Genomic DNA, 72,089 nt, shown 5'->3' with positions numbered 1-72,089 from the left:
TGCCGTGACGTAGTCCGCATTTCCTGGGCCCATGGCAAACATGAGCCAGCCCTACCCCCCCACAACTTTAGCCAAATGACCCCCAATTTTCAATGCCTAACTATTATTATAAGGCAAATTAAGATTGACAAGCTTAAGTAACAAGAATTGATGTTTTTGGCATTAAAATGGGCCCTGTAGGTGTTTTCCTGTCCTCCACTCACTGCCAACTTTGCTTCCCCATTGACTTGCATTGGGTTTCATGTTTCAGTCGGATCCCCGACTTTTCGCAATAATTGGCCGATTTCACCCGACCCGACTTTTGACAAAGTCGGGTTTCACGAAACCCGACTCGATCCTAAAAAAGTAAAAGTCGCTCAACTCTACTTCCAAGTACGTCCTATGCGCAGCTTCCGGTCTGATGATTGCAAATTTGTCTCCAGTATTTGCTGACGTGTTGCATTCATCTTTCCTTCAACTTTAGCCAAATTTCCTGTGTCTTTGTAGCTCACACATCCCCAAAATATCAGCGATCCACCTCTGTGCTTTACAGTAGGAATGGTGTTCCTTTCATCATAGGTCTTGTTGACCTCTCTCCAAATGTAACGTTTATGGTTGTGGCCAAAAAGTTCAATTTTGGTCTCATCCGAGTTACCTTGTTCCAGAAGTTTTCAGGCTTGTCTCTGGGCTGTTTTGCGTATTGTAGGTGAGATACTTCGTGGCATTTGCGCAGTAATGGCTTTCATCTGGCAACTCAGCCAGACCATACAGCCCATTTTTCTTCAAGTGACTCCTTATTGTTCATCTTGAAACAGCCACACCGCTAGTTTTCAGAGAGTCCAGTATTTCAGCTGATGATATTTGTGGGTTTTTCTTTGCATCCTGAACAATTTTCCTGGCATTTGTCACAGGTGAGGATGTTACCTTTAGTAGCCATTCAAACCCATTTGTGTCAACTTCTGTGCATGTTACCAGGCCAAAATCACCAGGGTATGTGAACTTTTTATCAGGGACATTTGGATGTTTTGGGTTGTCATTATGATTTAAAAAGAGAAAACACAGTAGTTTGACATTAAATGGCTTCACCCAACCACTAACAATGAGTGGAGAAAAGGTTTTGGTGTTATCATTCATATTCTCTGATAAAAGGCCAAGAAAGCAAAAATTCTCCTGGGATATGTAAACTTTTGAGCACAACTGTATACACAATGTATTGCTATGGATGTGTATACTCTGCTTCTGAGTGCATTGCCGGCAATATAGAGGTCAATATGACCAAATTTTTCCATCTCCAGCATTGTGAGCTTTGGCTCACTGGTAAAGCAACAGCCTGCAGATACTGAGATGGAAGTTCATAGTTCTGGAGAGACCAATCACTAGAGGGAGAGTGAATATTACATATAATGTATGCGCTCAGCAGAGAGAAGCAGCCCCACCCTCCAAGGAGGAGGACCTATGGAAGCAATGAAAATGTCAGAGAGGTGAGTATAGAAGTTGGGAGAACAGCTGAGATGTGACAGGACAGTCCAGCTGAATCCGGGACGATTGGGAGCTATGCGATTGAGATGTGTCATGAGCTTAAAAAGGCGGTTCATGCTCGGAAATTCAACAAAGATGAGTGGCCAAAATAACTCCAGAAACTCATTGCCAGTTATCGCAAACGCTTGTGAGTCTCCCGCCAGGGCCGTGGGGTACCAGTTACGGTGTTCACAGGGGGATGTCACGGTGGTGACTCGGTCCGTGGCCCTGGGCGCCCATGTAAAAGGGAAATTGATTAAAGTTTGTATTTGTGAAGCCACCTGTGGTATTCGGTCAGTGGGGACTGATGCTGCTTTAAGAGGTCCGCTGGGGTGATGTTATGGCAGCTAGATGGTATAACTTCCCACAACTGAAGTATTCCCCAGGGCTCCCGGTGTGAAGATGGAAGATGGTGAGTGGTGCAGTAAAGAACGAGGACACAGGTTCGCAGTTTCTTTACCTGGTATATTGAAGACTTCAGGCAGCCACAGTCCAGGTCACAGGGCAGGCAGGGTCCGGCTGGCTTGGAAGCGAATCCAGAGTCTCTTTTACTAGGTGGAGTTAAAAGCCTTCCTCATAGCGCGGTGGTGTTGTAGTCCCTTACTGCCTATGGCTTCTGATAAGGTCCTCACAGTTGTGTCTGTCCTCCATGAAGGTGGGACATAAACCCGTATGACAGGTGAATCGAGCCTTTTTACAGGATCTCTATCATGACCCGGGCTCTATGTGTCACTGTGCCTCCTGGGTATTAGGGTGAACAGGTGATATATAATCCAGCTGTCCTGACAGTTTCTGCTGTCAGTCTTAAGAGTCCCTCACAACCTCAGTGTTCCGGCTACCGGTAATCTGCGCGAGCCAGGGAGGTAGCTAATTCACTGCTCTGCTCCACTGGTATCACTCTCCTGTGCTTCGCTCTCCTGCACGATCACTGCAATCTGTTCTGCTTTTGGTATAATCTCTGTCCAGGAGCTGCAGCACTTTTTTGTGGCTGCACGGCCCCTCATATGTTCTTCCTGCCTCAGACTGTTCCAGTCTGCTGTCCGGCACTATCTGACTCACTTTCCCTGCAAACCACAATATATATACAGGGGAGTCACCTAGAAATAGGATCAAAAGCTCCCCCTTGTGGCCTGGAGTGTGAACATGTTGTGTGTATTGTGATTACCTTATAAAATATATCTTTCATCGCTTCCAAGCGTGACATCACTCTCCCCGTGAGGAAAGCAATGCCACTAACAACCAGGACCCTGTGGTGTTACACCCCCCCGTTAAATCCAGTGTTCCCGGACTGGGAAAAGAAGAACAACAATATAAATTAGCAAAAAGACATACAAATTTTTAAATGCTGTAAACAGATGAAACAAGTTAATTAATGTAAACTTTGGCTTCCCTTTATGGGAGGATTTGATGCTTGAACGTTGCTAAACATATATACATTGTATGCATACTTTCAAATAGAACTTATCCTATAAATGGCAACTACCCTTACGGGTATACTATCTAGATTTCTCTTTACTCAAAGTGCAAAACTGAACATTAGCTTTATTTTAAATTTTTAAACTTTTTGCTATAATATTTAACCCCTTCACCCCGAAGCCTGTTTTCAACTTCCTGACCAGGCCATTTTTTCAATTCTGACCACTGTCACTTTATGAGGTCATAACTCTGAAATGCTTCAACAGATCCTGGTGATTCTGAGACTGTTTTCTCGTGACATATTGTACTTTATGATAGTGGTAAAATTTCTTAGATTTGACTTGCGATTATTTGGGGAAAAAATGGAAACTTGGCGAAAATTTTGGCAATTTTGCAATTTTTAAACGTTGTTTTTATGCCCTTAAATTAGAGAGTCATATCATACAAAATAGTTAATAAATAACATTACCCACATGTCTGCTTTACATTACCACAATTTTGGAAACAATTTTTTTTGTTAGGAAGTTATAAGGGTTAAAAATTGACCAGCGATTTCTCATTTTTACAACAAAATTTGCAAAACCATTTTTTTTTGGGACCACCTCACACTTGAAGTGACTTTGAGGGGTCTATATGACAGAAAATGCCTAAAAAAAAAAAGTGACACCATTCTAAAAACTGCACCCCTCAAGGTACTCAAAACCACATTCAAAAAGTTTATTAACCCATCAGGTGCTTCACAGGAATTTTTGGAATGTTTAAAAAAAATTGAACATTTAACTTTTTTTCACAACATTTTTGCTTCAGATCCAATTTGTTTTATTTTACCAAGGGTAACAGGAGAAATTGGACAACAAAAGTCATTGCACAATTTGTCCTGAGTACGCTGATACCCCATATGTTGGGGTAAACCATTGTTTGGGCACATGGCAGAGCTCGGAAGGGAAGGAGCGCCATTTGACTTTTCAATGCAAAATTTGCTGGAATTGAGATCGGACACCATGTCGTGTTTGCAGAGCCCCTGATGTGCCTAAACAGTGGAAACCCCCCACAAGTGTCCTAATTTTGGAAAGAGGACCCCCTAAGGAACTTATCTAGATGTGTGGTGAGCACTTTTAACCCCCGATTGTTTCACTAAAGTTTAGAATGTAGAGCCGTGAAAATTAAAAAATCATTTTTTCTTTCCACAAAATGATCTTTTAGCCAGCAATTTTTCCCCCAAGGGTAACAGTTGAAACTGGTCCACAAAAGTTGTTGTCCAATTTGTCCTGAGTACGCTGATACCCCATATGTGGGGGGAACCACTGTTTGGGCGCACGGCAGAGCTCGGAAGGGAAGGAGCGCCGTTTGGTATGCAGACTTAGATGGATTGGTCTGCAGGCATCACGTTGCATTTGCAAAGCCTCTGATGTACCTAAACAGCAGAAACCCCCAAGTGACCCCAGATTGGAAACTAGACCCCCAAGGAACTTATCTAGATGTGTTGTGAGAACTTTGAACCTCCAAGTGTTTCACTACTGTTTATAACACAGAGCCGTGAAAATAAAAAAATCCTTTTTTTTTTTCCACAAAAATTATATTTTAGCCTCCGGTTTTGTATTTTCCCAAGGGTAACAGGAGAAATTGGACCGCAAAATTTGTTGTCCAATTTGTCCTGAGTATGCTGATACTCCATATGTGGGGGTAAACCCCTGTTTGGGCACACAGGAGAGCTCGGAAGGGAAGGAGCACTGTTTTAGTTTTTCAACGCAGAATTGGCTGGAATTGAGATCGGATGCCATGTCGCGTTTGGAGAGCCCCTAAAGTGCCTAAACAGTGGAAACCCCCCATTTCTAACTGAAACCCTAACCCAAACACACCCCTAACCCTAATCCCAACCATAACCCTAACCACACCCCTAACCCTAATCCCAACCGAAAATGTAATCCAAACCCTAACTTGAGCCCCAACCCTAACTTGAGCCCCAACCCTAACCCCAACCCTAGCCCTAACCCCAACCTTAGCCCCAACCCTAATGGGAAAATGGAAATAAATACATTTTTTAAAATTTTATCATTTTTCCCTAACTAAGGGGGTGATGATGGGGGGTTTGATTTACTTTTATATCGTTTTTTGGCGGATTTTAATGATTGGCAGCTGTCACACACTAAAAGTCGCTTTTTATTGCAAAAAATAGTTTTTGCATCACCACATTTTGAGAGCTATAATTTATCCATATTTTGGCCCACAGAGTCATGTGAGGTCTTGTTTTTTGCGGGACGAGTTGACGTTTTTATTGGTACCATTTTCGGGCATATGACATTTTTTGATCGCTTTTTATTCTGATTTTTGAGAGGCAGAATGAACAAAACCCAGCAAATCCTGAATTTCTTTTAGGGGGAGCATTTATACCGTTGCACATGTGGTAAAATTGATAAAGCAGCTTTATTCTTCAGGTCAGTACGATTACAGAGATACCTCATTTACGGTATATCTTTTTTATGTTTTGGTGCTTTTACACAATAAAAACTATTTTATATAAAAAATAATTGTTTTTGCATCGCTTTATTCTGAGAGCTATAATTTTTTTTATTTTTCTGCTGATGATGCTGTATGGTGGCTTTTTTTCTGTGGGACAAGATGACGTTTTCAGCGGTACCATGTTTATTTATATCCGTCTTTTTGATCGCGTGTTATTCCACTTTTTGTTCGCTGGTATGATAATAAAGCCTTGTTTTTTGCCTCACTTATTTTTTTTGCGGTCTTCACTGAAAGGGTTATCTAGTGGGATAGTTTTATAGAGCGGGTTGTTACGGACGTGGCGATACCAAATATGTGTACTTTTATTGTTTTTATTTTTTATTTACATAAATAAATGGATTTATTGGGAATTTTTTTTTTTTTTTATTTGGGGATTTTTTTTTTTTTTTATACATTCTATATGTTTTTTTTTACTTTCTAACATTGTCCCAGGGTGGGACATCAGCAATCTGATCTAATATAATGATCTGACACTTTGCATAGCACTGTGTGAGCAGGCGCCGGCTAGCCACTTCACTTCAGGACCCGGAAGGAGCCATCTTGGATCCGGGGACTCCTTCCAGAACACCGGAACAACGCGATCTTCAGGTCTCTGTAAACAAATCAATATTCAAGGCAACATTTGAAACAGTTCTTTTAAAGCTTCTTTGTAAAACCAGTAGAAAGCACCTAAATAGGTGCCAACTATATACAATAAAGTTTGTGAATCATTCACTGTCCATGATACGAATGTCCTTTAAACAATTGAACTCTTTAGTGCAAAAAACTTGGCCAGGTAAAACGAACTTTCAAACAGTTAACTTATTCACAGTCATATTCAAGCTTATCTATTTTGGCTGCTTCCAAGACAACACTTGGCACTGGTTACTTCCTGGCCTGGGAAGATCATAAGTCAAGGTTACGCCTGGTGACAGGTAGACATCATGTGTCTTGTATTCGTGTACAGTCAGGTCATGTCCTGCAATAGGATTTTGCATGGCCTGGGTACGCGTGATCACTGGTACTGTAACCACTGCTGTTTCAGTTGTGGTAATGGTACGCACTGTGGTCTTGGTGAAGGCTTTAGGGGTTGGTGTTGAAATTGGAGCAGTAGTGGTGACCACTTTGGCTCTAGGTGGCACTGCTGGTGTCTTAGGTTGGGTACCCTTTAAATTAGAAGCTGCATCTTTGTTTCCTTACGTTTAAGGCATACCATCACTTGTCACCAAAATGCCGAGTGAAAGTTACAGTGTCCCCTGGATATAAGTCCCTGTCCGGGTGTCCTTCTCCGAGGGGAGATTCCACATCTCCCCGGTTGACAAACACCTCAGCATAAAAGCCTGGCTCCTTGATGAACCCCCAACCTCTTTTTAGCTTAAAAAGGGGGCCTGGTTAGTCTGTTTGTCCTTGTGGGCCTGAGCCTTAGCGCATAGATCTTTTATCAAATGCTTTGCGCCCACCTTGGTATGCCTTGTCCTTTTCCTTCCACTTATAGGCGAGCTGCTGCTGATACTCCTCCCAGCTATGGACCTCCATTATTTCTCCTTCTTGCCTTTCTGCCCCGGGGAACCCCATTAGACCTGTCCCAGGGTTCTCCCAGTGATACACTGTCTGTTCGGCGTATTATCTCGCCTGGCATACTGGTGGGTGGGATCGGGGCTCTCATAAGGCTTTCCATCCCATTGGCCTGGTCCCATTCCCCCAGGATCTGAATCCGTAAGGATCCATAACATGGTGGTGCAGCTAGCGGGCCCACTAGGAGTTCCTCGGCTAATGGGTCACGGTCGGTCTCCTTACCTGCTGCTGTGGTGTCTCCGGTGCTGGTCTCCTCTGCTGACATCAGGGGCCGCCGGATAGGACGCTGCTCCTACAGTTTCAATCCCAGCGCCACCTTCCATTTGGTCTTGGCTCTCAGCTGCATCCGCAGGATTTGGTCGCTCAGCTCCTTCACCTCCTCTTTCAGGAACGCTGGTGACAGCTCGCCGCGGCTTCCATCCTGGTGGCTGGGGGAGTCCTCACCTTCCAGCCCACGCTCCAGGTCCGGTCTGCTCGCCATGTCATCCTTCATGTTCCTTGCTGCATCCTCATCTGGTTCCCGCTCTCCTCTGGGGGCGGAGCTTCATCTTCCTCCTGCCATTCAGGATCAGGAGGCGGATCTCAGTTGCTGACGGGCATGTCCTCATGGTGCAAAATTATTTGGAGTGGGCGGCCATTACTTTCGTGCCCCACAGCTAGTCCCCGCCCATGATGGCTCACCTTTCTTCTCCAGCGCTCCTCGTGGCGCTATAATGGTGGCAGTTTTGGCAGCAATTCACAATTAACAGTCTTTCAGCACAACACAAGTCTCTTAGGCACACATGACCCGATTCTCAGGGTTGGTCCATCCTGTTTGTGATGCCAAAATGAGTCACCCTCCAGGGCCTTGGGGTACCTGGTACCAGGTCCGGTGTTCACAGGGGGAGGTCACGGTGGCGATCCGGTTCGTGGCCCTGGGCGCCCATGTAAAAGGGAAATTGAAAGTTCATATTCATGACACCACCTGTGGTATTCTGTCAGTGGGCACCAACGCTGCTTAAAGGGGTCCTCTGGGGTGATGTTAGGGCAGCTAGATGGTACAACTTCCCACAGGTGAAGTATATCCCCAGGGCTCCCGGTGTGTAGATGAAAGATGGTAAATGGTGCAGTAAAGAACGAGGACACGTTTGCAGTCTCTTTACCTGGTTTACTGAAGACTTCAGGCAGCCACAGTCCCTTACTGCCTATGACTTCTGATAAGGTCCTCACAGTTCTCTCTGTCCTCCATGAAGGTGGGACATAAGACTCGAGTCACCTGCCATATGGGTTTTTTACAGGATCTCTATCATGACCCGGGCTCTATTTGTCACTGTGCCTCCTGGGTATTAGAGCGAACAGGTGATATATAATCCAGGTGTCCTGCCGGTTTCTGCTGTCAGTCTTAGAGTCCCTCACAACCTCGGTGTTCCAGCTACCAGTAATCTGCGCCAGGCAGGGAGGTAGCTAATTCACTGCTCTGCTCCACTGGTATCACTCTCCTGTGCTTCTCTCTCCTGCACGCTCACTGCAATCTGTTCTGCTTTCAGTATAATCTCATTTAATCCCGTAGAATGTAAAGGTACCTTCACACTAAACGATATCGCTAGCGATCCATGACGTTGCAGCGTCCTGGCTAGCGATATCGTTGAGTGTGACAGGCAGCAGCGATCAGGATCCTGCTGAGATATCGCTGGTCGTTGAAGAAAGTTCAGAACTTTATTTGGTCGTCAGACCGGCGTGTATCGTTGTGTTTGACACCAAAAGCAACGATAAGCCGGATTACTCACCGGTAATGCTCTTTTAATGAGTCCACGACAGCACCCCACATGAGAGAGAGGGATCCGCCCCATAGGAACAGGAAACCTACAGAATAAAAGGAGGCGGTCCCCTCTCCTCCTCAGTTTAGTTTACAGAGTACAAAAAGGGAACCGCAAAAGCTTTAGTATTAATTCTTATTCAGCAACATAAATATCTTAAACTCTATACAACCATTATTTGTGAATTTAAAAGGAAGAGCTGTGCATAACTTAGGGAGGGTAGTAAATGGGTGCTGTCGTGGACTCATTAAAAGAGCATTACCGGTGAGTAATCCGGCTTTTTACCCTTCGCCACGACAGCACCCCACATGAGAGATTTTCAGAGATTCATTATTTGGGTGGGATTACTGTATTAAGAACAGCTCTACCAAAGGTCAGATCAGAAGATGCAGATAGATCAAGTCTATAATGGTTGTAAAAGGTAGAAGGTGTAGACCAAGTTGCGGCCTTACATATTAAATGGATCGGTACATCTGCTTGTTCCGCCCAGGAGGAAGCCATGGCTCGTGTTGAGTGCGCTTTAATACCCGCTGGAGGAATCTCGCCTTTTGATGTATAGGCCAAGCAGATAGCATCTCTAATCCATCGAGATATGGTAGCTCTCGTGACCCCATGTCCTTTCTTGTGGCCCTGAAAGGAGATAAACAGAGCCCTACTCTCCCTCCATGTCTGACACCTTTCTATATAGGTTAGGATGGCTCTTCTGACATCTAAGGTGTGGAATTTATGCTGTTCTGGAGTTACAGGTGAATCAAAAAAGGAAGGGAGAAATATTTCTTGGGACCTGTGGTAGGTGGACGCTACCTTAGGGAGGTATGAGGGGTCTGGTTTTAGGACTATCCGATCATGGAATATCAGTAAGAAGGGTGGGTCTACTGATAGGGCCTGGATGTCGCTAACCCGTCTAGCTGAGGTTAGGGCTACCAAGAGGGCTACTTTATATGTCAGGATTTTTAAAGGTATTGAATCTAGTGGCTCAAATGGGGAGCTGGTTAAGGCCTCTAGCACTAGATTTAAATCCCACGGAGGTAGACGGGGAATATGGACCGGTTTACTACGTTCACAAGATTTTATGAATCTGGAGATCCACCTATTAGCTGCTATATTGCATCCATATAGGGCTCCTAATGCCGAGACCTGAACTCTTAAGGTATTTACAGATAACCCCAACTCTCGGCCTTTTTGCAAGAACTCTAGAATAGGTGTGACTGGAACTTGCTTAGTGAATGGTACCGTGTAAAAGTCTAAGAATTTATTCCATACCCTACTATATATCAGGGTGGTAGATCTTTTCCTGCTCAATAAGAGGGTGTTTACTAGTTCTGCTGAGAACCCTCTTGATCTTAGTAGTTGCCTCTCAAATTCCACGCCGTCAAGTGAAGACCTTTCACTTGCGGGTGGAAAAAGGGGCCTTGGGACAGCAGCTTCTTGTCTGATGGGAGAATCCATGGATCGCATAGGCACATGGTCTGGAGACAAGAGAACCATGGTCTTTTCGGCCAGAATGGTGCAATGAGGATTACTCTTGCTTGTTCCCTCCTGATCTTTCTGATCACTAGTGGAATCAGAGACATCGGAGGAAAGGCGTATGCCAGCTGGAACCTCCAAGGATGGTGGAGAGAGTCTAATATATCTGGGTGATCCATGGCATTCAGGGAAGCAACCCTTCTTACTTGCCGGTTGTCTCTCGTGGCAAATAGGTCGATTTGTGGTATCCCCCATGATTCTGTTATCATACTGAATATGGATCTGTTTAAGGTCCATTCCCCATGATGTAACTCGTTTCGGCTGAGGTAGTCTGCCCTGATGTTCTCTACACCTCTGATGTGCAGGGCTGTTAGGGATGTTAGATGAGTCTCTGCCAGCTGGAAGATGTCTGCAGCTATGGTCATTAGACTTCCTGACCTTGTACCACCCTGACTGTTCACATATGCCACTGTGGTGGAATTGTCCGAGTAAATTCTTACATTTGCTCCTTGAATCTGCGGAAGAAAGTGATTTAAGGCATATTCTACCGCTTTTAACTCCTTCCAATTGGAGGAATATGACAATTCTGCCTGGTTCCAAGTATCTTGGGCCAGACTGTCTTTCATATGTGCTCCCCACCCAATAGGGCTGGCGTCGGTGGTAATTATTTTAGACGGGTCTATTATCCATGGCACACCCTCTGAGAGGTGGTCCATGTCTAGCCACCAGGATAGTGATTCTAAGACATCTTCGGAAAGAGTTATTCTGCTTTCTAGATGTCCGTCTTTTCCCTGAGCCGACAATACCTCATACTGTAATTGACGAGTATGAAATTGTGCCCATGGTACAGCAGGGATACATGATGATAATGACCCCAGTAAAGACATGCCCTTCCTTAATGTCATGTAGGGGTTGCGTATTGCGTCTGATACCCTTGATTGTATAGTCAGCTTCTTTGTCTGGGGGAGGAAGCATCTCTGACTTACGGAGTCTAGCTGGATTCCTAGAAATGTCTGGACGGTTTCTGGATTCAGCCGGGATTTTTCGAAGTTGACGATCCAACCTAACTCCTGTAGGGACGAGATCGTATTAGATAGACGGGTTTTACACTGAAGCATAGAGTTTCCCACCACTAGAAAGTCATCTAGGTAGGGTATTATCAAGGTATCTCGTTGACGTAGATGAGCCATCACTTCTAATATCACCTTAGTGAAGATGCGGGGAGCCATAGAAAGCCCAAATGGCATTGCAACATACTGAAAGTGACGAACCTGTCCTTCCAGGGTGACTGCTACCCTTAGATACTTTTGATGTTCGGCATGTATGGGAAGATGATAATAGGCATCCTTTAAGTCTATTCCGGCCATGACACACCTAGGAAACAAGAGTTTTATGGTTGAACTAATGGATTCCATTTTGAAGGTATGATTACGCAGGAAGGCGTTTAATCTCTTAAGATTTATGATGGTTCTAAATGAACCATCAGGCTTATTGATCAAGAATAAAGGGGAATAGAACCCCTTCCCTTCTTGATCCTGGGGAACTTCTATCAGGACTTTTTTAGACAGAAGAGATAGGATCTCTGATTCCAGAGCCCTTTGTTGGTCTTGACCTTTTGGAGATGTTACTATAAAGGAATCCCAAGGGATTCGGTTAAATTCCAATTTTAGGCCGTATTGTACAATGTCCAGAATCCACTGGCTGGATGTTATTTGTTCCCATTTGGGGAGGAAGAATTTTAATCTGCCGCCCACCTCCTGGTTAGCGGTATTTGCGTTTCGGGTTATGGGACCCGCTAAAAAAGGCACCTTTTTGCTTCGGGTCCTTCGACTCCGATCGCTCCCTTTGTTCGAACGGCTTGTTCCTGGTAAAGGGACGTCTTCTGAAGGCTCTCCTGTAGGATGGAAGATACTGGTTAGGGAAGCCTTTTTTCCTTTCTCCTGCTTTACTCAGGAGTTCATCCAGCGCTTTTCCGAAAAGGAACTCACCCTGGCAGGGGATCGCACAAAGTTTTGCTTTGGCTTGTGCGTCCCCTTTCCAGTTCTTTAGCCAGAGTGCTCGCCGGGCTGTGTTCACTAGGCCGGCTGACCTGGCTGCTAAGCGTAGCGAATCCACAGAGGCATCAGCCAGGAATGCTACTGCTTCTTTGATTAGAGGGAATTTCGGCAGGATTGACTCTCTCGAAGTTCTACCTCTAATCTGTTCCTCCAGTTGCTCCATCCACACTAGTAGTGACCTCGCAGTGCAGGTACTAGAAATGGCGGGCCTGAATGCCCCCGTGTTGGCTTCCCACGACCTTTTTAGTAAAGCTTCTGCTTTACGGTCCAGTGGGTCTGTCAGGACTCCTGAATCCTCCACCGGTAAGACCGACTGGTTGTGGAGGCTACAGCGGCATCAACCTTCGGCACCTTTGACCAGGTATTTAGCTCCTCGTCGCTGAAGGGATAGCGTCTTTTAGAGGATGATGGTAGAAAACCTCTATTTTGCTTATCCCACTCTTTTTTTACTATTTCTTTAATAGTTTTTATGACGGGGAAGGACCTACGTTTCCTCTGTCCTAACCCCGCGAACATGATGTCCTGAGCCGATTTACTTTCTTTCTCATCTGAGCAACCCATCGTGCTTCTGACAGATTTTATTAAATTGTCCACACTGCTGTTGGGAAGACAAAGTCCCCCTTCAGTCTCGGATGAGCTCGGCTGGGATTCCGCTTCACCTGAGGATATACATACATCCTCTGACTGTGAACTGACTGGAGATTTGGACCTACTCAGCTGACGGGTACTGGTGGTACTTGTCTGCGCCAACCCCTGCATTTCTTCCCGGATTATAGCTCTGACATCTGATGGAGTCATTATGTTTTCCTGCCGTAAGGTTTGCATGATACACTCCGAACAGTTTTTTAACATAATCATCCGGGAGGGGCTGCGTACATAAAGCACATTCCTTGTGCTTGGACTTGTGTGTCCTTTTCTTAGTCTAGAGGAAAGATACAGGAGGAACACATATCAGCATATAGGAAGAGACTCTTTCAAAAACTCACCCAGTGAAGCTGACAGGTACCGGTTCTGGAGGCGGATTTCGTTTGGTGGTAGAACCCTTCTCTGGAGGTCGACCACCACTCTTTGTGCTACTCCTAGCGCTTCTCTCCTTGCTAGGAGAACGCTGTTGCACTGCGGGCAAGTGCGCATCGTCGGCCGGTGAAGCCATCTTACACACACCGGCCCGACGCTAGCGTTGCATTTTTGAATCTGCCGCTCATTCTCCTGCCTCCCCGGACCAACCCGGAAGTGCTCCAGCGACTTCCGGGTTAGACGCGCAGCTCTCACTCACCATGCGGCGGCTAGGGATATTAAGCCGGCCGCAGCAGCGCGCGCGTCCTCGCGGTGCCGATCAGACCCACGGTGACCGGACCCAGACCGTGGATGCTTGGCCAGACGAGGGGGGAGGCTGCAAGCAGGGGCTCCCCCGCCGCTGCTTCTGGAACCGCAGCCCCTGCCATTCCCTCAGATACCGACGCAGGCGGGTGCATGGCCCAGGGATCCTCTTCATCTGTAGGTAAGCTGGGTCCCTGTAGGAACAGGAAACCTAAACTGAGGAGGAGGAGAGGGGACCGCCTTCTTTTATTCTGTAGGTTTCCTGTTCCTATGGGGTGGATCCCTCTCTCTCATGTGGGGTGCTGTCATGGCGAAGGGTAAAACCAGCAATTTTTTACACTGATAACCAGGGTAAACATTGGGTTGCTAAGCGCAGGGCCACGCTTAGTAACCCGATGTTTACCCTGGTTACCAGTGTAAAAAAACCAAACACTACATACTCACCTTCGCGTCCCCCGGCGTCCGCTTCCCACACTGACTGACTGCCGGCCGTAAAGTGAAAGCACAGCACAGCGGTGACGTCACCGCTCTGCTGTTAGGGCCGGCGCTCAGTCAGTGCAGGGAAGCGGACATCGGGGGATGCGAATGTATGTACTGTTTGTTTTTTTTACATTTTACACTGGTAACCAGGGTAAACATCGGGTTACTAAGCGCGGCCCTGCGCTTAGCAACCCGATGTTTACCCTGGTTACCCGGGGACCTCGGCATCGTTGGTCGCTAGAGAGCGGTCTGTGTGACAGCTCTCCAGCGACCAAACAGCGACGCTGCAGCGATCGGCATCGTTGTCGATATCGCTGCAGCGTCGCTTAATGTGACGGTACCTGAAGTCTGCAAGGACAGGGTCCTCTCCCCTCTGCACTAGTCTGTCATTGTAAATTTGTTTACTGTAAACATTATCTGGAACCCCTTTTCTCATGTACAGCACCATAAAATTAATGGCACTATATAAATAAATAATAACCTCTGTCCAGGAGCTGCAGCACTTTCTCGTGGCTGCACGGCCCCTCATATGTTCTTCCTGCCTCAGACTGCTGTCCGGCACTATCTGACTCACTTTCCCTCCAAACCACAATATAATATATATATATATACATACAAACATACATACATACATACAGGGGAGTCACCTAGAAATAGGATCAAAAGCTCCCCCTTGTGGCCTGGAGGGTGAACATGTGTGTATTGTGATTGCCTGATAAAAGATATCCTTCATCGCTTCCAAGCGTAACATCACTCTCCCCGTGAGGAAAGCAATGCCACTGTAACAACCAGGACCCTGGGGTGTTACACTTGATTGCAGTTGTTGCTGCTAAGGGCTGCCCAACCAGTTATTAGGTTTAGGGGGCACTCACTTTTCACACACGGCCCTGTAGGTTTGGATTTTTTTCCTGTAATAAAGACCTTCATTTAAAAACTGTTTTTGTTATCTTTGTCTAATATTTACTTTTGTTTGGTGATCTGACACATAAGTGTGACAAACATGCAAAAGAATAGGAAATGTGTGTGCATATGTCTATGTATATATATATGTGGAAAATGGAGAAGACGTGCTAAGTTCTAGCTCACAGGCCACTGCAACGCATGATGGAGCTTGTAGTATTAGAAAACAGTACGCCTGGGGACAAGAAGTGATTTAAAAACATCAGAGTTGCATCTGGCAGACACCAAGTGATGCTATCTGCATGATAAAGGTATATATCTATAATAGGAGTATGGATGCATTTACTGGCCAAATAATAGATTAATGAATAAAAAATGAAACGAATTAGGATAGTAGATAACGTTTTAAATATTTGGTACAGAAACCTGTGTTTGAAATAACAGAGGTCAGACATTTCCTGTAGTTCTTGACCAAGTTTGCACACACTGCATCAGGGATTTTGGCCAATTCCTCCATACAGATCTGCTCCAAATCTTTCAGATTTCAGGGCGGTTGCTGTGTAACATTGATATTCAGCTCTCTCCAAAGATTTTCTATTGGTTTCAGTTCTGGAGACCGGCTAAGCACACCAGGAACTTGAAATGCTTCTTACGGAGCCATTCCTTAGTTGCTCTTGCTGTGTGTTTTGAGTCATTGTCATGCTGAAAGACCCAGCCACGACCCATCTTCAATGCACCTACTGAAAGAAGGCCAAAATCTTGCGATCCATGACCCATTCATCCTCACTTCAATATAGTGCAGTTGTCCTGTCTGCTTTGCAGAAAAGCACCCCAAAGTATGAGGTTTTCCCCACCATGCTCCATGGTTGGAACAGTGTTCTTGGAGTTGCACTCATTCTGCTTCTTCCTCCAAATATCGCGAGAGGAGTTGATAGCAAAAAGTACTATTTTGTCTCATCTGACCACATGATCTTCTCCCTTGCCTCCTGTGGATCAATCAGATGGCCATTGTGGAACTTCTAACGGGCCTTGACATATGCTGGCGTGAGTATCAGGACCTTGCGTGCCCTGAAAGATTTTAATCCATGACGGCGTAGTGTGTTTGTAGTACTACTACTGGCATCCCTGCATGGTGTCGCCTTTCCCCTGGTGACACCGGCTTACTCACTGCCCCAGACCCTCGGCACAATCATCTGCATTTTCCTGCTTCCTGGTTGTGTGAGTGCTGCAGCGGCGCACCTAGTACACACATGTGCACACTCCTTCATTCTTAAAGGGGCAGCACAAGCATATACTGAATACCCTCCAGCTTGTTTTTCAGAGCTATTTAGTATAATTACTACACCTGTAAGATGGCTTCCAGCCAATTGCTAGGAGTTATCCTGTTGAGACCTTAGCAATAATGTACAACGTGTGGGACAGAGGAGAGACTGTTGGGGACAAGGGAATACTCTAATTTTACCCCATTATGGCAAAATCAGCGACTGGTGGACTTTGATCTAAAGTCTGAATTCCCCTTGATTCCCAACCTCTGAAACCAGTAAATTTGTCAGTTAGTAGGAAATGGAACACTTAAAAGCTTTAACAAACTACAAAAAGAATACATTGCCTCACGGCCTCTTCTTTCGATACCTACAACTTAGATCTGCATGCATAACTCATTTTAGTGCTGTGGCACCGGATATACGAAATAACTATTTACTAGACTCAATAGCAGCGGCAAAATACACGACCGGCTTAATTTCAAACATCTATCAGAAACTCTCTCACAGTCTCACATGGGAGACCATCCCTTGACCGCTACATTAAAATAGGAAGCAGATGTGATGCGGATTATGGAAGTTTTGAATCCCCAATGGCTGTAGATCTTTTGCGAACATTGTATCAAGCTTACAAACTTATTGCACAACATTGGCCAGATGGTCAACCACCGACAGTTAATGAGTTAATAAATAAGCAAAACAATATTATTTGGTTGGAAATTTGACAACATCTGGGGAACCTGGTTGAATGTTCCATGTCTACCATCTAGAGTACTCCAGAGAAATAACATGGCAATTTCTGGCTTCATGAACACTTGTAGTATCATCAATCCAGGTTAAATGAGATAAGTAGGGCGAGTACACATGCAAACTAATTATGATAACTGAATGGCAGATATTCTAATGTATACACACCACAAAAAAAATAATATGAATACAGATTTCTCTGGAGTATTATCAGGGAGGGATGGTTGTATTAGTTTGAATGAAAAAAAATAAAAATAAAATCGAATCCTTGGAAGATGACAACTTTATTATATTTTATGTAGAACAATAACATATAATGATACCATGTAACATTGAAAATATTTGTCCTACTGATGTCTGTTTGTAAAAACTATTGTGTAATTTTCTTAATAAAAATTATCTAATAAAAAAGTGTGTATTATAGACCATGAAATATAGTAATTTCTAAAGTAATTTCCCTTTCTCATTCAATAATAAGTCTGTCTTTTATATGTTTTTGTACAATTTGTCAATAATGTATATAGTTTGAGTTATTTTTGATGGTCAACAAAATACTATTTTCCAGTAATTCATTTTTCACACTCTAGGTATGATAATGTCATTTCCTCTGTGTGGGATTTTGACTTCTCATTCCTCATGTTTGGTCCTGTTAAAATATAAAACACTTCTGTAAACCTCCCATGCTGGCGCGGTTCCAGCAGTGTCAGCACTTGCAATTCGGGGGCTCAGGTTTTTATGTCATATGAGCCCTGCTTCCAATTAGCGCTGGCTTCACTGTTCTCACCTTCAAACAAATCGAACAATAAGAGGAAGTCAAAGAGAAGTCACAGCACTGGCTTCTAGGGTTGAGCGACTTTTACTTTTTTAGGATCGAGTCGGGTTTCACGAAACCCGACTTTCTCAAAAGTTGAGTCGATTGAAATCGGCCGATTATCGCGAAAAGTCGGGGATCGACCGAAACACGAAACCCAATGTAAGTCAATGGGAAATCAAAGTCTCTCTCTCTCTCCCCTCCGTGCAAAGCATTGGTTGTGTTGGACTGTGGAAATTGCTACATCCCAAACGGTAATATGGCAGTTATACCCCCTGTGACGCCGCAGAAAACAAGCCGGAACCTATGTCATCACGTTGCCCACACTCCTTCATTGGCTGAAAAAATGGCGGGGAAAGCGTCATACGAAACGCGACTTTGGCGTGAAGATCGCCGACCGCATGGCCGAACCCACAGTGGGATCGGGTCGGGTTTCATGAAACCCGACCTTGCTGAAAGTCGGCGATTTTTGAAAATGTCCGATCCGTTTCGCTCAACCCTACTGGCTTCATGTTCAATACATCGAGGGCGGGGACAGTGAAGCTGGGGCTGATTGGGCACAGGGCTTGTGTGATGCAACAACCTCATGAGCCCCAGGAATGTGGGTGACGATACCACTGGAACAGCACCGGTACGGAAGGTGAATATGATTTTTTTTTTAATTTTAACAAGGCAAAACATGATGACAACTCCTTTAAGTAAATACAATTTCCGTTTAAAACATTTCCCACATTAAGAACATGAAAAAGGCTTTTCCCCTGTGTGAATTCTCTGGTGCTTAAGCAAATCTGATTTCCGGATAACACATTTCCCACATTCTGAACAGGAAAAAGGCTTCTCCCCTGTGTGGGTTCTCTGGTGGTAATCAAGAACCGATTTCCAGATGAAACATTTCCCACATTGTGAACATGAAAAAGGCTTCTCATCTGTGTGAATTCTCTGGTGGTGATCAAGAGACGATTTCTGGATAAAACATTTCCCACATTCTGAACATGAAAAAGGCTTCTCCCCTGTGTGAATTCTCTGGTGCTTAAGCAAATCTGATTTCTGGCTAAAACATTTCCCACATTCTGAACAAGAAAAAGGCTTCTCACCTGTGTGGGTTCTCTGGTGCTGATCAAGATGCACTTTCAGGTTAAAACACCTCCCACATTCTGAACAGGAAAAAGGCTTCTCACCTGTGTGGGTTCTCTGGTGGTGATCAAGAGACGATTTCTGGATAAAACATTTCCCACATTCTGAACATGAAAAAGGCTTCTCCCCTGTGTGAATTCTCTGGTGCTTAAGCAAATCTGATTTCTGGCTAAAACATTTCCCACATTCTGAACAAGAAAAAGGCTTCTCACCTGTGTGGGTTCTCTGGTGCTGATCAAGATGCACTTTCAGGTTAAAACACCTCCCACATTCTGAACAGGAAAAAGGCTTCTCACCTGTGTGGGTTCTCTGGTGGTAATCAAGAACCGATTTCCAGAAGAAACATTTCCCACATTCTGAACATGAAAAAGGCTTCTCACCTGTGTGAATTCTCTGGTGCTTAAGCAAACCTGATTTCTGGCTAAAACATTTCCCACATTCTGAACAGGAAAAAGGCTTCTCCCCTGTGTGAATTCTCTGGTGCTTAAGCAAATTTGATTTATGGTTAAAACATTTCCCACATTTTGAACAAGAACATCTGTTCTCTGCTGTGTGAATTGTTTGATGTTTAAGAAAATGCTTTTCAAGCGGAAAGCTATTTCCATATTCGGAAGGTGAAAACGGCTTCTTTGATTTAGGAGCAGTTCGTTTTTTAATGCTTATTTTATGACTTTGATTTTCCTTAGTAGTTGGTAAGGAATCAGAAGACAGGACCCATTTCAAAGGATCAGATGACAGATCTTTGCTGTGAAGGCATGATGGTATATCTGGCGTAATGACATTCACTTCAATTGTATCCCGTGTGATCTCAAGATCCTCCGATTTAAAAATTGAAGATGAAAGCTGCCCCTCTGATCTCCTGGTACAGTAATCTGCTAAGAATAAAAGCAATTATTTTTCCACGAAATATCAACAATTTAATATTTTTTGAACATTTCAACTTAAACGGTCATTAAAAATGGCAACTTATGTAATATATTTGAATTATTCACCAACAAAATGACAGTTCACAGTCTAATAGAAAACATCATAGGATGAACCAGTGGAGCGTGGGGTACAGTCAGTTTGTTCATGCTGCCTCCCAAATATGGAATAAAAAGCCACCAAACAATGTTATGTAGACAAAATAATACCAATGAAAAGTTCTACTCATCTTACAAAAAACAAGTCCCCTCTCAGGTCCATCATCTGTCAATGGAAAAACAGAGGTTTCTACATTATTAGTGGCTTGAAAAGCAACATCACTTCCATAAACCAATCTAGCAAAATCCACTCTCCAAAGTTAAATCTCCCCCTCGCTTACTAGCCTTGCAGTGTGCTCAAACCACATTTAGCATCCATGTATTTGGCATTACTATAGCGAGAAGAACCCACTTAATTTATGGTGCGTGTGTCTTCTGGAGCACAATCTGGGCACTATGTGTTGGGTAATAAAACGGTAAATTTTCCATTTTTACTCTCCAACATCCACTGTGCGCTAATTAACGGAAAGTGGCTGTGGAGTCAAAATTGTCACTACTCCTAAAGATTAATTCACAGAGGGTTATACTGTCCAAAATGGAGTCACTTTATAGGGATTTCTACTGCTCTGGTTTTCTGACATTTTGTCATATTAGGGCTTTTGCAAATGCTCTGTCCCAGCTTCTCTGGGATCTGCTCTTATGCCGTCTGCTTATTCATTCTATAGGCGGCGCTGGTAATGGAGGAGACATAAGAACCAGAAGCTCTGGGGGGCGCAGACTGTCGAGCCACCAAGTTTAAGTTGCCTGCAACCTGTGATACCATCCATTCTGGCAGGGGTACCATCCATGGGTTTGGGTGTGCACGCTGTCCAGCTAGAGTAATCTGCTCCTTACTTCAGCCAACTGGAAAGCACCACACCCCACTAAAGCTTGAAGCATATTGCTGGAAGCTGCGAGATACAGGCTGGTTCTCCTCTGGTTCAGTCCTCTGTACTCAGCTCCCAGCTTGGGTATTTGTTTCCTGTTGTGACTCCGGCCTGTTTACTGACTTTTGATTTTGTATTTTCTCTTCCCTCACGGTTGTAGCCAGAGTACCTGACTATTCTTCTTGTCATCTCATACTACTGAAATGCAAATATCAATGTGGTCCAAGCCTAGGGGTCTGTGTGTAAATCCAGATGTAAAGGGGTTAAAGAAGTTGAAGGATGATGGGCAAAACTGCGACTATATAACACACCTACTGAAATAATCAAGCTGAACAGTCTTTTTAAGTATAAAAAGAAACAATGAGTAACTAACGGCAAAACCTCGTCGGGGTAATTAGAGTATGGAACTCAGTGGCTCTTAGAAAATATTGGCCTTTACGATAGCAATATAAACTATCACATTAATTTCAACAAGAAATATACTTTTAAATAAAACTATATATAAGGCTGTGTGCGCACATTGCGTATTTGCTACACGGTTTCTGCATCTCTTGGCAGAAAAACGCAGCTGACAATACACGTGGTTTTATGCGTTTTTGCATATCCAAAGAGCTAAATAAAGATATATTTAAAAAAAAAAAAAAAAAATTATAATTGTGATGTAATTTCCTTGTTCAACAAGCTATCCTCATTAATATTAAATAAAGACACACACCAGCCTATGTAGGAGCATTAACATAATTAACCTACATATGCTGTAACAAAAAAGCAATTGTCAGAAATCTGCATGAAATGCAATATCTGTTTTATATTTCAAAATATTTTTTAAAAAATTGCCCGGGCTCCCGCATAGTTTTCATAACCAGCAGAGGGAAAGCCGACAGCTGATGTAAATATTCTGGGAAGGAGCCAAAAGCCAAAGATTTGCAGGCTACGAGTATAAATATCAGCTCACAGCTATTTGTTTAGCCTTTACTGGCTAGTTTACAGGGAAACCCCAGGAAAACAATTGACATGGGTTCCTCCTATAAGCTCGAACCAGCTAAGGCTTGACAGACAGCTGCGGGGTGTTATTAATAGCCTGGGAAGGGACCATGGATATTGGCATCCCCCAGGTTAGAAACTTCAGCTCTCAGCCACCCCAGAAATGACGCATCTTATAGATGCACCAGTTCTGGCACTTAGCCTCGCTCTTCCCACTTGCCCTGTAGCGTTGGCAAGTGAGGTTCATATTTGTGGGGTTGATGTCGCCTTTGTATTATCAGGTGACATCAAACCCACAGGTTAGTAATGGAGAGACTTCTATAAGACACCTATCCATTACTAGCCCTAATGATATTGTATAAAACACAGACACCCAGAATAAAGTCCTTTATTTGAAATAATCACAGACTCCTTTATTGAATCAAAATGTACCATATTTACTGAATGCCTAATCTCGAACTCCCTTGTCTCCCGCAAACAATCAAAATAATAATAAACCAACATATACTATCCTGTCCGCCGTAGTCCATTTAATATCAAGTGTCCCACGGCGATCTCACGTGTAGAGCAGTCACATCAGGAGATGTGACTGCTATACCCGGCCTCCAGTGATACATTGACAGGAGGTAATTATTCCCGCAGTGTATCACTGCGCTGCTGTGAGAGTTCACTGGAGTTCATCAGCTGATCAGCTGCAATTCTCTCACTTAGGGCACTACCGCTGTGTGAGAACTTTCCCATACAGCGATGCCGTAAGTGAGAGCACCGGAGCTGATCAGCTAATCAACTCCAGTGAACTTTCACAGTGGCTCAGTGGTACACTGCTTCAGCGACTACCTCCTGTCAAAAGATGTAGCCAGATGGGAGTAGTAGTCCCATCAGACGACGCCTGGGTATACATGTCCGTCGCTTGAGTACAGACACACATTTTCCGCCCACACACAGAGACACACACGCACGTATTCTCCGCTCACACACAGAGACACACGCATATTCTCCGCCCACACAGACACATACATACTCTCCGCCCACACAGACACATACATACTCTCCGCCCACACACAGACACATATTCTCCGCCTACACACTCTTCCTCCTTTTGACAGTATTTCCCTTTGACAATTTGCAGCGTTTTTGACAGCAAATCTGAAGCTAGTCCGCAAACCTTTTTACACCTGTGTTTTAGCTGCAGATTTGACTGACTCAGTTGAAGTCAATGAGTCAAAAACGCAGCAGAAACGCAAAAAGAATTGGCATGCTTCAGAAAATAAAACAATACAAATACGGACAGAAATTTACTGATAATGTGCAGTACACTTCAGGATTGTCTTTGATTTCCCTTGCTTTAGTATTCCATTGCATTTCCGGAGCATTTACAGACGTAAAAAAAAATGCCACGAAAATGGATTGTGTGCATATAGCCCAATAGTGTAGAGCAGACATCTGATAAATTTAGATCTCAAGCATTTCGAAAAGGGAATGGAGACCTTTTTAACCCCTTAACGACCAGAGGTATTTTTGGTTTTGCATTTTCATTTTTTGCTCCCCTTCTTCCCAGAGCCATAACTTTTATTTTTTGTTAAATATTGTAATGTGAGGGCTTGTTTTTTGTGGGTTGAGTTGTATTTTTGAACGAGAGTTTAGTTTTAACATATTGTTTACTGGAAAACGGGAAAAAAAATTCCAAGTGCAGTGAAATTGAAAAAAAAGGGCAATCCCACAGTTGTTTTTTGTCTTGCTTTTTTACTATATTCACTAAATACTAAAACTGACCTGCCAGTATGATTCTCCAGATTACCACAAATTCATAGACACCAAACATGTCTACGTTCTTTTTTATCCAAGTGGTGACAAAAAAAATCCAAACTTTGTTAACCCCTTCATGACCCAGCCTATTTTGACCTTAATGACCTGGCCGTTTTTTGCAATTCTGACCAGTGTCCCTTTTTGAAATAATAACTCCGGAACGCTTCAACGGATCCTAGCGGTTCTGAGATTGTTTTTTCGTGACATATTGGGCTTCATGTTAGTGGTAAATTTAGGTCGATAATTTCTGCGTTTATTTGTGAAAAAAATGGAAATCTGGCGAAAATTTTGAAAATTTTGCAATTTTCACATTTTGAATTTTTATTCTGTTAAACCAGAGAGTTATGTAACACAAAATAGTTAATAAATAACATTTCCTACATGTCTACTTTACATCAGCACAATTTTGGAAACAAATTTTTTTTTTGCTAGGAAGTTATAAGGGTTAAAATTTGACCAGTGATTTCTCATTTTTACAACAAAATTTACAAAACCATTTTTTTTTAGGGACCACTTCACATTTGAAGTCAGTTTGAGGGTTCTATATGGCTGAAAATACCAAAAAGTGACACCATTCTAATAACTGCACCCCTCAAGGTGCTCAAAACCACATTCAAGAAGTTTATTAACCCTTAGGTGTTTCACAGCAGCAGAAGCAACATGGAAGTAAAAAATGAACATTTAACTTTTTAGTCACAAAAATGATCTTTTAGCGAAAATTTTTTTATTTTCCCAAGCGTAAAAGGAGAAACTGGACCACGAACGTTGTTGTCCAATTTGTCCTGAGTACGCTGATACCTCATATGTGGGGGTAAACCACTGTTTGGGTGCACGGCAGGGCTCGGAAGGGAAGGAGCGCCATTTGACTTTTTCAATGAAAAATTGGCTCCAATCTTTAGCGGACACCATGTCGTGTTTGGAGAGCCCCCCGTGTGCCTAAACATTGGAGCTCCCCCACAAGTGACCCCATTTTGGAAACTAGACCCCCTAAGGAACTTATCTAGAAGCATAGTGAGCACTTTAAACCCCCAGGTGCTTTACAAATTGATCCGTAAAAATGAAACAGTACTTTTTTTTTTTTCACAAAAAAATTATTTTAGCCTCAATTTTTTCATTTTCACATGGGCAACAGGATAAAATGGATCCAAAAATTTGTTGGACAATTTCTCCTGAGTACACCGATACCTCACATGTGGGGGTAAACCACTGTTTGGGCACATGGTAAGGCTCGGAAGGGAAGGAGCGCCATTTGACTTTTTGAATGAAAAATTATCTCCATCGTTAGCGGACACCATGTCGCGTTTGGAGAGACCCTGTGTGCCTAAACATTGGAGCTCCCCCACATGTGACCCCATTTTGGAAACTAGACCCCCCCAAGGAACTTATCTAGATGCATAGTGAGCACTTTAAACCCCCAGCTGCTTCACAGAAGTTTATAACGCAGAGCCGAGAAAATAAAAAATAATTTTTCTTTCCTCAAAAATGATTTTTTAGCTTGCAATTTATTCTTTTCCCAAGGGTTACAGGAGAAATTGGACCCCAAAAGTTGTTGTCCAGTTTCTCCTGAGTACACTGGTACCCCATATGTGGGGGTAAACCACTGTTTGGGCACACGTCGGGGCTCGGAAGGGAGAAAGCACCATTTGACTTTTTCAACGCAAGATTGGCTGGAATCAATGGTGGCGCCATGTCGCGTTTGGAGACCCCCTGATGTGCCTAAACAGTGGAAACCCCACAATTCTAACTCCAACACTAACCCCAACACACTCCTAACCCTAATCCCAACCCTAACCCCAACACACCCCTAACCCCAGTCTTAACCCTAATTCCAACCCTAACCCTAAGGCTATGTGCCCACGTTGCGGATTTGTGTGCGGATTTGTGTGCGCTTTACCTGCTGATTTACCGCGGATTTCCAGTGTTTTTTTGTGTGGATTTCACCTGCGGATTCCTATTATGGAGCAGGTGTAAAACGCTGCGAAATCCGCACAAAGAATTGACATGCTGCGGAAAGTACAATGCAGTGTTTCCGCGCTGTATTTTCCGCACCATGGGCACAGCGGATTTGGTTTTCCATACGTTTACGTGGTACTGTAAACGTGATGGAAAACTGCTACGAATCCGCAGCGACCAATCCGCTGCGGATCCGCAGCCAAATCTGCACCATGTGCACATAGCCTAATTCTAACCCTAATTGCAACCCTAGCCCTAATTCTAACCCTATCCCTAAGTGCAGCCCTATCCCTAAGTGCAGCCCTATCCCTAAGTGCAGCCCTATCCCTAAGTGCAGCCCTATCCCTAAGTGCAGCCCTATCCCTAAGTGCAGCCCTATCCCTAAGTGCAGCCCTATCCCTAAGTGCAGCCCTATCCCTAAGTGCAGCCCTATCCCTAAGTGCAGCCCTATCCCTAAGTGCAGCCCTATCCCTAAGTGCAGCCCTATCCCTAAGTGCAGCCCTATCCCTAAGTGCAGCCCTATCCCTAAGTGCAGCCCTATCCCTAAGTGCAGCCCTATCCCTAAGTGCAACCCTATCCCTAAGTGCAGCCCTATCCCTAAGTGCAACCCTATCCCTAAGTGCAGCCCTATCCCTAAGTGCAGCCCTATCCCTAAGTGCAGCCCTATCCCTAAGTGCAACCCTATCCCTAAGTGCAACCCTATCCCTAAGTGCAACCCTAGGTGCATCCCTAAGTGCAACCCTATCCCTAAGTGCAACCCTATCCCTAAGTGCAACCCTATCCCTAAGTGCAACCCTATCCCTAAGTGCAACCCTATCCCTAAGTGCAACCCTAAGTGCAACCCTAAGTGCAACCCTACCCCTAATCCTAACAGAAAAACAAAAATAAATATATTTTCAGTATTTTATTATTGGCCCTACCTATGGGGGTGATAAAGGGGGGGGGGGGGGGGTTATTTACTATTTTTTTTTATTTTGATCGCTGTGATAGAACCTATCGCAGCGATCAAAATGTGCAAAGAACGAATCTGCCGGCAGGCATATTCGGCCGGCGCACTGCGCATGCGCCTGCCATTTTCCAAGATGGCGGCGCCCATGCGAGAAGACCGAGGACACCGGGAGGGACACCGGGACTAGGTAAGTATGGGGGGGGTGCGATCGGACAGCGGGGGGGAGGGTCGGATGGGAGAGGAAGGCGCTTAGGACAGGACGGAGGGGTACGGAACACTGACGGCGGCTGCAGATCGCCGCTGTCAGTCGGTGGGGTGGGCAGTTCGGGGTCTCCAGCCATGGCAGATGCTATTGCAGCATCGGCCATGGTTGGATTGTAATATTTCACCATTTTCATAGGTGAAATATTACAAATTGCTCTGATTGGCTGTTGCACTTTCAACAGCCAATCAGAGCGATCGAAGCCACGGGGGGGGGGGGGGGGGGGGGGGCGAAGCCACCCCCTGGGCTAAAGTACCACTCCCCGTCCCTGCATGTCGGGTGAAATTGGAGTTAACCCTTTCTACCGGCCTGCAGGGATGCGATCATTCTGTGACACAGCATATGCGTCACAGGTCGGATTGGCACAGACTTTCATGACGCCTACGCTGTGTCACAGGTCGGGAAGGGGTTAAAAAATAAATAAATAAATAGCACCATTTTCCGATACCCGTAGCTTCTCCATTTTTCGTGATCTTGGGTTGGGTGAGGGCTGATTTTTTGCGCACTGAGCTGACATTTTTAATTATACCATTTTGGTGCATATACAATGTTTTGATCGTCAGTTATTGCATTTTAATGCAATGTCATGGAGACCAAAAAAAAGAAAGTAATTCTGGCACTGACTTTTTTTGTCGCTACGCCATTTAGCAATCAGGTTAGTTCTTTTTTAATATTGATATATTGGGTGATTCTGAACTCGGCGATATCAAATAGGTTTATGTTTGATTTTTTTATTGTTTTAAATAGGGCAAAAGGGGGTGATTTGAACTTTTATATTTTTTTATATTTTTAAAAACATTTTTTTTTCTACTTTTGGCATGCTTCAATAGTCTCCATGGACACTTCTATTTTGGACTAGAAGCTGCCATAACCCGATCGGCTCAGCTACATACAAGCGATGATCAGATCACCTGGATGTAGCAGGATTACTCACTTGTATGTGCTCCCACCACGTGCAAGCCAGCAGTGACAACCATAGAGGTCTCCAGGAGACCTCTGGTTGTCATGCCAACCCATCGGTGACCCGATGTCGGAAAGGGGTTAAGGACTACCACGGAGTTACAGACTCAGATAACTGAGGCAGGGTGATCCCACCACAATCAAAATATCATACAGATGAACAGGTAAAAAAAATATAGACTTTTTATTTTATGATACATCCCCAACAACAACGTATGTATGAGGGGAGAGCTCAAACACTAAACCAGAGCACCCATTTATGGTGAACCACTGGAGAAATTATGAGAGTCCTGTCTAGAAGAGTAGAGAAAGTATTAGTGCCCCCCATTTCAGGAGAGATTGTACATTAATCAGAATTATTGAGGATTGAAAGCCTAATGTACCGCATATACTCGAGTATAAGCCGACCCGATTATAAGCCGACCCCCCCTAATTTTGCCACAAAAAAACTGGGAAAACTTAATGACTCGAATATAAGCCAAGGGTGGGAAATGCAGCAGCTACCGGTAAACGTCAAAAGTAAAAAATAGATACCAATAAAAGTAAAATTAATTGAGACATCAGTAGGTTAAGTGTTTTTGAATATCCTTATTGAATCAGGAGCCCCATAAAGTTTATGATGGCCCCATAAGATGCTCCATATTAAAATATGCCCCATACAATCCTGCATAAAGGTTAATAATGGCCCCATAAGATGCTCCATACAGACACTTGCCCCATATAATGCTGCACAAACGTTATGGCCCCATAAGATGCTCCATACAGACACTTGCCACATATAATGCTCCACAAACGTTATGGCCTCATAAAGATACTCCATACAGACATTTGCCCCATATAATGCTGCACAAACATTAATTATGGCCTCATAAGATACTCCATATAGACACCACTTGCCCCATACAGTACTGCACAAATGTTATGGCCCCATAAGATGATCCATACAGACACTTGCCCCATTTGCTGTTGCTGCGATTTAAAAAACAAACAAACAAACAAAAAAAACACAACATACCTCTCCGTCGCTCAGGCCCCCGGCACTTTCAATATTCACCTGACTTCGATCCGGCGCCACTCCATCTTAAGCGTCTTCTGCATTGACATTCAGGCAGAGGGCGCGCACTAACCATGTCATCGCGCCCTCTTACCTGAGCGTCACTGCAGAAGACGCTGAAGACGGAGCGGCGCCCGGAACGGGGAGGTGAATACCGCGCAACGCTGCGCTCCCCGTTATACTCACCTGCTCCTGGCGCTGTTAAGTCCCTGTTTCCCCGGCGCCGCAGCTTCTTCCTGTACTGAACGGTCACCGTTACCGCTCATTACAGTAATGAATATGCGGCTCCACCCCTATGGGAGGTAGAGCAGCATATTCATTACTGTAATGAGAGGTACCATGTGACCACTCATTACAGGAAGAAGCTGGGGCGCCAGGGACCTGCAGGGACCGCACCAGGAGCAGGGGAGTATAATTAGACGCCACCGCTCCCTCTCCCTGCCGACCCCTGGGTATGACTCGAGTATAAGCCGAGAGGGGGACTTTCAGCCCCCAAAAATGGGCTGAAAATCTCGGCTTATATTCAAGTATATACGGTAATTTATGATGTGGAGTGAATCCATGAAACCAGGGCTCGAGCCATGCCAACACATCTCCTGCAGGGGTGAATAAATGTACAGTACAGACCCAAAGTTTTGACACACCTTCTCATTTAAAGATTTTTCTGTATTTTCATGACTATGAAAATTGTACATTCACACTGAAGGCATCAAAACTATAAATAAACACATGTGGAATTATATACTTAACAAAAAAGTGTGAAACTACTGAAAATATGTCTTATATTCTAGGTTTTTCAAAGTAGCCACCTTTTGCTGTGATGACTGCTTTGCACACTCTTGGCATTCTCTTGATGAGCTTCAAGAGGTAGTCACCGGGAATGGTCTTCCAACAATCTTGAAGGAGTTCCCAGAGATGCTTAGCACTTGTTGGCCCTTTTGCCTTCACTCTGCGATCCAGCTCACCCCGAACCATCAATTGGGTTCAGGTCTGGTGACTATGGAGGCCAGGTCATCTGGCGTAGCACCCCATCACTCTCCTGCTTGGTCAATTAGCCCTTACACAGCCTGGAGGTGTTTGGGGTCATTGTCCTGTTGAAAAATAAACGATGGTCCAACTAAACGTAAACTGGATGGAATAGCATGCCGCTGCAAGATGCTGTGGTAGCCATGCTGGTTCAGTATGCCTTCAATTTTGAATAAATCCCCAATAGTGTCACCAGCAAAGCACTCCCACACCATCACACCCCCTCCTCCATGCTTCACGGTGGGAACCAGGCATGTAGAGTCCATCCGTTCACCTTTTCTGCGTCGCACAAAGACACGGTGGATGGAACCAAAGATCTCAAATTTGGACTCATCAGACCAAAGCACAGATTTCCACTGGTCTAATGTCCATTCCTTGTGTTCTTTTGCCCAAACAAGTCTCTTCTGCTTGTTGCCTGTCCTTAGCAGTGGTTTCCTAGCAGCTATTTTACCATGAAGGCCTGCTGCACAAAGTCTCCTCTTAACAGTTGTTGTAGAGATGCGTCTGCTGCTGGAACTCTGTGTGGCATTGACCTGGTCTCTAATCTGAGCTGCTGTTAACCTGCGATTTCTGAGGCTGGTGACTTGGATAAACTTATCCTCAGAAGCAGAGGTGACTCTTGGTCTTCCTTTCCTGGGGCAGTCCTTATGTGAGCCAGTTTCTTTGTAGCGCTTGATGGTTTTTCCCACTGCACTTGGGGACACTTTCAAAGTTTTCCCAATTTTTCTGACTAACTGACCTTCATTTCTTAAAGTAATGATAGCCACTCGTTTTTCTTTACTTAGCTGCTTTTTTCTTGCCATAATACAAATTCGAACAGTCTATTCAGTAGGACTGTCAGCTGTGTATCCACCAGACTTCTGCACAACACAACTGATGGTCCCAACCAAGGCAAGAAATCCCACTTATTAAACCTGACAGGGCACACCTGTGAAGTGAAAACCATTTCCGGTGACTACCTCTTGAAGCTCATCAAGAGAATGCCAAGAGTGTGCAAAGCAGTCAAAGCAAAAGGTGGCTACTTTGAATAACCTAGAATATAAGACATAACAAAAAAGTGTGAAACAACTGAAATTAAGTATATAATGCCACGTGTTAATTCATAGTTTTGATGCCTTTAGTGTGAATGTACAAATTTCATAGTCATGAAAATACAGAAAAATCTTTAAATGAGAAGGTGTGTCCAAACTTTTAGTCTGTACTGTATATTACAGCCATCAGAGCCACACAGCTTAGAGATATATCATGGCACAGGTGTAATGTTTTTATGTAGTTTATCACAATTCTCCTTGAAGTTATTTGGTTTTAAAAGAAAAGCCGGATTACTTACCGGTAATGCCCTTTTAATGAACCACGAAAGCACCCACTTGAGAGAGGGACCCGCCCATAGGAACAGGAAACCTAAAGAGATAAAAAGGGTCCCCCTCTCCTCCTCAGTTGTTTTTCAGAGTACGAGAGGAACCGCCGTTGTTAATTTAATATATATGTCCGTAAACTTTTGTACGTTTTATCTTATTTATATTCACCCATGAACAAAATATACCGTATATGTAACCATACATAGCAACTAGGGTGGGAAGTGACAGGGTGCTGTCGTGGCTCATTAAAAGGGCATTACCTGTAAGTAATCCGACTTTTTACCCTTCGCCACGACAGCACCCAATTGAGAGATTTACAGAGAACCTTCACCTGGGTGGGATCACCGTGCTGAGGACAGCTCTCCCGAATGCCAAGTCAGATGTAGAAGATAGATCAAGTCTATAATGCTTATAAAAGGTCAAGGGTGACGACCCGGTTGCGGCCTTACATATGAGCTCGATGGAGATGTCTTTATTCTCTGCCAACGAGGATGATACAGCCTGGGCCGAATGTGCTTTCACTCCTTCTGGAGGATTTTTGCTTTTTGATAAGTAGGCCAGACAGATGGCATCTCTGATCCAGCAGGACAAGGTAGCCTTCGTAACCCTGTGGCCTTTTCTGTGACCCTGAAAACATCCAAACAGAGCCCTACTCTGTCTGCAGGACTGGGTTCTCTCTTTGTAATTTAAGACTGCTCTTTTCACATCCAACATATGTAGCTTCTCTTCCTCTGGATTTGATGGATTGTCATAAAAGGAAGGCAACACGATCTCTTGAGATCTATGGTAATAGGATGCTATTTTGGGAAGATATGATGGATCAGGCTTGAGAACCACCCTGTCCTGGTATATCATTAAGAAAGAAGGGTCTATGGAGAGAGCTTGGATGTCCCCTACTCTTCTGGCCGAGGTCAAGGCTATCAATAAGGCTACCTTATACGTGAGATTTTTTAGAGGAATAGAATGTAAGGGCTCAAAAGGGGGTTCACTTAAAGCATCAAGAACTAGATTCAAGTCCCAGGGAGGTAAACGTGGGATATGTAATATGGTACATCTTTTGCATGCTCTAATGAATCTTGCTATCCACCTGTCCCCCGCTATGTTAGCACTATAGAGGGCTCCTAAAGCGGACACCTGAACCCTTAACGTATTGACTGACAAACCCAATGCATGGCCTTTTTGTAGGAACTCTAGGATGGCTTTAATAGGAACCTTGCTAGAGAAGGGTTTTGTATAGAAAGTCAGGAACGTTTTCCATACTCTACTGTATATTAAAGTTGTAGATTTCTTCCTGCTTAACATTAAGGTGTTAATTACCGTATTTTCCGGCATATAAGACGACTGGGCGTATAAGACGACCCCCGACTTTTAAGAAGATTTTCAGGGGTTAAAAAGTAGTCTTATACGCCAGAAAATACAGTAGTTCTTGAGAAAACCCTCTTAATGTCAGTATTTGCCTCTCAAGTTCCACGCCGTTAGGTGAAGACCTTTCACTTGTGGATGGTAAAATGGACCCTGAGACAGTAGGTCTGGGATCACTGGCAGAATCCAGGGATCGCAAACTGACATCGCTCGAAGACAAGAGAACCAAAGCCTTTTTGGCCAGAATGGTGCTATCAGAATGATCCTGGCCTTTTCTTCCCTTATCTTCTTGATGACCAACGGAATCAGCATCATTGGAGGAAAGGCATAGGCTAGGCAGGGTGGATAAAAATCAATGTTTTTTTAAAAAAAATCAAAAAAAAAATCGGATTTTTTTGATTTAAATCGGATTTTTTTGATTTAAATCGGATTTTTTTCAATAAACTGCTTTTTGAGGAAAATATTTTACCATCCAAAGGTTCTTCCATCATGAGATAAAGCTGAGTTGTTTAACTCAGTAGAATAAAGGCTGTATATGTGTAACATTCACAATGCCATGCTCTTCCAGAGGTTTCTGTAGGATGCTGACTATCCAACAAGTTTGGGCATGTCAACTGAATGGAAAAAGAAACTAAACCAAAAGTGAAACCAAGCTAGAAGTGTGGAATTAAAGGGGCAGTATGAACAAAATGTGGAGGCTATTAATAGTTTATACAATTAAGACATGCTGCTTTTAAACACCTACCTATTGCCATATAGTAAAACAAAAAAGATTTTTACTTACTTTGGGGTCCCCCCCTCACCCTGGCGTTAGATCGTTGCCCCTAGTTTCGTCCGTGTAACTATGGGCGCACATGCGCACTGCTCTCACTTCTCATTTTAATCGTGATTTATATTAAAAAAACCTTTTGATTTAAATCAGTGATTTAAATCAGGATTAAAATCATGATTTAAATCGATCCGATTTAAATAGAAAAAAATCTTTTGATTTAAATCGTGATTTAAATCGGCGTGATTTAAATCAATCCACCCTGAGGCTAGGTCGTAGTTCCACGGGTACTGGAGCGAGTCTATTATGTCTGGATGATCTACTACATTTAAGGAGGCGAACATCTGCACTTGTCTGTTTTTTTCTGGTGGCGAACAGGTCTATTTGTGGAAGACCCCATATTTTCACTATGCTCCTGAATATTTGAGGATTGAGAGTCCATTCTCCTTGGCGGAGTGCATGGCGACTTAGGAAGTCGGCATTTGAATTTTCTACTCCTCTAATATGGAGAGCCGTGAGTGACAGAAAATTGGGTTCTGCTAGGTTGAAAATGTTTGCCGCTGAAGACATTAGACTTCCTGATCGCGTTCCGCCTTGACGATTTAAATATGCGACGGATGTTGTGTTGTCTGATAGGATTCTCATATGGGATCCTTGGAGCTGAGGAAGGAAAGCATTTAAGGCATAATTAACAGCTTTTAGTTCCTTCCAGTTGGAGGACTGCTGAATCTCTACCGTATTCCAGCAACCTTGAGCTATATTTTTACTGAAATGGGCTCCCCACACCTCTGGGCCTGCGTCAGTGGTGACTATTTTAGAGGGGATTATTGTCCATGAGACACCTCTGGACAAATGATTTTAATCTAACCACCAATGCAGTGAATTAATCACGTCTTTTGATAGGGTAATTTTTGTATTTAAATGACCCTGACAGTGTGATTGTGCATACAGGATCTCATGTTGCAAGGCCCTAGTATGATATTGGGCCCATTGAACCGCAGGGATGCAGGAGGAGAGTAAGCCTAAAAGAGACATGGCATCTCTTAGGGACATTTGAGGATTAGACCTTGCCATAGTAACTTTTGAAATTATGGTTAATTTTTGGGATTCTGGTAAGAAACATTTTTGACTTACAGAGTCCAAGATTAGTCCTAGGAAGGGCTGAAGTGTTTCTGGTTGAAGCCGGGATTTTTTGAAGTTCACAATTCAACCTAAAGCCTGCAAAGATGAAATGGTATTAGCCAAACGTTCTTTACATTGCGAGGCTGAATTTCCAATTATTAAAAAGTCATCTAGGTAAGGTACGATTAACGTATCCTGATGACACAGATAAGCCATCACCACGAGCATGACTTTTGTGAAAGCCCGAGGAGCCATGGAAAGGCCGAATGGCATAGCCGTAAATTGGAAGTGACGGATCCGGCCCTGTAGGTTGACCGCCACTCTGAGGTATTGTTGATGTTCTGCACAGATGGCAAGATGGTAGTACACATCCTTCAAATGTAGACCCGTCATGAAACATCTAGGAAACAAAAATTTAACAGTGGACCTTATTGATTCCATCTTGAAGGTGTGGTCATGCAAAAAGGAATTTAATCTTTTTAGGTTAATTATAGTACGAAAAGAACCATCCGGTTTAGGAACCAGAAACAAAGAGGAATAAAATCCTCTCCCTTCCTGATGCTTTGGTACTTCTATGAGAACATTCTTAGCCAAAAGACTCAGAATTTCTGACTGAAGCGCTTCTTGCTGTTCCGGCACTCTCAGTGATGTTACAATAAAAGTATCCCTTGGTAGTTGGGAAAATTCTAATTTTAGTCCGGATTTTACTAGACGAAGGATCCACTGGTTTGAAGTTATGCATTCCCATTTGTGGTGAAAATATTTCAGTCTTCCACCCACTGGGATTTCATTACTGACGGTATCTACCACGTCTGGATGTTTCAGGATTACTAAATAAGGCACCTTTCTGTTTTGTTTCCTTTGTTTCCCAGCGATCCCTTTGTGGCTCATACGGCCTTCTCCTGTTAAATGGCCGTCTTCTAAGCGCTCTCCTATAAATAAACATAACAAAAACGCAGTTAAATGCTCCCATAAAATGTATAAGTTTATTTAGAAACCAATAAAACATATCAAAACAGAGGACAGATTAATGGACAACAATGAGGGGAAATGAAGCACTATGTGGCGGTACAAGTTGCCCAAGGACTACAAGGCCCCATCCCTGCACAACCATACCAATGATTATAATTACCTTACATACTCGAGTATAAGCCGACCCGAGTATAAGCCTACCCCCCTAATTTTGCCACAAAAACTGGGAAAACTTAATGACTCGAGTAGAAGCCTAGGGTGGGAAATGTAGCAACTACCGGTAAATGTCAAAATTAAAAATAGATACCAATAAAAGTAAAATTAATTGAGACATCAGTAGGTTAAGTATTTTTGAATATCCATATTGAATCAGGAGCCACATATAATGCTCCATGCAGTTTATGATGGCCCCATAAGATGTTCCATATTAAAATATGCCCCATATAATCCTGCATAAAGGTTAATAAAGGCCCCATAAGATCCTCCATAGACACATTTGCCCAATATAATGCTGCACAAATGCTGATTATGGCCCCATAAGATGCTCTATAAAGATATTTGCCCCATATAGTGCTGCAAAAACCTTGATTATGGCCCTATAAGATGCTCCATACAGACACTTGCCCCATATACTGTAGTGCCCTACAAACGTTAATTATGGCCCCATACAGACACTTGCCCCATATAGTGCTGCACAAACGTTATGGCCCCCATATAGTGCTGCACAAACATTATGGCCCCATATAGTGCTGCACAAACGTTATGGCCCCATATAGTGCTGCACAAACGTTATGGCCCCATATAGTGCTGCACAAACGTTATGGCCCCATATAGTGCTGCACAAACGTTATGGCCCCATATAGTGCTGCACAAACGTTATGGCCCCATATAGTGCTGCACAAACGTTATGGCCCCATATAGTGCTGCACAAACGTTATGGCCCCATATAGTGCTGCACAAAACATTATGGCCCCATATAGTGCTGCACAAACATTATGGCCCCATATAGTGCTGCACAAACATTATGGCCCCATATAGTGCTGTACAAACATTATGGCCCCATACAGATATTTGCCCCATTTGCTGCGATAAAAAAAAAATAAAAAATCACATGCTCACCTCTCCGTCGCTCAGGACCCCGGCACTTTCAATAGTCACCCGCACCTCGTTCCGGCGCCACTCCATGTTCAGCACAGACGTTCAGCAGAGGGCGCACACTAACTACATCACCGTGCCCTCTGACCTGAGCGTCACTGCTGAAGACAGAGCGGCGCCCGGAACGAGGAAAGGTGACTATCGCACAGCGCTGCGCTCCCCTCCCCGTATACTCACCTGGTCCTGGAGCTGTGCAGTCCCTGCTTCCCCGGCGCCGCAGCTTCTAACTGTACTGAGCGGTCACCGTTACCGCCCATTACAGTCATGAATATGCGGCTTCACCCCCATGGGAGGTGGAGCCGCATATTCATTTACTGTAATGAGCGGTACCATGTGACCGCTCAGTACAGGAAGAAGCTGAAGCTGCTGCTGCCAGCGCCGGGGAAGCCAGGGACCGCGCCTGGACTAGGTGAGTATTTTTAGACAGCCCCCGCTCCCCCTCCCCTGCCGACCTCTGGGTATGACTCGAGTATAAGCAGAGAGGGGGACTTTCAGCTCAAAAAAGTGGGCTGAAAATCTCGGCTTATACTCCAGTATATACGGTAATAAATAAACGACCCATGGCCATATCAAGTAGAAAGGAACTTGATATGGCCATGGGTCGTTTATTTATTAATTATAATCATTGGTATGGTTGTGCAGTGATGGAGCCTTGTAGTCCTTGGGCAACTTGTACCGCCACATAGCGCTTCACTTCCCCTCATTGTTATCGATTAATCTGTCCTCTGTTTTGATATATGTTTTATTGGTTTCTAAATAAACTTATACATTTTATGGGAGCATTTAACTGCATTTTTTGTGATGTTTATATATGGAGTTTTGGCACTTTTCCTGATTATAGTCCTGACATGCATGCAGGTGACATTCACAGTAAATTTTCTTCTGATAGAATATTGATTATATATTCGTACATGTAAAATGTTTGTGACTACTCTATTAACGCTCTCCTATAAGAAGGAAGAAACTGTTTAGGAAATCCCTTCCTTCTTTCTCCTGCTTTATTGAGTAGGTCGTCAAGAACCTTTCCAAACAGGAACTCACTCTGGCACGGGATTGTACATAGTCTGGATTTTGACTGTGCATCCCCCTTCCATCCTTTCAGCCAGAGGGCTCGACGAGCCCCGTTGACCAGGCCTGTTGATCTTGCTGCCAGACGGAAAGAATCCGCTGAAGCGTCCGCTAAAAATGCCACAGCACTTCTGATCAGTGGAACTGTCTGGAGAATTTTTTCTCTTGTGATCTTGCTTTTTACCTGTTGCTCCAGCTGGTCTATCCAACTAATAGTGACCTAGCTGTGCATGTGCCTGATATGGCCGGTTTAAAGGCTCCCGTGATCGTCTCCCAAGATCTTTTAAGGAGAGCTGCAGTCTTACGATCTAGTGGATCTAGTAAGATTCCTGCATCTTCTACCGGAAGGGAAGATTGCTTTGAGGTGGATGCTACCGCTGCATCTACCTTAGGGACTTTAGACCACACTGCTAATTCCTCATCACTAAAAGGGTAACGCCTTTTGGAAGATGATGGGAGAAACCCTTTGCCCTGTTTGTCCCATTCTTTTTTGACAAGGTCTTTAATAGCGGAAATGACTGGAAATGCACGCCGTTTTTTCTGGCGTAGTCCTGCAAACATGATGTCCTGAACCGACCTGACCTCCTTAGTATCTGGACACCCCATAGTGTTCCTAACGGATTTTATAAGGTTGTCTATACTGTCGACTGGAAAACTTGCTCCGCCTTCATCCTCAGAAGAGCTGGGAGATGATCCTGAGGTATTGAAGGATCAGATTAAGCCCTCTTCAGACTCTGAACTGGAAACGGGAGAAAGGCGCTTACTTCCATGTTTCTTTAGGGATTTTGATCCCAGAGACTGGATCTCCTGCCTTATTATGGCTCTGATATTTGTGGTCGTAACAGCCGCCTCATCCTGTAAGGTCTGATCTATACAGCTTTGACACAACCTTTTAAGATACGTGTCGGGCAGGGGTTGCATACACAGGGCACACTCCTTATACTTAGATTTATTGGTCTTCTTAGCCTAAGGGGAGAGGCAGAGAAGGAAGGGATCAGCTTATAGGTAGAGGATCATAAACACTCACCCAGTGAAGCTATCATCTTCATCATCATCATACCGGTTTTGGAGGTGGAGACACTGTGTGGGGTCTGAGTAGATCTGCATCTCTACTCCTCGTTTTACTTCTCATGTGAGTGTCAGATCCTTCCATGGAACGACCACTCCTTTTTGCCGATGATTTTGAGCCCTTAGCGCTGATTTTGACAGCGCTATCTTGCTCCACCGCTGGTGGATGCTCATCATGCGCCGGGGACAGCATACTGAGCGAATAGCTCTGTGCCCCGGCCTGCCATTTGAATCGCGCGGTCATCTGCAGCACGCCGCCCGCCGCGAACCGGAAGTGCTCCGACCACTTCCGGTTCAATGTAGCAGCATGGACTTACCCGCACGACGCAGCCTCCGCCGCCTTCTAGCACTGCACTCCACCGCTGGTAACTGGAAGATCGGCCCCACACACACGCCTCCTCCATAGGCCGGGCTTTGTTGTCCGGAACCTGCCGAATGGTGAACAGACGAGGGGGGAGGCTGCATGCAGTGGCTCCCCCACCGCTACTACTGATGCCGCAGCCCCTGCTGTCATCGAGAGGACCACACAGGCGGGTGCACAGGCTCAGGTAATCTGGAGGTGCTCCAACCACCTCCATCTGTAGGAATCCAGGGATTTCCGATAGGAACAGGAAACCAACTGAGGAGGAGAGGGGGACGGCCCTTTTTATCTCTGTAGGTTTCCTGTTCCTATGGGCGGGTCCCTCTCTCAAGTGGGTGCTGTCGTGGCGAGGGGTAAAATTGAAAATTCAGTATAAAAGGGAAACTGTTAGGGTATGTGTCCACGTTCAGGATTGCATCAGGATTTGGTCAGGATTTTACATCAGTATTTGTAAGCCAAAACCAGGAGTGGAACAGATAGAGGAAAAGTATAATAGAAACATATGCACCACTTCTGCATTTATCACCCACTCCTGGTTTTGGCTTACAAATACTGATGTAAAATCCTGACCAAATCCTGATGCAATCCTGAACGTGGACACATACCCTTACAGTACAGAAATTCACACTAGGCCCTCACTGCACATTTAATGTTGTCGATCATAAAAGCAAAGTTTGTCCAGAAAGACTGGACCTGGTCTTGTGGGGACCATATGAGCACATTCAGCAGCACAGAAGGGGAAGAAGGTAGATTCATCCAATAAGATAACAGGTTATAGGAAGCCAACAGCATCATTACTCTCCAATTTCTCTTACAGGCCCATCATAGTATTTTTCTTCAAGTGATTTTCTAACTTGTCAGCACATTCTACGTACACTGTCATTTGAGTTTACAGATCTGGGCAGGTTATGACCATCGTCTCCTAATTTCAGGGTGTAGGTTGGCCCTCCAGGCTATATATTCTATAGAAAAGGGCTTTTAAAGTCCAAAGTCATTTGAACACTTTTGGGTGGAGGAGAATGTTGTGGTCTAGAGGCAAAATGGTGATCACACGATTGTGATCCAGCCAGACTACACCACCGATAAAGCAGCCACAGACAGTGGCTGAGAAGAATCTGTGACTTCTCTGCATTTAGTGGTTACTACTCACCTGGGTAGTCATATGTAGGAATCTCCTCTTTACACCACTCGTCATCACCCCTCACATACGTCTCTGTAGTTTTAATACGGGTCAGATCTTCACACTGAAACAAATATTGTAAAAGTCACAGACAGATGGAGAAGTCACATCTATGATCAGCTCTAATCCTGCCATCTCCACCGTTCTCATTACAAACTGGATAAACCGGATTACTTACCAGTAATTGTATTTTATGGAGTCCACGATAGCACCCACTGAGAGAGGGGATCCACCCCCAGGAACAAGAAGCCTACAGATAAAAAGGGGTGGTCCCCCTCCCCTCCTCAGTTGGATTACAGAGTACAAGACGAACCGCCAAGAAAACATTAGAACATCGTCATAAAAACTACTCAATATGTATAAACATATACTTCAACGTATACTACCATCACCCGAGTGAAATACATACACATCTCTATTATGTGCGACTAAGGGAGGGAAGTGGGTTCTGTCGTGGACTCCATAAAATACAATTACCGGTAAGTAATCCTTTTTTATTCTCGCCATGACAGCACCCACTGAGAGACTTACAGAGAACCATCATCTGGGAGGGACCACCGTATTGAGGACAGGTCTCCCGAAAACAAATTCAGATGACAAATTGAGTCTATAGTGGCTGTAAAAGATAGATGGTGAAGACCATGTTGCAGCATTACATATCAGATCAATCGAGATGTCCGCCTTCTTAGCCCAGGAGAATGCCATAGCCCGTGCCGAATGTGCCCTTATTCCATCCGGAGGACCTTCACCCTTTGCTGAGTAAAGGCCCCGTCTCACATAGCGAGATCGCTGCTGAGTCACAAGTTTTGTGACGCAACAGCGACCTCCATAGCGATCTCGCTATGTGTGACACGTACCAGCGATCAGGCCCCTGCTGTGAGATCGCTGGTCGTGTCGGAATGGCCTGGACCTTTTTTCGGTCGTTGAGGCCCCGCTGACATCGCTGAATCGGTGTGTGTGACACCGATCCAGCGATGTCTTCACTGGTAACCAGGGTAAACATCGGGTTACTAAGCGCAGGGCCGCGCTTAGTAACCCGATGTTTACCCTGGTTACCAGCGTAAATGTAAAAAAAAAAAAAAAACAGTACATACTCACCATCTGATGTCCGTCAGGTCCCTTGCCGTCTGCTTCCTGCTCTCACTGACTGCTGGCCGTACAGTGAGAAGTGAGAGCACAGCAGTGACGTCACCGCTGCGCTCTGCTCTCACTGTACGGCCGGATCTCAGTCAGAGCAGGAAGCAGACGGCAAGGGACCTGGACACCGAAAGGCGAGTATGTACTGTTTGTTTTTTTTGGTAACCAGGGTAAACATCGGGTTACTAAGCGCGGCCCTGCGCTTAGTAACCCGATGTTTACCCTGGTTACCCGGGTGCTGCAGGGGGACTTCGGCATCGTTGAAGACAGTTTCAACGATGCCGAAGTCGTTCCCCTGATCGTTGGTCGCTGGAGAGAGCTGTCTGTGTGACAGCTCCCCAGCGACCACACAGCGACTTACCAACGATCACGGCCAGGTCGTATCGCTGGTCGTGATCGTTGGTAAATCGCTTAGTGAGACGGGGCCTTAAGCCAGACAGATTGTATCTGTGATCCAACGTGATAAAGTGCTCCTTGTGACTCCAAACCCTTTCCTGTGGCTCTGAAAAGACACAAACAGAGCCGTACTCTGCCTTCAGGGATATTTAATATGTACTTTAATGATATGTACTTTCATGCGACAAGACAGAAGACGGACCTATCAGGTGCATCAAGGACCAGATTCAGGTCCTAGGGAGGCAAGCGAGCAATGTGTACAGAGTCGCTACGCTCACACGCTGAAATAAACCGTGCAACCCATCTATCTCCTGCAATATTACGACTAAATAGGGCTCCCAAAAGCTGATATCTGATCCTTTAATGTGTTAACTGAAAAACCCAGCTCCCAACCCTCGAAAATTGCAGCAACTGGAACCTCACTAGAGAAAGGCCCAGTATGAAAATTAAGGAACTTCCTCCACACTGTACTGTATATCTTGGTCGTGGATTCTTTCCTACTGTGCAGACTGGTACTAATCAGGTTGTCAGAAAACCCCCTTAATTTCAACAACTGCCTCAAGTTCCACGCCGTCAAGTGGAGACCTCTCACCCAAGGATGACAGAATGGACTGCAAGACAGCAGGCCCGGATCTGATGGGAAGATCCAGGGGTCAGATATGGACATGGCTCTGAGCCATGAAAACCAAGGTCTCTTGGGCCAGAAAGGAGCGAAGAGAATTACCCTTTCTCTCTCGTCCCTGATCTTCCTGATGACTTGTGGAAGCACCATCATTGGAGGAAACACATAGGCCAGACTGAAGCGACAAGGGAACTGGAGGGAGTCGACCAACTCCGGCTGATCTGCTCTGTCCAGGGAGGCAAATCTTTGGACCTTTCTGTTGTCCCTGGTAGAAGCTGAGGAAGCCGCTTTAAGATTTTCCACTCCCCTGATGTGAAGGGCTGAGAGGGACAAGAGATGGGCTTCGGCCAGATCGAGAACATCCACCACAGTAGACATCAGCAATTTTGATCAAGTTCTGCCTTGCCAATTTACGTATGCAACTGACATGGTATTGTCCGACAAACCCCTCACATACGTACCCCGCAGCTGTGGGAGAAAGCGATGTAAAGCATGACTGACTGCCTTTAATTCGTTTAGATTTGAGGAGTCAACAGCCTCCTCTATGGAACTCTGCCCCTGGGCCAGGTTATCGTCCATATGAGCTCCACATCCATCAGGGCTAGCATTCGTAGTAACTATCCTGGACGGTTTCACTACCCATGGAATCCCCTTCCCTCCTGGTCTCCCGGGACCTCCACCAGGACATGCTTAGATAATAGACATAAAACCTCCAACTCAAGAGCCTCCTGTTGTGCCGGGGATCTAAGAGAGGTGATGACAAAGGAATCTGAGGGGATTCGACAAAACTCTAGTTTCAACCCTGATGTTACTAAGCCCAGGGTCCAGGGATTAGAAGTGATCTCCCGCCATCTGTGGCAAAACATTTTTAACCTGCCGCCCACAGGAGGTCAGGGTGAATGGAATTTATTACTCTTCCTGGGAGAGGATCCGCTAAAATGGGCACCTTTTTGTTTGGTCTCCTTTGTCTCCCAGCGATCTCGGTTTTCATAAGGCCACCTTCTACCGAATGGTCACTTTCTGAAGGCCCTCCTGTAGGACCGAACAGACTGTTTAGGGAACCCCTTCTTTCTCTTTCCCGCCTTGGTGAGGATCTAATCGAGCACACTGCCAAACAGGAACTCACCTTGGCATGGAATTGTGCACAATTTAGATATTGTACAATTTTATCCAGAACAGGTACAATTTTTGTACATGTTCTGGATATAGCCGGTCTAAAGGCTCTGGTGCAGGACTCCCATGATCTTTTAAGTAATGTCTCTGCTTTGCAGTCTAGAGCAATGTTTCTCAACTCCAGTCCTCAAGACCCACCAACAGGTCATGTTTTCAGGATTTACTTAAGGCCCCGTCTCACATAGCGAGATCGCTAGCGAGATCGCTGCTGAGTCACTAGTTTTGTGACGCAACAGCGACCTCAGTAGCGATCTCGCTATGTGTGACACGTACCAGCGATCAGGCCCCTGCTGCGAGATCGCTGGTCGTGTCGGAATGGCCTGGACCTTTTTTTGGTCGTTGAGGTCCCGCTGACATCGCTAAATCGGTGTGTGACACCGATCCAGCGATGTCTTCACTGGTAACCAGGGTAAACATCGGGTTACTAAGCGCAGGGCCGCGCTTAGTAACCCGATGTTTACCCTGGTTACCAGCGTAAATGTAAAAAAAAAAAAAACAACAGTACATACTCACATTCTGATGTCCGTCAGGTCCCTTGCCGTCTGCTTCCTGCTCTGACTGAGATCCGGCCGTACAGTGAGAAGTGAGAGCACAGCAGTGACGTCACCGCTGCGCTCTGCTCTCACTGTACGGCGGCTCAGTCAGAGCAGGAAGCAGACGGCAAGGGACCTGACGGACACCGAAAGGCGAGTATGTACTGTTTGTTTTTTTGGTAACCAGGGTAAACATCGGGTTACTAAGCGCGGCCCTGCGCTTAGTAACCCGATGTTTACCCTGGTTACCCGGGTGCTGCAGGGGGACTTCGGCATCGTTGAAGACAGTTTCAACGATGCCGAAGTCGTTCCCCTGATCGTTGGTCGCTGGAGAGAGCTGTCTGTGTGACAGCTCCCCAGCGACCACACAGCGACTTACCAACGATCACGGCCAGGTCGTATCGCTGGTCGTGATCGTTGGTAAATCGCTATGTGAGACGGGGCCTTTAGTGTTGCACAGGTGATAATTTCATTACCTGCTCAAGCATTAATTCCATCAACTGGGCAATACTAAGGAAATCCTGAAAACATGACCTGTTGGTGGGTCTTGAGGATTGGAGTTGAGAAACACTTGTCTAGAGGGTCAGATAGGACCACAGAATCTTCTACAGGCAGGACAAAATGTCTAGAAGTCGAGGCCACTGTGGAGTCCACCTTGGACCAAGCTGTCCGGTCATCTTCCTCAAAGGGACAACGGGATACCTCCTCCTGGAAGATGAAGGGAGGAACCCTCGCGCTGTCCCTGCTTGCTCCATTCCATCCTGACCAAATCCTTCACCACACCAATAACCGGGAAAGCTCGTCTCTTTTTCTGCGAGAGACCTGCAAACATAATTTCCTTTGTAGATCTAACCTCTTTCACCTCTAAAAGCCCCATGGTATTTCTAACTATTTCTAACTGATTTCACCAGGTTATCCATACTCTCTATGGGAAAAAAAAAAAAGATAGCCCTTCTTCACCAGATGACAATGAATCAGAAGCACCAGAGAATCCAGCCTGGTCACTACTGGAAGCAGAACTGGAGACAGGGGTAACACTCCTTGCTTTAGACTTATGTTTCTTATGCCTGTTTGAACATCCTAAGGACTGAAGTTCCTCTCTTATCATTAATCATATATCAGCGGATCTAACTGAGGACTCCTCCTCTAAAGTCTGGCGGATACAACTCTGACACAGTGTTTTAAGATAGAGGTCAGGAAGGGGTTGTGAGCACAAGGCACATTCTTTGTGCTTGGCTTTTTTAGTTTTCTTAGCCTGATAGGGAGGTACACAGAAAGAAGGTGAGTCAGCTTAGTAGGCAGAGTTATGTAACACTCACCCAGTGAAGCTGTGATGTGGTACCGGTTCTGGAAGCGGAGGCACAGCATGAGTTCTAGATGGTACAGCTTACTCCGTACACTCTTGTTAGTGGAGTTGCCCTCTTGGGAGCGCCCACTGCTGTTATTGGGATTGCTGTCCGGCTGCACTTCCACCACCTGTGGGTGCACCTCAGATTCTCCTGGAGAGGACATCTTTGGGACACATTGGCAGCAGGAGGCCGCCGGATCTTATACTTACAGCCAGTCCATCTCCGGAACAAGCCTCCCCGGACCCCTGGAAGTGAACCCAAGCAATTTCAGTTCAGTAATGTTGAATGGCCCGTGAGCATGCATGGGCCTAAACCCGGAAGCACTGCCTGATGGAAGAGAAGGGCAGCCGATGCACGCATCCCGCTCCACAAGATGAGTGCCGGTCTGGTCCTACTGCACCGCGTGAGCCAGGACAGCCTCTTCCGGATCCTGGCCTCACATCATCCACCATCAAACGAGGGTGAAGACTGACAGGCAGGGATCTCCAGACGCTGCTTCTGGTGCCGCAGCCCCTGCCGTTCCCCAGACACCGCACAGGTGGCAGGCAAAGGCCAAGGTAATCTTTCCTGTGCAGGTTCCCGCAGGAACAAGAAACCAACTGAGGAATTGAGCCCCTTTTCATCTGTAGGTTTCCTGTTACTGGGGGATGGATCCCTTCTCTCAGTGGGTGCGGTCAACGATAATGAAAAAAAACAACAAAAAACATAATGGTGGATAAAACAAAACTGAGCACAAAACCTTCACAGTTGTCTACACATCATAGGGGAGATCTCATGACACCTCTCTATCTACCTGATGATCCTGAGGAACATTGGGATCTTCTTGTTTACAGTCCTGTGGAAGAAGAGGATGGGGACATCTCTCTGGTGTTGTCCTCCTACTGGATAGATCTGGAAGAAACACATACAGGGACTGAATTTATTCTTTACATACAGATAATTATAGGCCGTCTGTACTTAGTTCAGTCCATTACCTGGTGATTTAAGGGGCTGGGGAACCTCCATCATGATGTCCTTGTACAGATCTTTGTGTCCTTCTAAATACTCCCACTCCTCCATTGAGAAATAGACGGAGACATCCTGACACCTTATAGGAACCTGACACACACAATGACACCGTCATCCCCCCGATCCCTTCATAGCGTTACTGTATAATGTCCCAGCATTCCCAGCAGTATCACCTCTCCAGTCAGCAGCTCAATCATCTTGTAGGTGAGTTCCAGGATCTTCTGGTCATTGATGTTCTCATGTATCAGGGGGTGAGGTTGAGGCCCCGTGATTGGGCTTAGGGGTCTTCCCCGTCCCTCAGACACAGGGTCCTGACAGCGCTCACTAGAGGTCTTCTTCACTACTGTGTAATCCTGGTTATGGAGAGACACATTAATAAATCTCACTACAGACATTTCCAGAGTCCTCACCTCTCCAGTTCTGTCCATCTGTTATTCCCATAGATAAGAATGATGTAATGTGACGTCATCGGAATCTCTCACCTCTCCAGTAAGCCGGAAGAGGATCTCTAGGGTGAGGTGTAATATCCTCTCCACCATCTTGTCTCTGTCCATATCCATCTTTGATGGGTAAATCACCAAAATTCTCTTCTATAGTAGATCTTCAGAGGATCGGATATTGTAGAGACCTGAATGAGAAAAAGATGAGCCGATGTAACATCATAAAAATCCTGGCGATAATAAGGGGAAACACATAAAAAGATAAAACTTGTAGATGTTGTACTCTCTAGTCTTGTATGGACTGGAACGCAAGTTGAATTGCTGACTAAGACATCTCCTCCATGCTCCCAATCACTGCCTATGTTACTCACTGCTTTGGTGACTGATTGGCTGTAAGAATCATAACTTCGTTAGGACTGAGCAGAAAATAGAGAGACTGGCGGGGACCCAAGCAGCAATGGTATATTTGCTATTTTACAGTGTTTAGTTTTCTTCTTTCCATCTACTAATAAAACCTATATATTTAGGCCACAGACAACAAGCAGTTTCTCCCTCGGAGTCGGCAGCTGAATACGTTCCTCATAGACTCATCTTCCATAACGCTAATTCTCGTCTCATTTACCGACCCTGGAATCGGCATTAGTAATACTGCAGGAGATATTCATTACATGTGACAGGAGAAATAACGACTTCATGGTGAGGACGACATCATCTTCTACTGCGGCTCTAGGAACAGATTTGTCCAGAGTCGGTCACTGACTCCATCCCCACCGGCCTCTATATGAAGGTTTCCCGACAACACTGTGTGGAGGCCCCGTACTATGAGAGTAATGTTTCCTTGGTTCCCGTCTTTCATAGTCGTTTGTATCTATCAGCGAAAAGGAACAAAACCATTGTGATTCTTATAAGGAGACAACACAAACCCCCTAAATATAACATTTTACAACAACCCCAAAATCTGCGACTCTTCAAGGTAAATCGCTATCTTATCATTGGATTAGAGCTGATACTATGAAGCTAAAGACACTAAACAGACTTTGTGTCACCTCCATAAAGGGGCACTTTCCCGTGTTTGTCAGAACTGTCCGACCTCCACCCGCAGAGCCGCACTCCACATAGAGAATAATGGAGCCTCCAGCACCGACCTCCACCCGCAGAGCCGCACTCCACATAGAGAATAATGGGGCCTCCAGCACCGACCTCCACCCGCAGAGCCGCACTCCACATAGAGAATAATGGAGCCTCCAGCACCGACCTCCACCTGCAGAGCCGCACTCCACATAGAGAATAATGGAGCCTCCAGCACCGACCTCCACCCGCAGAGCCGCACTCCACATAGAGAATAATGGAGCCTCCAGCACCGACCTCCACCCGCAGAGCCGCACTCCACATAGAGAATAATGGAGCCTCCAGCACCTACCTCCACCTGCAGAGCCGCACTCCACGTAGAGAATAATGGAGCCTCCAGCACCGTCCTCCACCCGCAGAGCCGCACTCCACATAGAGAATAATGGAGCCTCCAGCACCGACCTCCACCCGCAGAGCCGCACTCCACATAGAGAATAATGGGGCCTCCAGCACCGACCTCCACCCGCAGAACCGCACTCCACCTATATGGTAAAGGTAAATGCTAGAGTGTATGGGCTCCTTCCAGGTGTGACGTCATTTCCGGGGGCGTGTCCTATCGGGAGGGGGGCGTGTTCTCCAAGGCGGCAAAGGAAAGCAGCATGGTTGAGCCTAGAGTGTATGGGCTCCTTCCTGGTATATATTATTGTAGATACAGACTGTACGGGCTCCTGTCAGGTATATATTACTGTAGATACAGACTGTACGGGCTCCTGTCAGGTATATATTACTGTAGATATAGACTGTACGGGCTCCTGTCAGGTATATATTATTGTAGATACAGACTGTACGGGCTCCTGTCAGGTATAGATTATTGTAGATATAGACTGTACAGGCTCCTGTCAGGTATATATTATTGTAGATATAGACTGTACGGGCTCCTGTCAGGTATATATTATTGTAGATATAGACTGTACGGGCTCCTGTCAGGTATATATTATTGTAGATACAGACTGTACGGGCTCCTGTCAGGTATATATTATTGTAGATACAGACTGTACGGGCTCCTGTCAGGTATATATTATTGTAGACACTAGACTGTACGGGCTCCTGTCAGGTATAGATTATTGTAGATATAGACTGTACGGGCTCCTGTCAGGTATATATTATTGTAGATATAGACTGTACAGGCTCCTGTCAGGTATATATTATTGTAGATATAGACGGTACAGGCCCCTGTCAGGTATATATTATTGTAGATATAGACTGTGCGGGCTCCTGTCAGGTATATATTATTGTAGATATAGACTGTACAGGCTCCTGTCAGGTATATATTATTGTAGATATAGACGGTACAGGCCCCTGTCAGGTATATATTATTGTAGATATAGACTGTATGGGCTCCTGTCAGGTATATATTATTGTAGATATAGACTGTACAGGCTCCTGTCAGGTATATATTATTGTAGATATAGACGGTACAGGCTCCTGTCAGGTATATATTATTGTAGATATAGACGGTACAGGCCCCTGTCAGGTATATATTATTGTAGATATAGACTGTGCGGGCTCCTGTCAGGTATATATTATTGTAGATATAGACTGTACAGGCTCCTGTCAGGTATATATTATTGTAGATATAGACGGTACAGGCCCCTGTCAGGTATATATTATTGTAGATATAGACTGTATGGGCTCCTGTCAGGTATATATTATTGTAGATATAGACTGTACAGGCTCCTGTCAGGTATATATTATTGTAGATATAGACGGTACAGGCCCCTGTCAGGTATATATTATTGTAGATATAGACTGTGCGGGCTCCTGTCAGGTATATATTATTGTAGATACAGACTGTACAGGCTCCTGTCAGGTATATATTATTGTAGATACAGACTGTACGGGCTCCTGTCAGGTATATATTATTGTAGATATAGACTGTACAGGCTCCTGTCAGGTATATATTATTGTAGATATAGACGGTACAGGCCCCTGTCAGGTATATATTATTGTAGATATAGACTGTGCGGGCTCCTGTCAGGTATATATTATTGTAGATACAGACTGTACAGGCTCCTGTCAGGTATATATTATTGTAGATACAGACTGTACAGGCTCCTGTCAGGTATATATTATTGTAGATATAGACTGTACAGGCTCCTGTCAGGTATATATTATTGTAGATATAGACTGTACGGGCTCCTGTCAGGTATATATTATTGTAGATACAGACTGTACGGGCTCCTGTCAGGTATATATTATTGTAGCTATAGACTGTACAGGCTCCTGTCAGGTATATATTATTGTAGATATAGACTGTACGGGCTCCTGTCAGGTATATATTATTGTAGATACAGACTGTACGGGCTCCTGTCAGGTATATATTATTGTAGATACAGACTGTACGGGCTCCTGTCAGGTATATATTATTGTAGATACAGACTGTATGGGCTCCTGTCAGGTATATATTATTGTAGATACAGACTGTACAGGCTCCTGTCAGGTATAGATTATTGTAGATACAGACTGTACAGGCTCCTGTCAGGTATATATTATTGTAGATATAGACTGTACAGGCTCCTGTCAGGTATATATTATTGTAGATATAGACGGTACAGGCCCCTGTCAGGTATATATTATTGTAGATATAGACTGTACGGGCTCCTGTCAGGTATATATTATTGTAGATACAGACTGTACGGGCTCCTGTCAGGTATAGATTATTGTAGATATAGACTGTACAGGCTCCTGTCAGGTATATATTATTGTAGATATAGACTGTACGGGCTCCTGTCAGGTATATATTATTGTAGATACAGACTGTACGGGCTCCTGTCAGGTATATATTATTGTAGATACAGACTGTACGGGCTCCTGTCAGGTATATATTATTGTAGATACAGACTGTACGGGCTCCTGTCAGGTATATATTATTGTAGACACTAGACTGTACGGGCTCCTGTCAGGTATAGATTATTGTAGATATAGACTGTACAGGCTCCTGTCAGGTATATATTATTGTAGATATAGACTGTACAGGCTCCTGTCAGGTATATATTATTGTAGATATAGACGGTACAGGCCCCTGTCAGGTATATATTATTGTAGATATAGACTGTGCGGGCTCCTGTCAGGTATATATTATTGTAGATACAGACTGTACAGGCTCCTGTCAGGTATATATTATTGTAGATACAGACTGTACGGGCTCCTGTCAGGTATATATTATTGTAGATATAGACTGTACAGGCTCCTGTCAGGTATATATTATTGTAGATATAGACGGTACAGGCCCCTGTCAGGTATATATTATTGTAGATATAGACTGTGCGGGCTCCTGTCAGGTATATATTATTGTAGATACAGACTGTACAGGCTCCTGTCAGGTATATATTATTGTAGATACAGACTGTACAGGCTCCTGTCAGGTATATATTATTGTAGATATAGACTGTACAGGCTCCTGTCAGGTATATATTATTGTAGATATAGACTGTACGGGCTCCTGTCAGGTATATATTATTGTAGATACAGACTGTACGGGCTCCTGTCAGGTATATATTATTGTAGCTATAGACTGTACAGGCTCCTGTCAGGTATATATTATTGTAGATATAGACTGTACGGGCTCCTGTCAGGTATATATTATTGTAGATACAGACTGTACGGGCTCCTGTCAGGTATATATTATTGTAGATACAGACTGTACGGGCTCCTGTCAGGTATATATTATTGTAGATACAGACTGTATGGGCTCCTGTCAGGTATATATTATTGTAGATACAGACTGTACAGGCTCCTGTCAGGTATAGATTATTGTAGATACAGACTGTACAGGCTCCTGTCAGGTATATATTATTGTAGATATAGACTGTACAGGCTCCTGTCAGGTATATATTATTGTAGATATAGACGGTACAGGCCCCTGTCAGGTATATATTATTGTAGATATAGACTGTGCGGGCTCCTGTCAGGTATATATTATTGTAGATACAGACTGTACAGGCTCCTGTCAGGTATATATTATTGTAGATACAGACTGTACAGGCTCCTGTCAGGTATATATTATTGTAGATATAGACTGTACGGGCTCCTGTCAGGTATATATTATTGTAGATACAGACTGTACGGGCTCCTGTCAGGTATATATTATTGTAGCTATAGACTGTACAGGCTCCTGTCAGGTATATATTATTGTAGATATAGACTGTACGGGCTCCTGTCAGGTATATATTATTGTAGATACAGACTGTACGGGCTCCTGTCAGGTATATATTATTGTAGATACAGACTGTACGGGCTCCTGTCAGGTATATATTATTGTAGATACAGACTGTACGGGCACCTGTCAGGTATATATTATTGTAGATACAGACTGTACAGGCTCCTGTCAGGTATATATTATTGTAGATACAGACTGTACGGGCTCCTGTCAGGTATATATTATTGTAGATACAGACTGTATGGACTCCTGTCAGGTATATATTATTGTAGATATAGACTGTACGGGCTCCTGTCAGGTATATATTATTGTAGATACAGACTGTATGGACTCCTGTCAGGTATATATTATTGTAGATATAGACTGTACAGACTCCTTTCAGGCATATATTACTGTAGATATACTGTAGACTGTACGGGCTCCTGTCAGGTATATATAAGTGATGATATCAGAATGTATGGGCTCCTATCAGATATATATATCTCATTGACGGTATCAGAATGTGTGGGCTCCTGTCAGGTGTATATTAGTGATAATATCAGAATGTATGGGCCTCTGTGAGGTATATATTACAGTAGTGATGATATCAGAATGTATGGGCCCATGTCAGGTATATATTAGTGATGGTATCAGAATGCATGGGCCCGTCAGGTATATAATACTGATAATATCAGAATGTATGGGCCCTGTCAGGTGTATATTAGTGATATCAGAATGTATGGACCCCTGTCAGGTATATATTAGTGATATCAGAATGTATGGGCCCTGTCAGGTATATATATTAGTGATGATATCAGAATGTATGGGCCCATGTCAGGTATATATTAGTGATGGTATCAGAATGCATGGGCCCCTGTCAGGTATATATTACTGATAATATCAGAATGTATGGGCCCTGTCAGGTATATATTAGTGATATCAGAATGTATGGGCCCTGTCAGGTATATATATTAGTGATGATATCAGAATGTATGGGCCCATGTCAGGTATATATTAGTGATGGTATCAGAATGTATGGGCCCTGTCAGGTATATATTAGTGATATCAGAATGTATGGGCCCCTGTCAGGTATATATTAGTGATGATATCAGAATGTATGGGCCCCTGTCAGGTATATATATTAGTGATGTATCAGAATGTATGGGCCCCTGTCAGGTATATATTATTGTAGATATAGACTGTATGGGCCCCTGTCAGGTATATATGCTGCGATTGTTCTCGTATGCTGATTTGGCATGAAAAAATAATCACAGATGTGATCTGCCCCATAGATTAACACTGGTCCGAGTGCCATGCGATGCTTTCTCACATAGCGCTCGTCCGTATTCTACGCTAGTGTGACCCCGGCCTTAAACTTATGAAGCGACACAGACCACCTGCAGTTCAGCCACCATCAATATTTAAATTACAAGTTTTTCACCATCCAAAAAAATGCTAATTTTAACCTAGTTCCATAGGTTTCTTAAAGGGAACTTGTCACCAGGTTTTCCCCATATATAGTACCACCAGCACCTATATGGCCTTATACACACCCTTCTAGAGTGCTGTACCGTATATACTCGCGTATAAGCCGAAATTTCTTGGGGCAGAAAGAGACCCTCTCGGCTTATACTCGAGTCATTGTCGGCGGGGAAGCGGCGGCTGTCACATACTCACCTGCTCCTGGCGCGGTCCCTGCATGTCCGATGGTCTCCGGGCAGCTCTTCCTGTGTTCAGCGGTCACGTGGTTCTGCTCATTAATGAATATGGACGCATAATGGTTAAGGCTATGTGCGCACGTTGCAGATTTGCTTGAGGAAATGTCTGCATGGTTAGTGCGTCTCTTAGCAGAAAACGCAGTGGAAATTCTGTACTTTTTTATGCGGATTTGATGCGTTTCTGTAAATCGTGAGCGCTAAATAAAGATATATTAAAAAAAATAAAAATAAATAAAGGAATTTGATGCATTTCCTTATTCAAACTCTTCACGAGATACCCTCATTAATATTAACTAAAGACACACACACACCCATGTAGGAGCATTAACATAATTAACCTACATATGCTGTAAAAAAAAAAACTAAGAAACCTGCGTGAAATGCAAAATGTTTATTTTTCAAAAAATAAAGCCTGCATGGGCTCCCACATAATTTTCATAACCAGCAGTGGGAAAGCTGACAGCTGATGTTACTATTCTGGAAAGGAGCCAATAACCATAAAGGTTCCCAGGCTATTAAGATCAGCTCACAGCTGTTTGCTTAGCCTTTACTGGCTATTTTACAGGGGGACACAAAATATTGACATAAAATCCAACCAGCAAATGCTAGGCAGACAGCTGTAGGCTGATATTTATAGCCTGTGAAGAGGCCATGGATATTGGCAGCCCCACAGGCTAAAAACCATCAGCTCTCAGCCGTCGCAGAAATGGCGCATCTTATAGATGTGCCAATTCTGGCACTTAGCGTCGCTCTTCCCACTTGCCCTGTAGCAGAGGGGTTCATAATTGTGCGGTTGATGTCACCTTTTTATTGTCAAGTAACATCAAGCCCACAGGTTAGTAATGGAGAGGCATCTATCAGACATCTCTCCATTACTAAGCTGGCCTAATGTCACCTTACAATACAAAGGTGAAATTAACCCCTTATTACCCCATATGCCACCGCTACAGGGCAGTGAGAAGACAGAGGCTGAGTGCCAGAATTGGCGCATCTTACAGATGCACCTTTTCTGGGGTGGCAATAACCATGGTCCCTCTCTAGGCTATAATATCTGTCCTCAGTCACTGGCTTTCCCTCTGTGGCACAGAAAATTGTGCGGGAGCCCACGCCAGTTTTTTCAGTGAAAACATTAAATACATACAGGCCCCAAATTTTACACACACACACACACACACTACTAACCGTATTAGTCACTGACCTATATAAGTCTAACTGTTCTGCAATGGTTTACTGTATGTAAACCATGTCTCCTATCCTGTCAGCCTCTGCAATGATTTAACAGAAGCCGACAAATTAACTATCAGCTATTCCGCTGTCCGTGTGATATATTATATATATACACATATACATATACACACACACACACACACATACATACACACACACAGACAGTATAGACCAAATGTTTAGACACACCTCATTTAAAGATTTTTCTGTATTTTCATGACTATGAAAACTGTACATTCACACTGAAGGCATCAAAACTATGTGGAATTATATACTTAATAAAAGTGTAAGGCAACTGAAAATGTCTTATATTCTAGGTTTTTCAAAGTAGCCACCTTTTGCTTTGATGACTGCTTTGCACACTCTTGGCAGTCTCTTGATGAGCTTCAAGAGGTAGTCACTGGGAATGGTCTTCCAACAATCTTGAAGGAGTTCCCAGAGATGCTTAGCACTTGTTGGCCCTTTTGCCTTCACTCTGTGGTCCAGCTCACCCCAAACCATCTCGATTGGGTTCAGGTCTGGTGACTGTGGTGGCCAGGTCATCTGGCGTAGCACCCCATCACTCTCCTTCTTGGTCAAATAGCCCTTACACAGCCTGGAGGTGTGTTTGGGGTCATTGTCCTGTTGAAAAATAAATGATGGTCCAACTAAAAGCAAACCGGATGGTATAGCATGTCGCTGCAAGATGCTGTGGTAGCCATGCTGGTTCAGTATGCCTTCAATTTTGAATAAATCCCCAACAGTGTCACCAGCAAAGCCCCCCACACCATCACACCTCCTCCTCCATGCTTCACGGTGGAAACCAGGCATTTAGAGTCCATCCGTTCACCTTTTCTGTGTACAAAGACACGGTGGTTGGAACCAAAGATCTAAAATTCAGACTCATCTGACCAAAGCACAGGTTTCCACTGGTCTAATGTCCATTCCTTGCGTTATTTAGCCCAAACAAGTCTCTTCTGCTTGTTGCCTGTCCTTAGCAGTGGTTTCCTAGCAGCTATTTTACCATGAAGGCCTGCTGCACAAAGTCTCCTCTTAAGGGCTTGTTTCCATTTGCGAGAAACACGTCCGTATCTCGCATGTGGAAACCAAGCTGTAGCACCGGCACTCCAGAGCGGAGCATGCAGCCGCATAGGAACACATGGAGCTGCACGCTTTGCTCCAAAGTGCCGGCGCCACAGCTTGGTTTCCACATGCGAGATACGGATGTGATTCTCGCAAATGGAAACAAGCCCTAACAGTTGTTGTAGAGATGTGTCTGCTGCTAGAACTCTGTGTGGCATTGACCTGGTCTCTAATCTGAGCTGCTGTTAACCTGCGATTTCTGAGGCTGGTGACTCGGATAAACTTATCCTCAGAAGCAGAGGTGACTCTTGGTATTCCTTTCCTGGGGCGGTCCTCATGTGAGCCAGTTTCTTAGTAGCGCTTGGTGGTTTTTGCCACTGCACTTGGGGACACTTTCAGTTTTCCCAATTTTTCGGACTGACTGATCTTCACTTCTTAAAGTAATGATGGCCACTCGTTTTTCTTTACTTAGAATTTGTATTATGGCAGGAAAAAAGCAGCTAACAGTCTATTCAGTAGGACTATCAGCTGTGTATCCACCAGACTTCTGCACAACACAACTGATGGTCCCAAACCCATTTATAAGGCAAGAAATCCCACTTATTAAACCTGACAGGGCACACCTGTGAAGTGAAAATCATTCCCAGTGACTACCTCTTGCAGCTCATAAAGAGAATGCCAAGAGTGTGCAAAGCAGTCATCAAAGAAAAAGGTGGCTACTTTGAAGAACCTAGAATATAAGACATAACAAAAAAGTGTGAAACTGAAATTAAGTATATAATTCCACATGTGTTAATTCATAGTTTTGATGCCTTCAGTGTGAATATACAATTTTCAGTCATGAAATACAGAAAAATCTTTAAATGAGGTGTGTCCAAACTTTTGGTCTGTAGTGTATCTCTTTAGATTTTATATACACCTATACTGTGTGTATATGTATATTCTATTGTAACCTGTCAGTGTGATTTTACTGTACACTGCACCTGAATTGTCGGCCTTTCAAAGGACACCGTTGCGTATTTCTCGCAAGTCACACTGAAGGCCCGTGTGGTGTGAGTTTTTCTTGCACAAATAGACTTTCATTGGCGAGTCTCGGCTGATATACGGTGCAAATCACAGCATACTGCAATTTCACTCGCACATATACGGCCGTGAAAAAAAAAGTGATGGGAGATTAACATTGGTTCGAGTGCTATGCGATTTTTTTCTCGCATAGCACTCGTCCGTATTCCTCTCTAGTGTGACTCCGGCCTTAAAGGGAAAATCATTAAAAATTTACATGTGAACACGGTTTCAAAAGTGGCTTACCTGTCTCAGGCAGGTTTCACACCAGCGTTCGGCAGCATTCTTCCTCCATTAAGCCCCGCCCACTGCTGCGCCTCTTCCTTCAGCTCCGCCTAAGTCTGCATGCGTCCCCTATCTAACATTGGGTACACAGGCATGCCTCATTTTGAAGATGCGCTGAACTGCGTCGAACGCAACATGTTGCATTTTATTGCAGTCGGCGCAGCGTTGAAACAACGCATGTGGAGGCATCCACTTGGCCTGCGTACCCAATATTAAAGATAGGGTATGCAGGACGCATGCAGACGTAGGCGGAACTGAATGAAGAGTTGTGGCAGTGAGCAGGGCTAAGGCTACTTTCACACTAGTCAGTCGGTACGGGCAGTCGCAAACCGTCGGCCCGACGGACAGTGTGTTTTATGTAGAACAACGTGGGCAGCGGAGGCAGTTTTACAACGCATCCGGGGCCTATTGTGAGTTCCGGGGAGGAGGGGGCGGAGTTTCGGCCACGCATGCGCGGTCGAAAATGGCGGACTCGACGCACAAAAAAGTTACATGGAACTTTTTTTGTGCCGACGGTCCGCCAAAACACGACGCATCTGTCGCATGATGGATGCGACGTGTGGCAATCCGTCCCAATGTGTTGCTAATGAAAGTCTATGGAGAAAAAACGCATCATGCAGGCAACTTTGCAGGATGCGTTTTTTCTCCAAAATGACGCATTGAGACGTACAGCAAGCGACGTTAGTGTGAAAGTAGCCTTAACGGAGGAAGAAGGCTGCCATCCGCAGCCCTGCCGAACGCTGGTGTGAAACCAGCCTACGGCTGTTATTATAGCACCTACCATGTGTTACACAGATACATCATGGGCTTGTCCTGCCCTGCGCATGAAATGAAAGGCGAAAATACAATGTGGAGACTTCATCAGAGTAATGTTTTATTTACATTCAGAACTGGTTTAAGAGGAACAAATGACCATTTCCCACAGAAATCTCAGACTTTTACTTATAGAAATACTGGATAAATATCATTTTACCATTAGATATAGAAACATTTCCAATTTTATAAAACTGCATTTTTTTGCATTGAATAACTTTATGCCTTTGCTTGTTTCATTTTATGCATTTCTAAAGTATTGTAAAACTGTAATACGCTGTTGGTGCATGCGGGTTGGACTGTCGGTTTGGTATGTGGCTCTGTTCCCCCCAGGCCTGCCTCCGATGTCTGAGGTTTCGGTGTCCCAGACCAGAGATCGTAATACCGGCCTTGAATTGTGAAGGACACGGCAGCCGACCCTGAGAAACATCCAAGGTGGGAACGCCCCATCATGTCGAAGAGAGTCTGCTAGATCCAGGCCTAGCAGACCAGTGCTGGTGGGTTCATGGATGCCAGGAGGGGGTTGGCCTAAAGGAAGGTCTCATCTTTTCCTGGCGGGTCGGAGAGTTGTCCCGTCGGTTTTTTGGACAGAACATTTCCAAAACAACCAAAATTGAACAGCAGATGTCTTGGGAGGCAGACTTTAGTCCTCTGTTGCAGAAGCGAAGTACTCTTAAACTGATAGGTGCAGAGTAGGACACACTAGAAAGTTGGTGTGCATGATTGTTCAGGGCACTGGCGGTGTGGACCGGCCACCAGAGAAGGCCTAGACCGAAGCCTGGATATTTTAAGAGCAGGGTCACAGGAGCCTCTGGAAAACATGGAGGCTGCATGAATAGGAAGGTTTCCCCAGAAGATGTCCATATTGCTCAGGGGCAAACTAGGACATACTTGTCCTGTCCTTTCCATTTTTTTTTTTTTTTTTTAAAGTAGCCCTCTCACTGCCTGGTAGGATATACCTGTCCTGAAGGTCACACATCATTCTTCACAGACCGATGATGAAGATGGGCATGGAATAACCTGGACGCAGACCTTTCGGCGGCTGGCACATAACGGATTAGTCTTCCCTCCCTACTCTATCTGGCTCTGGGGGGGCCAGAGGGTAGGGGGATTCGTGGCATGGACCGTCCTCTGGGGAACCACAAACACTTTTGATGTGTTAGGGCCTTGCCTCGTAGACCACAGATGATATGGTAGTGACAATTCTAGGTGGGAGATTAGAGTGACAATTCCACTGTCGCCCTCAAAAGCCGTATCTGAAAAAAAAAAGAAAAAGGAAAATCATTAATAAAAAAAAAACCCCAAAACCTAAGTCAGAACTGAGCTGGGTGGTCCAGACCCATGTCTGCCTCCTACTGACATTAAGCTAAAAAGGATTAGCTTCGTGCCAGTTGGTGGTGTGGCCTACTCTACAGGGAAATACCTTTTTTTTTTGCATAGCATAAGCAGCATACACTCATATTTTTTTTGTGTACCCCAATGAAGCATTAGCCCCCCCCCCCCCCACATCAACCAGATGGCCACACAGCATAACCTCGCTCCCCCAGTCAGAAACCTCCACCTCACATTAACCAGCGGGCCACACAGCATAACCTCGCTCCCCCAGTCAGGAACATCCACCTCACATTAACCAGCGGACCCCACAGGATAAATCCAAAGCCCACCAGACATTCCCTCCCCTCAAGCGTAAATCCAAATATGGCGCCCCCTGCCCCAACCATAAATCCCATCAGACACCCCCTCCAATCAAACGCCACCCCAGCTTAAACTCTCATCGGACGTCCAACCCCCACAAACCCCCATCGGACGTCCAACCCCCATCGGACGTTCAACCCCCACAAACCACCATCGGACGTCCAACCCCCACCGGACGCGGAACCCCCCACCCAGCAAACCCCCAGATGCAGACCCCCCCACCCCGCACAAACCCCCATCACACGTGGACCCCCCCTCCCGAGCACAAACCCCCATCGGACGTGGACCCCCCCACCCAGCACACACCCCCTTCGGATGTCCAACCCCCACAAACCCCCATCGGACATCCAACACCCATCGGACGTGGACCCCCCCCCACCCAGCACACACCCCCTTCGATGTCCACCCCCCACCCAGCTTAAACCCTCTTCAGCCCCCCCCCCAAACCCAACCCATAAGCAGGTCGCCCCCAATAAAAGGGATCCCCCAGTAAGCAGCAGGTCACCCCCCAATAAAAGGGTTCCATCTGTAAGCAGCAGGTCATCCCCAAATCCCACCACGGGATCCCCCCAATAGCCAGCAGCAGGTCGCCTCCCCACATTCCACGACAAGCAGGTCGCCTCCCCACATTCCACGACAAGCAGGTCGCCTCCCCACATTCAACGACAAGCAGGTCGCCTCCCCACATACAACGACAAGCAGGTCGCCTCCCCACATTCAACGACAAGCAGGTCGCCTCCCCACATTCAACGACAAGCAGGTCGCCTCCCCACATTCAACGACAAGCAGGTCGCCTCCCCACATTCAACGACAAGCAGGTCACCTCCCCACATTCAACGACAAGCAGGTTGCCTCCCCACATTCAACGACAAGCAGGTCGCCTCCCCACATTCAACGACAAGCAGGTCGCCTCCCCACATTCAACAACAAGCAGGTCGCCCTCAAATCTCACCACAGGGGTCCCCCAAATAGCCTGCAGCAGGTCACCCCTCACATGCAGGTCGCCTCCCCACATCCCACCACAAGCAGGTCACCCCCGCATCCCACCACAGGGGTCCCCCAATAGCTTGCAGCAGGTCTCCCCCCACATCCACCACAAGGGTCCCCCCCAATAGACAGCAGGTCACGCCCTCCCAAAACCCAACCACAAGCATGTTGCCCTCATACCCCATCACCAGGGTCTCCCCAATAGCCAGCAGCAGGTCGCCCCCACTAAAAGGGGTCCACCCCGTAAGCAGCACGTCACCTCCAAACCCCACCACAGGGGTCCCCAACAATAGCCAGCAGGTCACCCCCAAACCCCACCACAGGGGCCCATCAATAGCCATCAGCAGGTCACCCCTCCACAAGCAGGTCGCCCCCACTAAAAGGGGTCCCGCAACAAGCAGGTCGCCTCCCCAAACCCAACCATAAGCAGGTCACCCTCACTAAAAGGGGTCCCCCGCATGCAGGTCGCCCCCAAATCACACCACAGGGGTCACCCCAATAGCCAGCAGCAGGTCTCCCACCCCAAACAAGTCTCCCCATAAGCAGGTCACCCCTAAATCCCACCACAGGGGTCCCCCCAATTGCCAGCAGCAGGTCCCCCCCCCACAAGCAGGTCACCCCCCCACTAAAATGGGTCACCCCCAATTGCATGCAGCAGGTCGCCCCCCCCCCCCCACAAGCAGGTCAGGGGTCCCCCAATAGCCTGCAGCCCCCCTCACAAAAGCAGGTTGCCTACCACAGAAGTCCACCACAACAGCCAGCAGCAGTCCCCCCCCACAAAATCCCACAATAGCAAGCAGCAGCAGGTCCCCCCAAAAGCCCACCACAGGGGTCCCCACAATAGCCAGCAGCAGCGGAGCCTCCCAAAATCCCACCGCAGGAGTCCCCCACAATAGCCAGCAGCAGCAGAGCCCCCCAAAATCCCACCGCAGGGGTCCCCCACAATAGCCAGCAACAGCGGAGCCCACCAAAATCCCACCGCAGGGGTCCCCCACAATAGCCAGCAACACCCCCCAAAATCCCACCACGGGTCACTCCCCACACAGACAAGTAGGTCGACCACCACAGGGCCTCCCCCCAATAGCGAATAGCGATCGGCAAGTAGTATTTTTCACCCTGAAACCACTGACCTCCATGGCGTCCACAAGCTGTCATGCTGCTTTCCTTTGCCGCCTTGGAGAACACGCCCCCTCCCGATAGGACACGCCCCCGGAAATGACGTCACACCTGGAAGGAGCCCATCTACCAAAGCAGCATGACAGCTTGTGGACGCCATGGAGGTCAGTGGTTTCAGGGTGAAAAATGCTACTTGCCGATCGCTATTCGCTATTGGGGGGAGGCCCTGTGGTGGTCGACCTACTTGTCTGTGTGGGGAGCGACCTGCGGTGGGATTTTGGGGGGCTCCGCTGCTGCTGGCTATTGTGGGGGACCCCTGCGGTGGGATTTTGGGGGGCTCCGCTGCTGCTGGCTGTTGTGGTGGACCCCTGTGGTAGGCGACCTGCTTGTGTGAGGGGGGCTACCCATTTTAGTGGGGGGCAACCTGCTTGTGGGGGGGGTGACCTGCTGCTGGCAATTGGGGGGACCCCTGTGGTGGGATTTAGGGGTGACCTGCTTATGGGGTGACCTGTTTGGGGTGGGAGACCTGCTACTGGCTATTGGGGTGACCCCTATGGTGGGACCCCTGTGGTGTGATTTGGGGGTGACCTGCTTGCGGGGGACCCCTTTTAGTGAGGGTGACCTGCTTATGGTTGGGTTTGGGGAGGCGACCTGCTTGTGTAGGGGTGACCTGATGGCTATTGATGGGCCCCTGTGGTGGGGTTTGGGGGTGACCTGCTGGCTATTGAGGGGGACCCCTGTGGTGGGGTTTGGAGGTGACGTGCTGCTTACGGGGTGGACCCCTTTTAGTGGGGGCGACCTGCTGCTGGCTATTGGGGAGACCCTGGTGGTGGGGTTTGAGGGCGACATGCTTGTGGTCGGGTTTTGGGAGGGCATGACCTGCTGTCTATTGGGGGAGACCCTTGTGGTGGATGTGGGGGGAGACCTGCTGCAAGCTATTGGGGGACCCCTGTGGTGGGATGTGGGGGTGACCTGCTTGTGGTGGGATGTGGGGAGGCGACCTGCATGTGAGGGGTGACCTGCTGCAGGCTATTGGGGGAACCCCTGTGGTGAGATTTGAGGGCGGCCTGCTTGTGGGGTGCGACCTGCTTGTGGAATGTGGGGAGGCGACCTGCTTGTCGTGGAATGTGGGGAGGTGACCTGCTGGCTATTGGGGGGATCCCGTGGTGGGATTTGGGGACGACCTGCTGCTTACTGATGGAACCCTTTTATTAGGGGGTGACCTGCTGCTTACTGGGGGATCCCCTTTATTGGGGGGCAACCTGCTTATGGATTGGGTTTGGGGGGGGGCTGAAGAGGGTTTAAGCTGGGTGGGAAGTGGACATTCGAAGGGGGTGTGTGCTGGGTGGGGGGGGTTGGACGTCCGATGGGGGTTTGTGGGGGCTGGACATTCGAAGGGGGTGTGTGCTGGGTGGGGGGGTCCACGTCCACATCTGATGGGGGTTTGTGCTGGGTGGGGGTTCTGCATCTGGGGGTTTGTGTCCGGTGGGGGTTGGATGTCCGATGGGGGTTTGTGGGGGTTGGACGTCCGAAGGGGGGGGTGCTGGGTGGGTGGGGTGCTGGGTGGGGGGGGGGGTCCACGTCCGATGGGGGTTTGTGCTGGGTGGGAGGTCTGCATCTGGGGGTTTGCACTGGGTGGGGGGGGTGTGCTGGGTGGGGGGGGTGTGCTGGGTGGGGGGGGGGTCCACGTCCGATGGGGGTTTGTGGGGGTTGGACATCCGATGGGGTTGGACGTCAGATGGTGGTTTGTGGGGGTTGGACGTCTGATGGGGGTTTGTGGGGGTTGGACATCCGATGGTGGTTTGTGGGGGTTGGACGTGGGATAGGGGTTGGACGTCCTCCGATGAGTTTAAGCTGGGGTGGCGTTCGATTGGGGGGGGGGGAGGTGTCTGATGGGATTTATGGTTGGGGCAGGGGGCGTCATATTTGGATTTACGCTTGGGGGAGGGAATGTCTGGTGGGCTTTGGATTTATCCTGTGGGGTCCGCTGGTTAATGTGAAGTGGAGGTTTCTGACTGGGGGAGCGAGGTTATGCTGTGTGGCCATCTGGTTGATGTGGGGGGGGGGCTAATGCTTCATTGGGGTACACAAAAAAATATGAGTGTATGCTGCTTACGCTATACAAAAAAAAAAAAATAGGTATTTCCCTGTAGAGTAGGCTACACCACCAACTGGCACGAAGCGAATCCTTTTTAGCTTAATGTCAGTAGGAGGCAGACATGGGTCTGGACCACCCAGCCCAGTTTCTGACTTAGGTTTTGGGGTTGTTTTTATTAACGATTTTCCTTTTTCTTTTAATTTTTAATTTTTTTTTTTTTTTTTTTCAGATACGGCTTTTGAGGGCGACAGTGGAATTGTCACTCTAATCTCCCACCTACAATTGTCACTACCGTATCATCTGTGGTCCACGAGGCAAGGCCCTAACACATCAAGAGTGTTTGTGGTTCCCCAGAGGACGGTCCATGCCACGAATCCCCCTACCCTCTCGCCCCCCCAGAGCCAGATAGAGTAGGGAGGGAAGACGAATCCGTTATGTGCCAGCCGCCGAAAGGTCTGCGTCCAGGTTATTCCATGCCCATCTTCATCATCGGTCTGCGAAGAATGATGTGTGATCTTCAGGACAGGTATATCCTACCAGGCAGTGAGGGGGCTACTTTAAAAAAAGAAAAAAATGGAAAGGACAGGACAAATATGTCCTAGTTTGCCCCTGAGCAATATGGACGTCTCCTGAGGAAACCTTCCTATTCATGCAGCCTTCATGTTTTCCAGAGGCTCCTGTGACCCAGCTCTTAAAATATCCAGGCTTCGGTCTAGGCCTTCTCTGGTGGCCGGTCCACACCACCAGTGCCCTGAACAATCATGCACGCCAACTTTCTAGTGCATCGTACTCTGCGCCTATCAGTTTAAGAGTACTTTGCTTCTGCAACAGAGGACTAAAGTCTGCCTCCCAAGAGATCTGCTGTTCAATTTTGGTTGTTTTGGAAATGTTCTGTCCAAAAAACAGACGGGACAACTCTCCGACCCGCCAGGAAAAGACGAGACCTTCCTTTAGGCCAGCCCCCTCCTGGCATCCATGAACCCACCAGCACTGGTCTGCTAGGCCTGGATCTAGCAGACTCTTCGACATGATGGGGCTTTCCCACCTTGGATGTTTCTCAGGGTCGGCTGCAGTGTCCTTCACAAATCAAGGCCGGTATTATGATCTCTGGTCTGGGACACCGAAACCTCAGACACCGGAGGCAAGCCTGGGGGGGGGGGGGGGGGGGGGCAGAGCCACATACCAAACCGACAGTCCAGCCCGCAGGCACCAACAGCATATTACAGTTTTACAATACTTTAGAAATGCATAAAATGAAACAAGCAAAGGCATAAAGTTATTCAATGCAAAATAAATGCAGTTTTATAAAATTAGAAATGTTTCTATATCTAATGCTAAAATGATATTTATCCAGTATTTCTATAAGTAAAAGTCTGAGATTTCTGTGGGAAATGGTAATTTGTTCCTCTTAAACCAGTTCTGAATGTAAAAACATTGCTCTGATTAAGTCTCCACATTGTATTTTAGCCTTTCATTTCAGGCGTAGGGCAGGACAAGCCCATGATGTATCTGTGTAACACATGTAAGGTGCTATAATAACAGCCTTAGGCCATGTTCACACGCTGCGGTTTTTGCTGCGGATCCGCAGCGGAATTGCAGCTGCGGATCCGCATCCTTTTTCCATGCAGGTTACAGTACAATGTAACCCAATGGAAAACAAAACCCGCTGTGCCGACGATCCTTTTTTCCCCTGGAAAATCCGCACGGATTTTCTGCGGAAAAAAAGAAGGATCATGTCAATTCTTGCTGCGGATTCCGCTGCGGGTTTCCAGCAGCACCAATAGGAAAGTGCTGTTGGAAACCCACAGAGAAACCCGCAGAGGAATCCGCAGGAAAATCAGCAGTGCTGTTTTGCACTGCGGATTTCCAAAATCAGGACCTGAAAAAAAAAGGATCAAAAAAAGGATCGTGTGAACATGGCCTTAGGCTGGTTTCACACCAGCATTCGGCAGAGCTGCGGATGGCAGCCTTCTTCCTTCGTTAAGGCTACTTTCACATTAGCGTCGTGTGACGCATGTCTCATTGCGTCGTTTTGGAGAAAAAACGCATCCTGCAAAGTTGCCTGCATGATGCGTTTTTTCTCCATAGACTTTCATTAGCGACACATTGGGACGGATTGCCACACGTCGCATCTGTCGTGTTTTGGCGGACCGTCGGCACAAAAAAAAAGTTCCATGTAACTTTTTTTGTGCATCGAGTCCGCCATTTTCGACCGCGCATGCGCGGCCGAAACGCCGCCCCCTCCTCCCCGGAACTCACAATGGGCCAAGGATGCGTTCTAAAACTGCCTCCGCTGCCCATGTTGTGCTACATAAAACACACTGTCCGTCGGGCCGACGGACTAGTGGGAAAGCCTAAGCCCCGCTCACTGCCACAACTCTTCATTCCGTTCCGCCTACGTCTGCATGCGTCCTGCATACCCTATCTTTAACATTGGGTACGCAGGCCAAGCGGATGCCTCCGCATGTGTTGTTTTAACGCTGCGCCGACCGCAATAAAATGCAACATGTTGTGTTCGACGCAGTTCAGCGCATCGTCAAAATGAGGCATGCCTGCTTACCCAATGTTAAAGATGAGGGACGCATGCAGACTTAGGCGGAGCTGAAGGAAGAGGTGCAGCAGTGGGCGGGGCTTAACGGAGGAAGAAGGCTGCCGAACGCTGGTGTGAAACCTGCCTGAGACAGGTAAACCACTTTTGAAACAATGTTCACTTGTACAAGCACTTAGCCCCTTAGTGACGGGGCCAATTTTTTTAAAATCTGACCAGTGTCACTTTATATAGTAATAACTCTGAAATGCTTCAACATCCCATTGCTTTTGAGAGAATTTTTTTTCGTGACATATTAGACTTTATGATAATGGTAAACTTGGGTTGATATGTTTTGCTTTATTTTGTAAAAAAAATCAGAAATTTTACAAATTGTAAAAAATAGAAATTTTTAATGATTTTCCCTTGAAGGCCAGAGTCACACTAGAGAGGAATACGGACGAGTGCTATGCGAGAAAAAAAATCGCATAGCACTCAGACCAATGTTAATCTCCCATCACTTTTTTTTTTTTTCACGGCCGTATTATATGTGCGAGTGAAATTGCAGTATGCTGTGATTTGCACCATATATCAGCCGAGACTCGCCAATCAAAGTCTATTTGTGCAAGAAAAACTCACACCACATGGGCCATCAGTGTGACTTGCGAGAAATACGCAACGGTGTCCTATGAAAGGCCAACAATTCAGGTGAAGTGTACAGTAAAATCACACTGACAGGTTACAATAGAATAGACATATACACACAGTATAGGTGTATATAAAATCTAAAGAGATACACTACAGACCAAAAGTTACATAGTTACATAGTTATTAAGGTTGAAGGAAGACTGTAAGTCCATCTAGTTCAACCCATAGCCTAACCTAACATGTTGATCCAGAGGAAGGCAAAAAAAACCCATGTGGCAAAGAGTAACTCCACCATGGGGAAAAAAATTCCTTCCCGACTCCACATACGGCAATCAGACTAGTTACCGGGATCGACATTCTGAGTCGCTTGCACATTGTGATTATTATTGTGTTTGATCCTATATATTTGATTCTTTTTCTATTGAATAAAATAGCATTTTCAAAAAATCATTGCACATTTCTGCCTAAGATATTCCACTGAGGGAGTGCGGTGGATAGTGTTTACAATTGTTAGTTGGACCTTAGGGTCTGTCACACCAGCACCCCGATTTACTATAGAGTGCAGGCCAATATATTTATAGTTCCCTGGATCAACGCCTCATCAAGGAATCTAGTGTATATACCCTGTAACATTATACTTTTCCAGAAAGGTATCCAGTCCCCTCTTAAATTTAAGTAATGAATCACTCATTACAACATCATACGGCAGAGAGTTCCATAGTCTCACTGCTCTTACAGTAAAGAATCCGCGTCTGTTATTATGCTTAAACCTTCTTTCCTCCAGTCGTAGAGGATGCCCCCTTGTCCCTGTCTCAGGTCTATGATTAAAAAGATCATCAGAAAGGTCTTTGTACTGTCCCCTCATATATTTATACATTAAAATAAGATCACCCCTTAGTCTTCCTTTTTCCAAACTAAATAGCCCCAAGTGTAATAACCTATCTTGGTATTGCAGATCCCCCAGTCCTCTAATAACCTTGGTCGCTCTTCTCTGCACCCGCTCCAGTTCAGCTATGTCTTTCTTATACACCGGAGACCAGAACTGTACACAGTATTCTAAGTGTGGTCGCACTAGTGACTTGTATAGAGGTAAAATTATGTTCTCCTCATGAGCATCTATGCCTCTTTTAATACATCCCATTATTTTATTTGCCTTTGTAGCAGCTGCCTGACACTGGCCACTGAATATGAGTCTGTCATCCACCCATACACCCAGGTCTTTTTCATTGACGGTTTTGCCCAGAGTTTTAGAATTAAGCACATAGTTATACATCTCATTACTTCTACCCAAGTGCATAACCTTACATTTATCCCCATTAAAGCTCATTTGCCATTTATCAGCCCAAGCTTCTAGTTGACATAAATCATCCTGTAATATAAAATTGTCCTCCCCTGTATTGATTACCCTGCAGAGTTTAGTGTCATCTGCAAATATTGAAATTCTACTCTGAATGCCCCCTACAAGGTCATTAATAAATATATTAAAAAGAAGAGGGCCCAATACTGACCCCTGTGGTACCCCACTGCTAACCGCGACCCAGTCCGAGTGTGCTCCATTAATAACCACCCTTTGTTTCCTATCCCTGAGCCAGCTCTCAACCCACTTACACATATTTTCCCCTATCCCCATTACTCTCATTTTATGTAACAACCTTTTGTGTGGCACCGTATCAAAAGCTTTGGAAAAGTCAATATACACTACGTCCACTGGGTTCCCTTGGTCCAGTCCGGAACTTACCTCTTCATAGAAGCTGATCAAATTAGTCTGACATGAGCGGTCCCTAGTAAACCCGTGCTGATACTGGGTCATAAGGTTATTCCTCTTCAGATACTCCAGTATAGCATCCCTTAGAATGCCCTCCAGGATTTTACCCACAGTAGAGGTTAAGCTTACTGGCCTATAATTACCGAGTTCAGTTTTTGCCCCTTTTTTGAATATTGGCACCACATTTGCTATACGCCAGTCCTGTGGTACAGACCCTGTTAATATGGAGTCTTTAAAGATTAAAAATAATGGTCTATCAATGACTGTACTTAGTTCCTGCAGTACTCGGGGGTGTATCCCATTCGGGCCCGGAGATTCGTCAATTTTAGTTATTTTTAGACGCCGCTGTACTTCCTCCTTGGTTAACCCCTTCACCCCCAAGGGTGGTTTGCACGTTAATGACCGGGCCAATTTTTACAATTCTGACCACTGTCCCTTTATGAGGCTATAACTCTGGAACGCTTCAACGGATCTTGGCGATTCTGACATTGTTTTCTCGTGACATATTGTTCTTCATGTTAGTGGTAAAATTTATTCGATATAACTTGCGTTTATTTGTGAAAAAAATGGAAATTTGGCGAAAATTTTGAAAATTTTGCAATTTTCCAACTTTGAATTTTTATGCCCTTAAATCACAGACATATGTCACGCAAAATACTTAATAAGTAACATTTCCCACATGTCTACTTTACATCAGTACAATTTTGGAACCAAAATTTTTTTTTGTGACGGAGTTATAAGGGTTAAAAGTTGACCAGCAATTTCTCATTTTTACAACACCATTTTTTTTTAGGGACCACATCTCATTTGAAGTCATTTTGAGGGGTCTATATGATAGAAAATACTCAAGTGTGACACCATTCTAAAAACTGCACCCCTCAAGGTGCTCAATACCACATTCAAGAAGTTTATTAACCCTTCAGGTGTTTCACAGGAATTTTTGGAATGTTTAAATAAAAATGAACATTTAACTTTTTTTCACACAAAATTTATTTCAGCTCCAATTTGTTTTATTTTACCAAGGGTAACAGGAGAAAATGGACCCCCAAAGTTGTTGTACAATTTGTCCTGAGTACGCTGATACCCCATATGTGGGGGTAAACCACTGTTTGGGCGTATGGCAGAGCTCGGAAGGAAAGGAGCGCCATTTGACTTTTCAATGCAAAATTGACTGGAATTGAGATGGGACGCCATGTTGCGTTTGGAGAGCCCCTGATGTGCCTAAACACTGAAACCCCCTACAAGTGACACCATTTTGGAAAGTAGACCCCCTAAGGAACTTATCTAGATGTGTTTTGAGAGCTTTGAACCCCCAAGTGTTTCACTACAGATTATAACGCAGAGCCGTGAAAATAATTTTTATTTTTTTTCTCAAAAATGATTTTTTAGCCCCCAGTTTTGTATTTTCACAAGGGTAACAGGATAAATTAGACCCCAAAAGTTGTTGTCCAATTTGTCCTGAGTACGCTGATACCCCATATGTGGGGGGAACCACTGTTTGGGTGCATGACAGAGCTCGGAAGGGAAGGAGCGCCATTTGGAATGCAGCCTTAAATGGATTGGTCTGCAGGCGTCATGTTGCATTTGCAGAGCCCCTGATGTACCCAAACAGTACAAACCCCCCACAAGTGACCCTATATTGGAAAGTAGACCTCCCAAGGAACTTATCTAGATGTGTTGTGAGAACTTTGAACCCCCAAGTGTTTCACTACAGTTTATAACGCAGAGCCGTGAAAATAAAACATCTTTTTTTTCCCACAAAAATGATTTTTAGCCCCCAAATTTTTATTTTCCTAAGGATAACAAGAGAACTTGGACCCCAGAATTTGTTGTTCAATTTGTCCCGAGTACGCTGATAACACATATGTTGGGGTAAACCCCTTTTTGGGCGCACGGGAGAGCTCGAAAGGGAAGGAGCACTGTTTTACTTTTTCAACGCAGAATTGGCTGGAATTGAGATTGGACGCCATGTCGCGCTTGGAGAGCCCCTGATGTGCCTGGACAGTGGAAACTCCCCAATTCTACCTGAAACCCTAACCCAAACACACCCCTAACCCTAATCCCAACGGTAACCCTAACCACACCCCTAGCCCTGACACACCCATAATTCTAATCCCAACCCTAATCCAAACGTAAATGTAATCCAAACCCTAACCCTAACTTTAGCCCCAACCCTAACTTTACCTCCAGCCCTAACCCTAACCCTACCCCTAACCCTAAACGTGACTGAAATACGTGGCACTGAAATACGTGGCACTGAAATACGTGGCACTGAAATACGTGGCACTGAAACACGTGGCACTGAAATACGTGATACGTGGCACTGAAATACGTGGCACTGAAATACGTGGCACTTAAATACGTGGCACTTAAATACGTGGCACTTAAATACGTGGCACTTAAATACGTGGCACTGAAATACGTGGCACTGAAATATGTGATACGTGGCACTGAAATACGTGGCACTGAAATACGTGGCACTGAAATACGTGGCACTGAAATACGTGGCACTTAAATATGTGATACGTGGCACTTAAATACGTGGCACTGAAACACGTGGCACTGAAATACGTGATACGTGGCACTGAAATACGCGGCACTGAAATACGTGGCACTGAAATACGTGCAACTGAAATACGTGGTACTAAAATATGTGGCACTGAAATACGTGATACGTGTCACTGAAATACGTGATACGTGGCACTGAAATACGTGGCACTGAAATACGTGATACGTGGCACTGAAATACATGGCACTGAAATGCGTGGCACTGAAATACGTGGCACTGAAATACGTGGCACTATGACTGTCAGAAAATGTTCATTAAACGGTTAGGGGTGAGGTTAGGGGTAGAGTTAGGGTTAGGGTTTGGATCCCTTTATCACCTTGATGGTGGTGGGTGGC

General features: G+C 45.4%; 1 protein-coding gene across 4 annotated transcripts; it reads right to left on the bottom strand.

Annotated features, from left to right (window-relative positions):
• Positions 1-17,290: 17,290 nt before the first annotated feature.
• LOC143766554 (uncharacterized) lies at positions 17,291-48,600 on the bottom strand. Of its 4 annotated transcripts, XM_077254335.1 has the most exons (9): positions 47,963-48,138; positions 47,585-47,784; positions 46,959-47,104; positions 46,650-46,829; positions 46,443-46,566; positions 46,262-46,359; positions 40,229-40,322; positions 19,006-19,836; positions 17,291-18,669 (listed from the first exon to the last, which is right to left on the bottom strand). In XM_077254335.1, exons 3-9 carry the CDS (start codon positions 47,034-47,036, stop codon positions 18,560-18,562), a joined length of 1,515 nt encoding a protein of 504 aa, XP_077110450.1. In that variant the 5' UTR covers positions 47,037-47,104; positions 47,585-47,784; positions 47,963-48,138; the 3' UTR covers positions 17,291-18,559. The 4 variants fall into 4 exon arrangements, with proteins under 4 accessions (XP_077110450.1, XP_077110447.1, XP_077110448.1 ...); XM_077254332.1 differs by having other exon boundaries at positions 17,291-19,836; XM_077254333.1 differs by having other exon boundaries at positions 17,291-19,833.
• Between the last annotated feature and the right edge of the window lie 23,489 nt (positions 48,601-72,089).

This window comes from Ranitomeya variabilis, chromosome 4, assembly GCF_051348905.1.
Source record: "Ranitomeya variabilis isolate aRanVar5 chromosome 4, aRanVar5.hap1, whole genome shotgun sequence".
Taxonomy (NCBI): domain Eukaryota; kingdom Metazoa; phylum Chordata; class Amphibia; order Anura; family Dendrobatidae; genus Ranitomeya; species Ranitomeya variabilis.
Note: the sequence above shows the minus strand (reverse complement) of the source record. Positions and strands in the feature narration are given on the sequence as shown.

Bases quoted from the DNA above. Each gene is read 5' to 3' on its own strand.
- LOC143766554 (XM_077254332.1), bottom strand. From the start codon at position 47,036: ATGGATATGGACAGAGACAAGATGGTGGAGAGGATATTACACCTCACC. The intron at 46,567-46,649 runs GTGATACTGCTG...TGTGTGTGTCAG, and splicing joins TTGAGCTGCTGACTGGAGAG to GTTCCTATAAGGTGTCAGGA. The intron at 40,323-46,261 runs GTAGATAGAGAG...TATTTGTTTCAG, and splicing joins ATGTTCCTCAGGATCATCAG to TGTGAAGATCTGACCCGTAT.